General features: G+C 36.4%; 4 protein-coding genes across 5 annotated transcripts; 1 reads left to right on the forward strand and 3 right to left on the reverse strand.

Moving 5' to 3' along the window:
• Positions 1–8090: 8090 nt before the first annotated feature.
• On the forward strand, positions 8091–10449 carry LOC117340357 (ATP-dependent DNA helicase Q1-like). The gene is made up of 2 exons (XM_033902117.1): positions 8091–8781; positions 9630–10449. Exons 1-2 carry the CDS (start codon positions 8231–8233, stop codon positions 10447–10449), a joined length of 1371 nt encoding a protein of 456 aa, XP_033758008.1. The 5' UTR covers positions 8091–8230.
• On the reverse strand, positions 10440–21180 carry LOC117340845. 2 transcript variants are annotated; one of them, XM_033902619.1, is made up of 7 exons: positions 18115–21180; positions 16125–16163; positions 14975–15539; positions 14030–14199; positions 13663–13779; positions 12857–13060; positions 10440–11932 (listed from the first exon to the last, which is right to left on the reverse strand). In XM_033902619.1, exons 3-7 carry the CDS (start codon positions 15360–15362, stop codon positions 11033–11035), a joined length of 1779 nt encoding a protein of 592 aa, XP_033758510.1. In that variant the 5' UTR covers positions 15363–15539; positions 16125–16163; positions 18115–21180; the 3' UTR covers positions 10440–11032. The 2 variants fall into 2 exon arrangements, with proteins under 2 accessions (XP_033758510.1, XP_033758509.1); XM_033902618.1 differs by lacking the exon at positions 18115–21180 and having other exon boundaries at positions 16125–16929.
• Positions 21181–31298: 10118 nt separating this feature from the next.
• On the reverse strand, positions 31299–35178 carry LOC117340846. Its single transcript, XM_033902620.1, has 2 exons — positions 34892–35178; positions 31299–32164 (listed from the first exon to the last, which is right to left on the reverse strand). The coding sequence occupies exons 1-2, from the start codon at positions 34943–34945 to the stop codon at positions 31448–31450; spliced, it is 771 nt and encodes a 256-aa protein (XP_033758511.1). The 5' UTR covers positions 34946–35178; the 3' UTR covers positions 31299–31447.
• Positions 35179–44437: 9259 nt separating this feature from the next.
• LOC117340358 lies at positions 44438–47719 on the reverse strand. Its single transcript, XM_033902118.1, has one exon. It carries the CDS (start codon positions 47717–47719, stop codon positions 44438–44440), a length of 3282 nt encoding a protein of 1093 aa, XP_033758009.1.
• Positions 47720–72089: the final 24370 nt, after the last annotated feature.

Consider the following 72089-nt stretch of genomic DNA (forward strand, 5'->3'; position numbering starts at 1 on the left):
TGAAGCTCACCAATAAACAGTGTTTGAAATGCTGGGTCCACCTCTTCTACAAGCGTGTGTACTTTCCCATGTTTGTTCTCATAGTTGGCACTTCTACACATTTTGGCGAAATGGTTTTTCTTACTGCATTTCATACAACTTTCCCAAAAGCTGGACATTCGCGTTTACCATGCGTGTTTCCACAGTTCCTACACTGAAAGTGTGTCGTGCTAGCGGTACTAGGGGTGGTTTTGGACGATTTTGCGTTTTTTGCATTGTAGTTTTTCTTGTATTTTGGTTTAATGGCATGAACACTTGCGGTTTGTGCTGTAGCACCGAGTTGTTGAAGTTGGCGGGAACTCGCCTCTGCTGCTCTGCAAAGTTCGACAACTCTGTCTAGTTTTGGATCAGCGGAATCGCGTAGAAGACGTTCCTTTAATCGCGTGTCCCTTACACCGAATATAATTCTGTCTCTTATCATGAGATCTTTTTGTTCACCAAAATCACAGTTTTTAGCATGGTTCTTTAATGCAGTAACGAATTGATCGATAGTCTCACCTTCATGTTGGACTTTCTCCCAGAATGTGTAACGCTCCATCACGGTATTTTTACGTGGATTACAATATTCATGGAACTTGTCAATTACTGGCTTGAGTTTACTTTCATCGCCCGCAGTAAAGTTGAACGTGTTGAAGATTTCAAGACCTTCATCACCGATCGTGTGTAACAAGATGGCGACCTGGGCTGCCTCATCTTTCGTGCTGGCACCCGACGCTAATAGGTATAACTCATACTTTTGTACCCACCGTCTCCAGTTCTCGGAGAGATTGCCGTCAAAGTTGAGTGTTCCGGGAGGCTTGAAATGCTCCATTTCTCTAATGTGGCGTGAAATTCTTGAGTTTCACCCAATGTTCTGACACCATATCACATTTGCACACAACACAAACCACGTTTTTTACGGTTGACTGCACAAACTTTATTGCAGCATCCTGATTGGTCAATTTTACATAATTTTTATGGCTGCACTAAATGCGGTCAGGACTGATCCGGATTACATAATAATACATACAATAATGGGAGATAACTCCAATGAGCTTATAGCTAAGTATTATGACAATGTCAAATCAAGATGTCCTCATGTCAATATTGGGCAAGGGTTATAAATTCCAAGTTCACAAAGGTTCTCATACAATTTTAGTATGAGAAGCCATGAAATGTCCGTCCCATCTATCCATAGTTTCCGAGTGTTTCTGTGAGAATACGAGTTTGTAAAGCGGTTTGTGTAGTTTTCAAAAGATGTGGCACATTGGATATAAAATAAAATTCCGTCAGGACAATGGGGATGGACACTTTTGTAATCATTTACTCATGCATCTGGAAAAGAATCCTGTTTTGCAAAGCTCCATCACCTCCATCACATGTGAAAAATAGCACTTTCAAATTAATGTTTACTTCCAAAATAGCACCAGCCTTCCATAAAATTGAATATAACAAGTCTGCTGTGATACTTATTGTGGCAAAGGCTGTCAAAGGAAATTTCGGGTCCACAGTTATCCCTTTCACCATTAGTACCAACATGAACTTTGCAATGTCAGGGGTTTTATTCTTCACCTGCTTTTCCAGATTCTAAAGTTCATTACCAATTTTGTCAATGTCACAGTACCCTATCGGTTCCCCAGTATGCTGGTCATAAATTAAGTCTGATCTCACTTTGATTTTATCAAATAATAGACCGACAAAATCTCTGAATTGCTCCTCAGGATTCAGCATTTCCCTTTTCCTTGCTTCCATCTTAAGCATCTGATTGACATCTTTTTGGAATCCATGAGCACTTTTGGAATAATGAGAAAAATAAAAAAGGGTGCCAGCACATGGAAGTGTGATAAAACCTGAATTTCTCATCGCTTCATATGCAGCCGAAGATTTGTTTCTTAAATACAAACACCAACGGATCACCATAGGATGCCATTTCATATCCTTCAAAGACTTTTCAATTGTTCTTCCCAAAAAAGTCTGAAGACTGTTTTCATTTGGGAAAGTTCTCCGTACATCATCTTGACATGAAGCTATTAACTCGCACAGTTCCACGTTTTGACCAACATCAACCTCCACACCTGTTGGGGGTGGACAACTTTACGGTAGGCGCGACTTTTCCTCTTTACATGTTTTTCGTCTCCACAACATATGTCTCACTTTCGAACATGGTTGACACCTTGCACATAGTACCTCGAAGTGTTGAAGAATATCTTGTGTCTCCTTTAATAGCACTGAAGTCACCATCTCTATATGCTGAAGAACTAGTATCTCCGGTACTGTTGTCAATTAGACCATACTCTGAAAGCACTCATCTGGACTCCCAAAACAAACAGTATAGCTCTTAAGTTTCTCCTAAATAGCACTTATCTTAAATGGTGCATCAAACAATGTTGGAAGACCAACCCAAAAGCCATCATCTTTACACATTTTAATTATATGTACAAACAGTTTGGCACTTATATTAGTGTCAATAGTAACCGTCAACGTCTGTTGGTTGAATAAGAGTTTGATAGGGGAAAGTCACAGTACTTGAAAGATCAGCCCTTAAGCTGTTATAAAATGACAATGGACCCATGATGGTGTTATGATCTGTGGTACACCTGTCTTTCCTTCTGCGTCAGGGACTTTTTTCTGGAACAGCGCATCTTTCCTGGGAAAAATAATACTATATATAAGTTTGTTAAAAAATGTTTCACCTCCTCCTTTCTGCTAGCAGTAATAAATGCAACATCATAACAAAATATAGGTTGTAGGTTTTAAGAGGCATGATAATTTTTTTCAAAAAATATAAAATTAATGGAATCATTTCAATTAAAGATATTTTTGATCCTATGACACTGATTTTTCAGTTACTTTGGAATTCTTTCCCATTTGATAACAAGGGCCCAATGGGCCCAAATCGCTCACCTGCAATGCAGTGATCTTTTCATATATGGATCCTGCAGTTATTTGAAAGCATGCTACAGGACCAATATAATGTCTCTCTGCACTTTGGCTTTTCACTAAAAGTCATTTAAAGATTTAAGCATACTTGATCGACGTGACATTGAATGTGAGTCAGGGTCATTCATTTGAACAAACTTGGTAGCCCTTCACCCAAGCATGCTACAGACCCAATATTAACTCCATGGGACTCTTGGTTATTGAGAAGAAGTTGTTTAAAGATTTTAGCCTTTTTGACCGCTGTGACCTTGAATGGAGGTCAAGGTCATTTATTTGAACAAACTTGGTAGCCCTTTACCCCAGCATGCTACAGACCCAATATCAACTCCCTGGGACTCTTAGTTATTGAGAAGTCGTTTAAAGATTTAAGCATTTTTGACTCCTGTGACCTTGAATGAAAATCAAGGTAATTCATTTGAACAAACTTGGGAGCCCCTCACCCCAGCATGCTACAGGCCAAATATTAGGTCTCTGGGACTCTTGGTTATTGAGAAGAAGTCGTTTAAAGAGTTTAGCCTTTTTCACTCCTGTGACCTTGAATAAAGGTCAAGGTCATTCATTTGAACAAACTTGGTAGCCCTTCACCCCAGCATGCTACAGACCCAATATGAAGTCCTTTGGTCTTTTGGCTATTTAGAAGTCGTTTAATTTTTTTTAGCATATTTGACCCCTGTGACCTTGAATGAAAGTCAAGGTCATTCATTTGAACAAACTTGGTAGCCCTTCACCCCAGCATGCTACAGACCCAATATCAACTCCCTGGGACTCTTGGTTATTGAGAAGTCGTTTAAAGATTTTAGCTTTTTTGACCCCTGTGACCTTGAATGAAGGTCAACGTTATTCATTTGAACAAACTTGGTAGCCCTTCACCCCAGCATGCTACAGGCCCAATATTAGGTCTTTGGGCCTTTTGGTTATTGAGAAGTTGCTTGAATGGAAAAGTTGACGCCGGACGCCGCGCCACGGCATAAGCTCACTTGCCCTTCGGGCAGGTTGGCTAACAAATGGAAGCTACATATAAAGTATAACAAAAGATCTATGAACTTTCTGAGAAACATCAATAAAACAAAGAAAAATACAGGATGACTGCCTTTCCTATAATTTCCTATTAGCTATATCTTTGCTTTTTTCAATGATGCATTAATAATTCAAGAGAATCAAAAGATAAAGTAAGAAAAATTGATTAAAATCCGTCATATATCACATTTATAACATATAATCTTAAACTACTTACCTCGCACAGCATACATTTATCTAGAAAATCTAACAATGTAAAATGGTGTTTGCGCTATGCTGTTCGATATTTTCAATTGGCTATCAATTCTGATTTTTTGTTTTTAAATTGCAAAGGAATAAGGCACGTTAGCAAATCCCCATTCTTCTAATGATATTTTTTTCTAATGTCTTTTTCTTTCCCACGCGAATCTCTATTTCTGCCCCGGGCTGTACGTGTGATATTGGGGAAATATGTATGTCCACATATAATCAATTATCTGAAGTGCCTTTGATGTTTTTTCGTTTGGCAGGTTGTTTTAACAATTTCCATGGCTCGGAATCCAAAGTAATGTTATTTTGCATTTTTTTAAGATATGAGATATTCGTAAAACAAGGTTTTGTATGAGTATGTTTTTTGTATCTCGTAATTTTAAATTCTGAAGGACAGATAGAGCGTCGGAACAAATGATTGCCTGTCTAATGCGTTGTTCATCAATATGGTCGAGAAAATAGAGGTAAGCGGATTGAAGAGCAATGGTGATCGGTGTAGCACAAAGGTGGCCAGTGTGAGGTAAGATGATTAGTTATGCTAATTTTATTTATTGATATGTCAATTGGATCATTGCTGAACTCGTTAATACTGAGATTAATCTCATAGTGATACTCGGTACTCTAAAATAGAGATCGACCTGTAATAGAGGAGATCTAGATAGTTGATGCTATTGGCCAATTACTTCACATCTTGTCTTCAGGATGACAAGATATGGTACCGGTACACTCCTTAATTTTTTTATCAAACTTAGCTATTATTATAATAACTAGTGTATTTGCTGTACATATGTTGGTTTACATGTGCAATTCAGAAGCTTTATATACAGTAACATTGCTTCAGTTAATGTCATCAACACATATTGGTTAGATTAATATTTAAAACGTATTTGATGGTTTCCTATATGACATGATATCTTTCAATATGTTCAGGTTCTTCCCAATAGCACTATGGATGTCTCTTCAAAGGATGAGATGGATGATGAAGCCGCTGGACCATCTACACATGATGGGACATTGTCTGCAATCTTTGATGCAGATCTTTATCTAGCATGTCCCAAACAAACCTGTAATAATAAGAACCTGACAACAGTCAAACAAGGATCAACATATGTAATGCGTGATGACATACACTGACATTGCAACTGGTGTATGCGTGCATCCGTGCTTTTTGATGAAAATAACAATAGCCGTAACAGTTAGTAATGTCAGAGATTTACTAGAATCTACTGTCAATGTTTTTTTTATAGGGAACAACTAACCAATTGAAAAAACATTTTTGAAACAGCGCCTGTGTATAGAAAGTTCAGCCATGGATAAAATGTCTGACAGCCACTGATTGGCCAGTATGTTATGAAGTGATAAAATAGATATGTAGCCCGATAGGTAACTATCAATAAGAAATGTTGATATAAATTTCTACTTATTTTTACTGCGAAATTCACCTATTTTCAAAATAGATACCCTGGAGAAAATTTGAGCTGAAGGACCCAACTTTTTTTTTTTATTAGGTGTTATATCAGACCCTAAACTTTTGTTATAAACCATAATTGTCATATTGAATTCAAGAATTTGAATGAAATACTCCAAAACGTTAACACTAAAGTCTATGGGAAAACAATTGTATTGTTGGTCTCTATAATCACTCATTCTGTATATTTTACACATAAATAATGTCATAATTTTTAATAATTGATACCCGACTGATCCATTGTACAAGTGATTTGAAAAACACCAATGATGTAGTATATCTCGTGCAACAATATTTCATACATGAAAACTTCTAAAAACATTGCAAAACCATTGGCATTGATCACTAAATATTATGCTAGGGAAAGTGTATACTTATACCATAATATAATGAAGTGGTCAACATGGTTGAAGCAAGTGCTTAGTAGATGTAGTATTTGTAGTGGGTAAATCATATAAACTAACATTGCCCTGATTGAAGACTTCATTTTGTCTTGTCTTCGATTTATTATCATTTCAATAAAACGTTTTTCAACCCCACTGTGCCATTTTCGTTTTAGATTCTTTACACAAGACATGTTTTCTCTTCTTCAAAATATTGCATTCTGCAACCTATCTCCGATGACGATATGGTTTGGTGTATTTTGTTTAACGTCCTATTAACAGCTAAGGTCATTTAAGGACGGCCTCCCGTGCGTGCGACATGCATGCGTGTGTTGAGTGCGTATGTGTGTTTTGGGAGGCTGCGGTATGTTCATGTATACTCTCCTTGTGAAATGACGGACATTTTGCCGATTTATAGTGCTACCTCACTGAAACATACTGCCGAAGAAAGAAGAGAAAAGATAAGATCCCAAAATTAGTCGCCTCTTACGATCATGCAGTGGGGGCAGCAGGTACAATTCTTACGCCCTACCTGCAGGACGATAATCGAGATGATCCTGCAACAGGCAATATGAAGAATGGCGTCATCGTAGCCATCTTGTAACTTTGGTTTGGTTTATTTTGTTTAACGTCCTATTAACAGCTAAGGTCATTTAAGGACGGCCTCCCGTGCTTGCGTCATGCATGCGTGTGGTGAGTGCGTATGTGTGTTTTGGGAGGCTGCCGTATGTTCGTGTTAAGTCTCCTTGTAACAACACCAAACTTGTTACTGTTCTCAACAATGAAAAGTGTGTTATGCATTGCAAAAATTGCAATTCTAACATGACCGCAAGTCCCACCAACCACTATCTGAGGGCAACAATAATGGTCGACTTTGCAGAGGACAATCAGAGGAAAGTGGCAATTTTAACCGCAGCTACAGCAATTATTTTAAGCCAAAAATTCTGAAACGGATAATGACAACTACGACAGAGATACCCTGATGTCGAACATTATGACATTGTGCCAGTGCAAATTAAATGTGTTGTTCTGAACAACACAATCAGGGGTAATATTGTAAGTGAACTTTTGTTTCAGTTTTTCTTTCTTTACTAGTCCTTGTAGTTTATGTCTATGTCGCAAACATTATAAATCCCTTAAAATAATCACCAATCTCCTTATTGGTCTCCAGCTAGTGTGGAAAAATGAAATTCTTTTTGTCAATGTTGGCACATGCCACATCTAGTGTATGTAAGTATTTGTAAATGGTATGTATTTGTTTTAGTCCTTAGTATTGTTTTTAAGAGTTTTAAATTGCGCGCCGTTTCTCAACTGTTGAGACCGCGGCAGGGTGTGTGCGCAATAGCAACAGGTAAGCGGGAGTACAGGCGGACAGGTAAAAAACCTAGCAGTGGGTATTTGGAACGTAGCCCTGTTCGACGCCCAAACTACAGATTGGGGTAAGTATTTCCATCAAATATAACCCAATGTTTGGTTTGGTTAATTTTGTTTAACGTCCTATTAACAGCTAAGGTGACCTTAGCTGTTAACCCAATGTTACCCCATAACGTTATCAAAAGGTTGTCTGTTGTTATATTTGCCAGTTTGAGTGCCTTTGTAGTGTTTTGTAGTCGCTAAATGTTACCTAGTACTAGTGAGGCACGTGCGGTGTATTGTGTGTCGTCGGTAAATGAGCGCGAGTATCTAGTATGTTTACAAGTATGGTTTTGCTTATATGTAGTGTGGAATGTATAATGTTTAAATAGTTTATTACATAAAATATAACTGTAAAGTAAATTGTAATTACTATATTGTTGTAGCTTGATGGGCCTACACCGTAATTGATGAAACCATGATCACCACCTATTTTATGGAGGCCTAGAGCCGAGGGCCGAATAGCTGTACTGATTTATGTACTCCGAGATCCTACTCGTCCTATGAACTTGATGCCTGTTGTGTACCTTCCCTGTTTTGGAAGGATGGACCGACATAACCTGCGTGGTGTGTCTGAGCGGTGATGCACATCGCGGCACAATCGCAACTTCTCGTACAATTCCGTCAAAGCTCGGAATCATATCTCGAACGTAGGCCGGCGCAGTGATATGTTGTGAATGTCAACATTTCCTTCGCCGGATGTAACTGGTTCACTCGGTCCGAGATACTTCCGCAAAACAACATGGCTGATTTTTCCACGTGTTTGGAGTTCGCAAAAGCGAAACTGAAACTAGATTACGATCTGAAGGATAAACAGATAGATACACTCAGAAACGTGTTTATCGGGTCAGATTGCGTGTCTGTACTTCCCACGGGCTATGGGAAAAGCGTCATCTTTCAGTTGTTGCCGTTTTTGTTGCAACGGAAACGTCAACTGCAAACACCAGCGATCGTTATAGTTGTAACCCCTTTAAGCTCCATCATGGAAGATCAGGTGTACAGTTTAAGAGACAAGGGTATCAAAGCATGCTTTTTAAATATTGATGGAAAACATGCGTCTACATACACTGATGACAAAGTTAGTGATGACGATGATGACGATGATTCATGTGATATAAAGTTGCCTAAGTCTGTGTCCATGAATGACATCAAGAGAGGAAATTATAATTTGATATACGCACATCCGGAGACGTTAATCAATAGTAAGACATGTTCCTCTATTCTCCGATCTTCCGTGTACCAGGCAAACGTGGGGGCAGTTGTAATCGACGAGGTACATATGATTACAGAATGGTGAGTGAAAATCAACAAGAGCTTAAAATTCAAATTTTGTATTTAATATCGTAATGTCATCAATATAAAAATATGTAATACCTTCAGTCTGTCCATAATGGAGCTAATATGGGTTACAACTAGATCAGATCATTCTGTACACTGAGACGTAGAATAAAGGCTTATGGAGACATTAATTACATTTATTACATAACATGCCATTTGAGGTGCATTAAAGGGGTGCATTAAAAACGATGAAGCACACGTACATTAAACATGCAAATGAGCCTGGTCACTGTGGGAACAATATTGTGACGTCATATATAAATGACGTCACGCTATTGTCTCAGTAGTGAAAATGGGGCTTCCGTTAATCGTCGCTATATAGAAGAGAAGCATTGAGAATACATCAGTAAGCATGTTTTTCGAGTTATAAATAGAATCTAGCACTCATGTTTATGTCATATTGAATTTATTGAACTCGTTTAAGGTGCATTAAAGGGGTGCATTAAAAACGATGAAGCACACGTACATTTAACATGCAAATGAGCCTGGTCACTGGGAACACTATTGTGACGTCATATATAAATGACGTCACGTTATTGTACATGACGTCACGCTATTGTCTCAGTAATGAAATTGGGGCTTCCGTTAATCGTTGCTATACATGTATAGAGGAGAAGCATTGAGAATACATCAGTAAACATGTTTCTCGAGTTATATAATAAATAGAATCTAGAATTTATTGAACTCGTTTATTAATTTCATATGAAAATAATACACTTGTGCAATAAATTCAATATGACATGAACACTCGTGCTAGATCCTCTATGTAATTATCTATATCCGTGCTATCTCTTTATCTTCAGGGGAGAGAATTTCAGACCCGCTTTTAAAAAACTGGGTGAAACAACATGCATTTTCCCAGAGGCTGCACACCTGGCACTTACCGCCACAGCAACACCAAAGAAAATAAACGAACTATGTAAAATATTACAATACCAGCAGCCTCAGGTGGTCACTGTCAATCCCGACAGACCAAACATCTTTTTAAATATTGAAAAAAGGCTACCAAATCTCCACAAATTTGAAAAATTGGACAAAATAATTGAACCTATTGCCGACGGACTGAAGACTCAATTAGGAATCTTTCCTGTAACAATTGTGTATATGGAGAGCTTAGAAGCTCTCAGTTACTGTTATCAGTATATATCGTACTGCCTTCAGGAGTTACAATACAGTGGTGAACAACTTCCTGAGAACCGGATCTTCGGTCAGTACCACAAAGACTACACTGACGATATGAAAAGACACATAGTCACTGAACTTACAAAGGAAAATCCTAAAATTAGACTCGTTCTGGCCACAGTTGCATTAGGTATGGGTTTAAATGCACCGTCAATATCACAGATCATTCACTGTAGACCACCAACTACCATTGAATGCTATATGCAGGAAATCGGCCGTGCTGGGAGAAATGGTCAGCCAGCTAGTGCCCTTCTTTACTACAACAACAGTGACATTTCAAAGGCTCGAAAAGGCATGTCTGACGAAATGATAAACTATTGTAAAAATGAAACCTCATGTTCTCGTACATTTTTGGTGCAGTATTTTGGGTTTGAACAAGTGCTTTTCAACAAATCACCTGTTGAATGTTGTTCAAACTGTAAAAAGCTGATATGGGACTGAACAGCAGCTGAACACTTCAATAGATGTAACCTATACACTGTACATAGTAAGGAAAAAAACATGTACACTTATCCTATTTTAGGATGATAGTGATGAACTATAGAGCTAAACAGTAATGCTGTTAGCCTTTACTCTCTGTCCAGCTTGTTTGATCAATAGACTTTTTGGCAATTATTTTCCTCTGAAATTTTGCATCCTGACATTACAATACATATATACATTATTGTATATATAGTGTATATGCATACCATATTTATCCTGCAATAATCCCAGGGGTCCAACACCTAAACTCTTGACTCAAAGTAGGGGGTGGGCTTATTACAATACAATGAAATAGCACTTGTAAGCATTTCTACTGAAATGTATTTCACATGGGTGGGCTTATTACACGGTATGGGCTTATTGTTGGATAAATATGATGTATCTGTTATTGCGAATAATGACGTCAAAACCCTGAAATTTTACTTGTCTCCTATAAGAAAATGTTATTAAAATTGGTTGGATATTTTCTCAAATGATCACCAAAAAAACCATTTACTGAACAATCTACATTCGTGTATGACTAAAACCCGCAACAGATTGACTATTCATCATCACTGTCCTCATGGATAGCAGGCAGATCTCTTAACAACCTCTTTATAGTGTTTTTAATGATGCCTTTGAAATGACTTCTGTGAAAATCGAATGGAGAACGCTTGACTTTCTGTTGCAACTGACGTCCACCATGAATACTCCAAATATCCAATTTCTGTAGTGTTTTCAACAGAGCACTTGTGTCATCTGACCTACTACGGACCTTGTGTGTTGACTTCAGGTTCTTTACCTTTGTCTGCTCGTCAAAGGCATCACACACACTCGCTATTACTGGTGCTGCCCTGGTGACATTAACAATAGCCTTCTCGGTTTTGTTAGCACCCAGGCCACGAATAAGTTCCTTCAAATACTTGACTTCATTTTCCTTTTGAAGGTCTGCAGCCTTATTATTTCCAATACCACCGGTCGGATTTACAACAGAAGCTGCCCTTACTTTCATTGACATTTGTTGTGATAGAGTGTGTTCTGTTTTTAAGATATAGTCTATGCACTCAGTTAGATATTTCGACATAGCAGAATGACTGTAGAAAAATGGAATCATCTGCTTGAGAATGACATTGATTCTGTATATGTCTCCCTCGTGCAAAGCATCTTTCATTTGCAGAATAATAAAATACCACTGCATGAAATTCACCACATAGTTGTTGAGATCATCCTCAAGTTTCGGTGGTTTAAATGTCACGAACTTGATGGGTGCAGTCACTCCTGGTATGTTAACACGACATCCATGAAGTAGTGTGTCCACTTTGAGAGACACAATTACCTTTTTTCCTGCAACATCCAACACTACATTCACAGTACCATTGTCGGGGCGTGCCACAGTTGTGAATACTACTGGTGGCTGCGTCATGATGGATATCTGGATGTGCATCTCATCCGTGATTGGTTCCTGAAAAGTAACATGTACAGATGTATATAAATTATGTTGTTTATAGCTTAGGGCTATTCCAGAATTTGATGTGTGGTGGGGGCGGGAGGCATAATTTTGAGACCCCACCACCCATTAAATATTAAAAGTATAATAAAACTGATTTACTATTGAGAATACTACGCAGATGTAGATTTAACCCCACCACCCATTTATTTAATACTGTTGCCTCCTACCCCTCCCATACGGATATGTTTGGAACAGCCCTTAGTGGAAAAGTGCGTTGAACACTACAGAGGGTCCAGATTTAGTTTAGTACATTGGTTCAATTGTATTTTCCTTTGATGTGAGAAGTTGACATTCAAAAGTGTTTAAAATCTTTCTTTGAAGTTTGATGTAAAGTGTACATATACCTGTAGTGTACACCAAACAAAGACAAGAATGTGATCATAAATTGGTTTCATCCGTTATATGACAAACTTTAAACTAAATCTGGACTCTCTGTATATATATATATATATCCATTGTATAATATAATATATTATACATGTGTACAGTTTGGGAATGTAGAATATTCCTTCATGCTGAAACGTACAGATATTTTAAATATTATTGAAGTACATGTAGACCCTCAACTTGAAGTGTATATAGCTGTATTTAATAGCTCCAGTACCGGTATATCCAATTAAACTGTCTTTGAGTTTTAATGTTTTAAACTTTGAAAAGTTATTCTATTATAGATTGCAGAATGAGTATACATACAATGTAATATTACTGTACATTGTGCATTAGTATAGTTAGTTTGGGTTGTCAATAGTCCGCTATTTAATAAATCTGGTTTTTGTAAAGATTCATGTATGTTGATAATTCTCCCCCTTTTTTACTGTTTTTGTCGCCTTGTCCGGACTTGTGATTTTGTATTGGATTTTGGTACTTTTAATTTACCTCCAGCTCAAATGGTATGAATATCTCTGCCACAACTTCATCCATAATGTTGTTAAAAACTTCTCTCTTCTTGGCATTGATGAAGCTGCGGATCTTGTCAGGAAGGGCATGGTGCATTGGTTTCCCATCTGTGATGTTGAAATGCTTCATGATGTAGGCAATGAAATAGCTGTGGCCACATGTCAGCACAAAGTCTTCATGTGCCTGTAATGTTGATGAAACAAGATTATGAAAAACTGGAGAAAACCTGGACAATATCAGTCAACTTCTCATATGCCCTCAATCTGTGTTTGTTACATTTAAAATTTATACATTCTTGTGACTTTAAAGTCATACAAATATTATCCAGACCAAAATAATGCAAAAAAAACATTACTTGTACTATTTTTGAGTATTAAAGTGTTTGAATTGAAGTAACAGCCCATCCAAGAGAAGGAGTCCATGGGCAGATTATCTAATATTTTATAGTGTGAAATTTTGAAATCAGGACTGGTATCTTCTATTTTATACACTGGTGGTCTTGATAAAAAAAAACTTGTCAAAGGTATTCTAAACACCTGTGTGAAGTTTCATAAAATTTGAATAATTGAAGCAACAAGATCTAGAGCAATGACGAGGCAAGTGTAACAGACGGAAAGATGGGCAATTTTTCCTATAAAACCAAAATAAAATATACCGATATGTCTGTTTCATGGAATGCTTATAAAATCTTTAAGGTTGGTTGTGATTTATAAGGGCAGCCTATAGGTCAGGTAACCCTAATTGTAAACATACATTTTTGGCCTTAAAATGACAAGACAACTTACTTTGAATCGACTCTTAACTTTCCCATTTACATTGGACCGTTGAATCTGGCACTTCATATTGGCTAAGGTTCCTGCATCCCGTCCTTTAGACAAATTCAGGAATTTCTTGCACAGCTTCTGTGTAGACAATTGCGAAAAATTTAATTAAATTTTGTACTTTTAAAATATTTCATTTAAAATTTTCAATAGATTTAAACAACAGCTAGACAACAAACAAAAATCTTAACCCAATGGTGGAGTCATTTTATCATCTTCCACCTGAGAAAGAGTGGTTTGTAATTGTATGTTGTATAATATAGATTGTGCATGTATACACTTAGTCTTACTGCATTTATTACATTTATTAACAATTCATATCTATATTTACCTCCAAGAAATCTTGAAGTACATGACACATTTCCACCACCATTGGATAGAGCCTTTCAAACCTCTGCTCTGCTGTTCGTGCTCCTGCTCTCAATCCTTTAGCACCTTGTAATCGGACTCTTGTCAGCTGATCACCACCTACTGGAATCTGGAGATTATCCAATTCACCTCCTTCAAAAGATTTTAAAATAATATGAATGCAACATTTAAAAAAAATTCACAAAAACAAAAAAAAATGCATCAAGAATCATTCATATAAATAAATCCCATGTGCACACAAGAAAACAATACTTTGTTGTATCGATCCTGGGATATCATATTACCATATTTATCCTGCAATAAGCCCAGGGGGCCAAGATATAAACTTTGACTCAAAGTAGGGGGTGGGCTTATTGCAGGACAATGAAATAACATTGGTTGGGATTTCTACTGAACTGCAAAAGACATGGGTGGGCTTATTACCAGGCATGGGCTTATTGGCGGATCTTGCTTTTGTCGATTTCATGGGGTGATGAATTGAGTTGGTCTTTAAACAAATTTAATTAACTGCGGCGCATTGATACTGGCTAAACGGTGTGAAAATAGGCCACAAATTAATGCGCCAATGTTAATCTGGTCATCTTCATTGGCAAATGAGCAGGCAACAGTTGGTAGCTTCATTGAGTCCAGTTTGAAATTGAAATATTTTCAAACATACAACTGAAATTACTGTCTTTAATATGCAACATTATGTTAAATATTATATTTTTATAATTACGGTTGTCATGTCCTTGAGCAATACACTCTACCCTAATTACCAAGCTTGGGAAGGTATCATAATTTGCAGCAGATCTCCTACATATATCAAATAAGATTTCACCTACAATTTACCTGGTCGTTCAGAGGGCAGGCATTTAAGGCAACAAGGTTCCCATAAAATACTGAATTTCCAACCATAATGTCTTACCTCTGCCAGCTGCTGAATACCAGTGGTTGGTTATCTCGGTGTACTCATCCAGGATGTGAACACAGTCAGAGTATGAAATCTCGTTGTTTAGGGATACTGGAAGGAGAAATATCTCAGATTTCTTGGCCATGTCATCTTCAAGTTCGTGTGGAATGTGATCTGGTAGTATGCTGTTCATCCACTCAAATCCAGGAACAGTTACCATTTCCCTTGCCAAAAGGATTTTCAAAGTGTTTTTGAACAGGTCTTTCTCGTTGTCAGAAGGAATAAAACAAGTGACCGGCACATCACCAACTTGGGGAGTTTCTGTATTTAGTCCTTTCAATTCAACGCGATCCAAGGTAAAATCGGTAGCAAAGAAATGATAGTCCTTGTCATGATTGTTCATCCTCACATCGTTGGTGTTGACCCTGATGTCTAGATTGTCACCATTGAGCTTTCCATCATGACCATGTGCCAACTGTTCAAGGAGACCACTTTCACTTTCTTTGCCGAAACTGTCAATGATATTTCGTTTGGAATCCTCTGTTAGAGTTAGATGGACCTTGTTCAGACGTGTGAGTAACTGTAAAAAAAAATGATGAAATAATTTAAATTAAAATGTAAACAAATATCTGACAATAATAGAAATAATAAATACATTGAATTTGTCCATTGCAATTTTTTTTTTTGTAAACATTTCAATTAATGTAATAGTGGATCTGACTTGCTGTTCAGCGACAACAAGTTTCTGTTATTTAAAATCATAGTATGATCAGATGATTATTCCATCACAAACAATAATTAAATTCTAATTAATTTACATAAGCTCTGTTCTAGATCTGTTCAGTACGTACACACGTACACATACTTGTATGTATTTGACCTTTACTGTGTAGTCATTTATATTAAGCTGAGTTACATGGACTCTATGGAAAGTGTTGTAACTTATAAAATGCAATAAATTCATGATACAAACTTATTTGTACAATATAGTTGAATACACAAATACAGAGATACATTTTTACTATTTAATGGTTAGGTTTTGCAAATACAACTGTACATTTTACATGTATCTTTGTTGTGAAAAGTTTACCTCAGCGAAAAATGAAGCTTTGTATAGGGTTATAATCTGCTCCTTATATGGTTTAAATACTAAATTTTCACTTACTCAACACGGCAGGCATAGCAAATTCTGTTGTACTGACTACTGTAAAATAAAATAAAAACAAACTGAACAAAACAATTCATTAATGCAACAAAAAAGTTAGAACAGTAATAAATGTGTTAGTAGATCATGCATAAATAGAGGATCTGTCATGAGTTCCATTTATAGCGGATTTCAGATATGAGTTTATAGTTGCTGACATATTTCCCACCATATATCTGGTCAAGAATCCATTGTTAATGTGACGTCATAGCAACATGTCTATAACAAAATTTATGTACCGGTAATGGCTTTATTACACTGCATAATGGCAATTATATGACATAAATCCATGTCTATAATATTTGTAATGTATGAACTTGTCCTCAAATAAACCCTCTCCCAAATAACTAAAAGCTGATAGGGGGCTTATTTGTGAGCATTTCCTCTGTTAGTTACAGTAGATTTTGATCCATTTATAAAATATAACAATATACAGATGTACTAGTTTATACTTGCATACCGCTTCACCCTTCAAATTCAGGTTTAACAATGACACTACTGCTGACCTAAGCTAATGGGAGAGTATTACCGGATTACTTCCCCTCACAGTTGTGTTAGGGAATAAAATTGGACTTCCCTCCAGGATGGCAACCATTTCTACAATCATGGCATGCTTCTCCATAGCAGAAACAAGCAGATGTCGGTGATACAGAGGCTGTACACTGCATTGACGGTGGGGTACCATGTTGATGGAATATCAAATTGTAAGACTACATATTAATTATAATTACCGAAATTATTTTAAATAAAGGTTACCTAAATACTCTATTTTATAACTAAAACCTGTCTATAAATATAAAGGCCACCTGTTATAGCCTTTTAGGTAACCTTTAGGACATGTTCGACTATATTTCTATCACTATGCCACAGTGATGGGCCATGATTACACTGAACAGTATAATTGATTACTTGGGGTAATTTTGTGTAATCGATTCAGCAATTTTTTAAAATATTTCCTGTAATTATAATATGTAGTCTTACAATTTGACATGCCATCAAAAATGTATGTGATGGTAAATTCAATAACTCAACTTTTAAACTGTTTTTATATGTCAATTATATAACCATGTTATACCTTATTGTCTGCATGGTACCTCACTGCCAATGCAGTGTACAGCCTCTGTATCCCCGACACCTGATTGTTTCTGCTATGTAGAATCATGCCATATACTGTAGAAATGGTTGCCATCCTGGAGGGTAGTCCAATTTTACTCCCTAACGCAACTGTGAGGATTTTCAATAAATCTGGACACTGAATAGACATCTCCGCTATCACACTCTCAAAATAATGAGGTACTTTCAGGTATAATGGACTCTTCTGAAATAGCACGCTGCACCCTGGTGCACATAACTGTTCGAGTTCTCTGTCCAAGTTTTTAAGAAAACTATCATCCTTTGTACAGTCAAGGCAGTCATCAAGCACAGATCCGACGTCAAAGTCATTACTAATACCAAAAGATACAGGTGGTTTTCTATACGAGTGGTCAAACAAAAGATCATTGTCACTGCCGGGCTCACAGTTTTCTTTATCATCTTTAGGAGTAGGTTGAGTAAACTGTATTCTGCGTTTAGAACTAGATTTTCTTTCTATAGGCCTAACATCATCACTGATTTTCAACCTCTTTAACTTCTCTACAGACCTTTCTAATCTCTCTGCTACTGTCAATTTCAGAGCTGATGGTGGAGTTTTCGCACATCTTTTAAAGTCAGCTGATTTATTTAAATTAGAAACACACTCGACAGCAACTTGACGAAATTTAGAAAACTTATCAAGAAAAACGATACAAGAATCACAAATGAAAATGTTATCAAATAAAGAGCTGGGAATGTCTATAGAAATCAACTGGGATAGAACGGTATGCACATTCAAATTTCTGGCCTTGTTGTTATTGAGATTATGCAAACGCTGTTGCTCACTGGCACAGGTAACACATTTTCTAATTGTACGTACTATGTTTTTCCTTGGCGTATCCATAGCCGCATGGGCGCTGACATCTTGTTTCTTCGGTACACCTCGGTCTGACCGTTAACACCAGACGATACCGAATGCGGCCTACGTTCGAGATATGATTCCGAGCTTTGACGGAATTGTACGAGAAGTTGCGATTTATAATATAAGTTGTTCCATTTGCATATGTAGTTTATTAATCCAATACATGTTTATACACTATGTACAAAATATGACATCCTAAAGTAGTGGTCAGCCTTTCGGCCAGCGGCCGGCTTGAGTGCCAAACCCAAGACTCCCTTCCAGCTATCTGTACAGGAATTAAATACCGATTGCCAATTTCCTATATCAGACAGTTACCTAATACCTATACATGGAAACTGTAGGCCACTAATCTCTTACATAACATGTCTGGTAAATTGTATGGCAGGTGACCAGCCTTTATACATGATTAAGTAGGTATATACTTAAGCTTAGTAGCTGACACAGTCTGTCTCATAACCGGGCTAACATACTTAACTAAATTATATTTTTGAAATTATAAATAAAACTATTTTTCGGTACATTCGTCCCTCTGTAATAATTGATGGCAAATTAGATCATAATTTCGGCATCATGATTAATTAATAATATGGGTACATGGGTACATTCGTCCCTCTGTCATAAAAATAATAAGCAGTATCTAAAACTTATTGAAGACTTGCATGTACTACATTGTTAAAATGAATTATAGCAGAACAAAGCTTAATGTAGTTATTTCAGTACTTTATAAAAAAAACAAGAGGAAAAAAATACGATATGAAATATCATTCATGTGCTGTTACGAAATGAAAATATGAAAATAAAAAAAAATATATTACTTGTTGTGACGTCTACCGTACACAAAGCCAAGTCATGAATGTCGCACTCCAATTAGGCTGACACTAAAATAATTAATGAAATGAAGCTTACCAAAAGAATTCCTAGTTGAGTAATAGTATGTGTTTATATCTGGATACTATAGAAACAAAGACAAATATTGTCCCGGCATTAAAATTGCATCGGGTGTTTCTGATCCGTAGATGTAAACTGTATGTTGTGTATGCCATACGAGTACAGTAGAATAATATTAATGTGCGTAAAACCGCATCACTTTCTCTGCCTCAGACATATAAAATGGTCGAGTTTCAATAATAATTAATCCCCGTGTTAAACCACGTGGGCAAAACTCGCCATAAAATATATAAAATGATATGTAAATGTAAAAATGTAAACATTCTAAGAAATCTTATGGTAATAATGATATATCGTAACAACACAATTCATGGATAAGTCATAACATAATTTACAAAGGAATAACAAATATATAATATTGTAAATCTATCCTTGCTTTGAGTGTGAAAACCTTTGAGATAGCCATTAATGACTACAAAACAAAAAATAAGATTTTGTAAATAAGATAAATTGAATTAACTGATGCTTAAAAACTGTATCATTAGCATTATGTAGTAGCTATTATGTAGTAATAAGGTAAATCATATAAAAGGTTTACTAAAATACTGAAAACAGTAGTACGTTAACTGTAAATGAAAAGCTTGTAAAAATATTCTTTTGCTGACGAATGTAGTTATTAATACGTTCAAATTTTAACAGGTTTATCATGATCATGTTATGTAGAGCTGTATTTATATTCAATGGCGTTAGTAACCAATAATAAAACATAATATGTATATCTTACTATAAAACATTGAAGTATATATATATATTTAAGTCCCGAAACGGTAATTCGAAGTCACTAATAACACAAATCGTGAATTGTTCAAATGTAGTTGGATCCATTGGTTCCAAGATATTGAATGGCAAAGTTCAAATTAATTTTAAGAAAATAAATGTTCATCATATGTGCTGCGGCAAAGTGATGAAGTTGATGAGGGCTTGCTTCTGCTGTAAAACCAACTTTTCTAACAAGCATGATATATCTCGCACACTAAGGCTGAGAAAAATAAATACAAAATGTTCCAGAAAGTTCCTTGATATAAGTGGTTATTGATGAATTTCCGGGTATAGAAATGTTATTAAAATCTTCTTTCCTGGTCTTAGAACAGGTATTTCAAATCCGTAGTATCACACCTTGAGGATGGAATTCTGGATATGAAACAATATAGAAAACTTCTTCCTAGCGTTAATCCGCAGGTATTTCTAGTCCGTAATATTACATCGGGTATGTGGTGTGTGATGAACATCTGGATGAGGAAACATGTAGACATTTTCTTCCTGGCATTAATACTGCTTCAGGTGTTTGCCTCTCCGTAAAATATGTTGTGTACTAATATGGTAGAGTTCAATTTACAAAATACGCCCCGTGTTAAAACCACGTTAGGCAAACTCTCCATAAAAATGTTATATAAAACAGTTATGTATGAACAATGTCTCTTCTGGAAGAGGAGTATATAACAGGAACTCTGGATACAATGATGAATATACATGGAACAGCACAGCGACGGACAGTTTATTCCTGTTGACAATTAATATAAATACTTGAATAATTAGTCCTCACCAAAATTTGAGCCTGGTTTTTTGTTTCTTCTTCTTCATAGTCGGCATTTGTTTAATCTCATAAATGATCGTTGATCGTTTTCTTTGTGTCGTGATCGTATAGTGGTGATTCGTCTTGGGTCGCGGCGCCAATATAATATAAGTTGTTCCATTTGCATATGTAGTTTATTAATCCAATACATGTATATACACTATGTACAAAATATGACATCCTAAAGTAGTGGTCAGCCTTTCGGCCAGCGGCCGGCTTGAGTGCCAAACCCAAGACTCCCTTCCAGCTATCTGTACAGGAATTAAATACCGATTGCCAATTTCCTATATCAGACAGTTACCTAATACCTATACATGGAATCTGTAGGCCACTAATCTCTTACATAACATGTCTGGTAAATTGTATGGCAGGTGACCAGCCTTTATACATGATTAAGTAGGTATATACTTAAGCTTAGTAGCTGACACAGTCTGTCTCATAACCGGGCTAACATACTTAACTAAATTATATTTTTGAAATTATAAATAAAACTATTTTTCGGTACAGATTGATCGCGGCGGAGATGTGACATTGTTATTGATGACGTCACAGTTGTTGAGATATTCAACGTCTTGGGATCATCATTACAGACGTAGAGATTCTGTTCTACTATAACGTTGATTCCCTGTTGTGGTTGCTGACCATGTTCAGTACATGTATATTGAGCACTGCGTGTGTGATTTTGTTCTGCTGTATAAGACGGCACTGATTGGATCCTGAGGGACCTATGACGGAGACATTGCTGTTCATGTTCATCTGGATCCAGCTTAGCAACCTAACTGTGTGGACTCGGTGTTCAGCTGTGGTGGCCTTTGAGAGACTTGTAGGGAATAGGGTGTCTATGTTCATGTGTTTATGCTTATGTGTCTATGAATGTATCAGAGTGTTGTATGTAAGATTGTGTGATGAGCGTGTTTATAAATAAATGTTAATATACATGCTTGTACAAATTGTAAATAAATCTTGTATATATTGTAGTCTGTCTTCTCGTGCAAATATCAGCAATCACGCTCAGTGTACGTTACAATCAATAATTTCATTTGTTTTGAATAAATGTGTAACCATTTGGGTCTGCCCTGCAGGTAGGGCGTAAGAATTGTACCTGCTGCCCCCATTGCATGATCGAAAGAGGCGACTAAATTTGGGATCTTATCTTTTCTCTTCTTTCTTAACAACTTTTTGACACAAACGTAAGTTTGAGTCTATGTCAGCGCTTTTGAGGTGTAGCTGACAAAATCTACGATGCCCTCTGGCGGATACTGCCTTGGCCAATCTAACCGTTGCTTTACAGTAACTCCGTAATGCTATGCAGTAAATATTTGTAAATATCGTAAATATTCACGATAAAAAATGACATATAGTAAAGTTCAGCTATAAAAAAATTACCTTTTGTTTTGTTGACACAAACGTAGACACAAGCGTAAGTTTGAGTCTATGTCAGCGCTTTTGAGGGCTCTGGCGGATACTGCTGTTGGCCAATCTAAACGTTGCTTTACAGTAACTCCGTAATGTTATGCAGTAAATATTTGTTTAACTTCACGATAAAAAATGACATACAGTGAAGTTCAGCTATTAAAAAAAATCACCTTTTGTTTTGTTGTATTTTAAAAGCTGACAGGACAATGTGTTTTTTTTTTTGGCATTTTCGTTCGCTCTGACACAACTTCCACTGCCACTTCACAATCATATTCTATCGCAAAAAAAAAATAGTCCCGTGACTTACGGAGTCAAATGCAACACTGCAGTTTCGTTAGATATATGACAAAACAACAGAACCTCACAAATAGATAGTTTTCAAAGTATTTAATTTAAGTATGTTCTGTCGATGATACGTAAGAATATTTTTCCGCGTTGAACGCATTAGATTTCACGCGGAATGATACAATCGACTTTTCGCTGGCGCCATATTGCTGCTTACCTGTGACCCGGAAGAAAAATCTACTAACATCACGCTGAATTTTCATCATCGACATCTATGTGTTTTTTTTCTTTGGTGGCATGTTACTGAATGGGTTATAATATTGATAAAGTTTCGTCGGAATATCGTTGTTATTTTGTACATTGAAAAATCACTCATCCAGCATCCGATTTTGTCCGCCATCTTTCAGTAATGTAAACAATAATAAAAGAAAGAGTAGGTGATCAAACCCAACTTTGAATGTCATTTTCTCACTGAAATATTAACTTGCATGTGATTGATGTAGTCTGCAGATGGGTAGATTATATAGATGTTTTTTTACGAAAGAAAAAAAGTTGTCTATTCATCATGACAATATCACAACAACGGCAGTCGAGTACCATACGCATGTTTGCAAATAAAAAGTTAAATAAATTCTCACTGAATAGGGTTTCGAAATGTCAAATGGACTTGTGAATATTAATATTGACTTCGGATCTATTGATTATATCCTACGTAATGCACATGAAGTTTTTCGTTTACAGAACGCGTACCGCATTAACGTGGCTGTCTGCATGCAGATGTAGACGTCACTGAAAATTTCATCTCTAATTATAGCGACTGATACTTTTTTTCTAATATTCGTGATGGTTTAAAAAAAATAGAAAATGATCTATCATTATCATTTGAAATATTACATAACAGTCGAAGCATATTATAAAAAAGAAAGGGGTCTACGATGTACATCTAAATAGACCTTTATTATGTTTGGTGGAGTTTTGAACACTTCAGGGACGGTTAAAGGGCAGTAACTCTTTAGAAAACACAATTTTTCATGGAAATGTACTGATTGCTAAATTTAACCAGAGATATTTAAAGGCAGTGGAAATGTTATATTCCTACATCTGCGGTTTTTTCTGTCTTAAATCATTTCAGCTTCTGAATTAAATTAACCTTTAAACTAATGCACAGTAAAGTATTGATAAATCAATGCAAATAATTTATTATCACTTAGATTTATTATTATTATTTAATCTTTTTTTCTTTACAACACTAGTACATATTATTTGAGAAGAACAGCAAAAATTACTAAGTTCATTATTCTTCTAAACAACAAAAATTTGTAAAACTTTTTTGTGTTGTGCATATATCCTATTGTGAAATAACTTGGCATGACTAAAGATAATAGTATTGTCTTGATGACTGTTACATACTATATCATAGGTTGAGTTAAATAATTATTTTCTTCTTGTCAATTATGGTAAATGGTGAAAACACATTTTTTTCATTTAAATTGTTAAGTCGGTTTAATGTTCAAATTCAGATTAATTTAATTAAAGCAACTATTAATAATGTATATATGTGTTAACTTTTCTGACAAAGTCTTCAAGTAACCTGATTATATTTGACAGAGAATCAAAATAAGTAATTTTGTTGTTAAGAATAGTGGGCTTAGCCATTTACAACTGTTTAGATTCTACTTAATAAGGTTTGATTTTTAACATTTTGGCAAATTTATCTTATCAATATCCAATTTAGTTTTAAAGATAAGCAGTACTTCCATTTTTATGAAAATAAAAATTACTTCAGTGTTCTAATAATTTAAACACATGAACAATTGAAAGAAATACATTTGTATGAAAAGCATTCATAATGGACTTTGAAGAATGCTACTACATGTACAGTTCATCCAGTTTGGGCATTCGAACTACATTTTCATCTGACAGATGCTGCAGATTAAAAAAAAAACTCTGATTTTGAAATCGATGATATCAATACATATAGCTACATTCACATCTCACTTACATTAATTAACATGATATATACACCATACATACATATATATATGTATCATGCAGTTACAGTTATGTATATGGTACATATACTATTGCGGAGAATATTTGATGCAATGTACATAAGTGAAAAACAGAATTCCACTTCAAATTGATTTGAACTGTACATGTGAATGAATGTGTTTTTGTTGTATAGATGATTTGTAGCTACACAGTATGGAGTGTAAACATATAACGTAGAGTGCTATATGAAAATCATGTTCACTCTTAAGAAACTGTCTCGAGTCTGAGCTGATATGAGCATGTAATTCTAAGTTTTGAATATAGTGCTTAGTTTAATGTGCCCGTCGTGATGGTATACCCTGCCCTGTCTACATCCGCATTCTACGCTTCCAGAGTCTGTTTATCAGACCCAGGTGTTTTTAACCCACCATCATCAGATGGTGGGCTATTCAAATCGCCCTGCGTCAGTGGTCCGTCCGTCCCTCCATCCGTAAACAATTCTTGTTATCGCTATTTCTCAAAGTACTGAAGGGATCTTCTAAAATTTCATAGGTTTCTCTTGGTTTCTAGTTATGCATATTGCATTTTGAGACCAATCGGAAAACAATATGGCCGACAGGCAGCCATCTTAGGTTTTGACAATTGAAGTTTGTTATTGCTATTTCTCAGAAAGCACTGAATTGATCTTTCTCAAATTTCATATGTAGGTTCCTCTTGGTGCTAACATTAGTTATGCATATTGCATTTTGAGACCAATCGGAAAACAATAAGGCCGATAGGCAGCCGTCTTTGATTTTGTCAATTGAAGTTTGTTATCACTATTTCTCAGAAAGTGTTGACGGGATCTTTTTCAAATTTCATAAGTAGGTTCCCCTCGGTGCCTAGTTATGCATATTGCGTTTTGAGACTAATCGGAAAACAACATGGCCGACAGGCAGCCATCTTGGATTTGGACAATTGAAGTTTGTTATCGCAATTTCTCAAAAAGTGCTGAAGGGATCTTTCTAAAATTTGATATGTAGGTTTCCCTTGGTGGGTGGTTATGCATAATGCATTTTGAGACCAATCGGAAAACAATATGGCCCACAGGCAGCCATCTTAGGTTTTGACAATTGAAGTTTGTTATTGCTATTTCTCAGAAAGCACTGAATTGATCTTTCTCAAATTTCATATGTAGGTTCCTCTTGGTGCTTACATTAATTATGCATATTGCATTTTGAGACCAATCGGAAAACAATATGGCCGACAGGCAGCCATCTTGGATTTGGACAATTGAAGTTTGTTATCACTATTTCTCAGAAAGTGCTGAAGGGATCTTTCTCAAATTTTATATGTAGGTTCCCCTCGGTGCCTAATTATGGATATTGCATTTTGAGACTAATCGGAAAACAACATGGCCGACAGGCAGCCATATTGTATTTTGACAATTGAAGTTTGTTATCGCTATTTTACAGAAGGCACTGAAGGGATAGAACAATCTGCCACAAAATATCATTCAAAACCTTGACATAACATCATTCAAACCAGGGCTCGCACACACGATAAAATCCTAAAACAATCACACAAATGTTTTTAACCTGAGCTCTCTCTTATCTAAAAGCTGGTAGCTAGATGGGGCGCTACATCAAATGTATAAATATTTTTTCAAATGCTAATGATAATGATAATTTGTGAAGCGCTTATAGGCATGGGATCCTCAAAAGTTTGAAAAGAAAGGCCTCATTAATTTTACAGGTAATCTAGGACCTTCATATTACATCTACAACTACGTATACATTAACCCCTTGAAGATGTCAAATAAGATTACCCGAGTACCTATTCTGAAAATTAGCTGCCAAGACGCACTTGCAATCAAAAGTAGATATGAATTTCTTTTCTTGCCAATATTTTGTCCTAGTCCTAATCAGGTATTGGTGATGTTCCATACAAAGTTGACCATGTCCCCACTAAACAAAAGCAGTTAAAATAATTTGTTTTCGTTTGTGTCTTCAGTACTTTCAGTACTTTGATTTCTTCCTAATGTCTCCCTTGACAATGCCTCACTTTTGGCCTTTAGTTGAGCGTTCGCCCATGTGAGGAAGGCTTTGGGTTCTGTCCCCTAGCTGAGACATACCAGAGTCTTTAACAAGAGGCCCATGGGCCTTAACGGTCATCTGACAAACACTTACACTTACAGCAGGGACACACACCCCAATCCAGCATTATTACCATAAATTATTTATCGCAGCCAGTTATGTTTTAGATCAAATTTGGTTTTTATCCATTTAGCTTGTCCAGGAAGAGCAGCATCATAAAGCAAAATTTTGGCCAAGTTCCCATTTTTGGGGCATGCCCCTCTGTCCCAATGGGTCAGACAAGACTCATTTATATCAATTAGGATTACCTTTCCCCAATGATGTTTCATACTAAATATGGTTGTAATCAATTAAGGCATTAAGGAGGAATTGCATTTTTAAGAAATGTTTAACCTAAGCGCTCCTTTTGCCCCATCTTTTTTTCCCCAGCGGTCAAACCTGTCTCATTAAAAAATATGATTGCCGTCACCTTATGTTTCACATCAAATTTGGTTGTAATCCACCAAAAGGTTAGGGAGGATTAGGATTTAACAGCAAATATTCACCAAAGTTCCCCTTTTGGGGCCCTGCCCCTCAGGCCCCAGGGGTCACACTATAGCCTCGTTTATATAAAATATGACCACCCTTCCCAAAGGATGTTTCACAACATATTTCGTATTAATCCACCCAAGGGTCAGAGAGAAGTAGGATTTATAGCAAAAATTCACCAAAGTTCCCCTTTTGGGCCCCCACCCCCCCCCCCCCCCCCCCCCCCCCCCCCCCCCCCTCTGGCCCTAGGGGTCAAACCAGCCTCATTTATATAGAATATGATTGTCCTCCTCCAATGATGTTTCACACCAAATTTGGTAATAATTCACTATGGGTGTTAGGAGGAGTAGGATTTTATAGCCCCAGGGGCCACACCAGCCTCATTTATATAAAATATGACCAACCTCCACCAATGATGTTTCACACAATATCTGGTTGAAATCCACCAAAGGGTTAAGGACGAGTAGGATTTTATAGCAAAATTTCATCAAAGTTCCCTTTTTTGGGCCCGTCACTCTGGCCCCAGGGGTCACACTAGCCTCATTTATATAAAATATGACCGTCCTCCCCAAATGATGTTTCACAACATATCTGGTTGAAATCCACTAAAGGGTTAAGGAGGAGTAGGATTTTATAGCAAAATTTCATCAAAGTTCCCCATTTGGGGCCCCGCCCCTCAGGCCCTAGTGGTCACACCAGCCTCATTTATATAAAATATGACCGCCCTCCCCAAATGATGTTTCACAACATATCTGGTTGAAATCCACTAAAGGGTTAAGGAGGAGTAGGATTTTATAGCAAAATTTCATCAAAGTTCCCCTTTTGGGGCCCCGCCCCTCAGGCCCCAGGGGTCACACCAACTTCATTTATATAAAATATGACTGCCCTCCCCCAATGATGTTTCACACCAAATTTAGTTGTAATCCACCCAAGGGTAAAGGAGGAGTAGGATTTTATAGCAATATTCACCTAAGTTCCCTTTTTGGGGCCCCGCCCTTCTGGCCCCAGGGGTCAGACCAGCCTCATTTATATAAAATATGATTGCCCTCCCCCAATGATGCTTAAAACCAAATTTCAAAGTAATCCACCCAAGCGTTAAGGAGGAGTAGCGTTTTGAAAGAAAAAGTTTACGAACGGCGCACGGCGCACGGCGGACGGCGCACGGCGGACGACGACGGACGAAGCACGATGACTATAGGTCATCCTGACCCTTTGGGTCAGATGACCTAAAAATGGTAGTTGCTACTCCTGCTTAGCGCTCAGCATATTTGGAGTGGGACGACTGGTTCGCCCGTTGTCAGTATAATGTGACCGGGTGGGGTGTGCTGCTGGGTGTCTTCGGCAGTATGCTTCTGTGAGGTAGCACTATAAATCGGCAAAGGTTCCGGCCTATCACAAGGAGACTTAACACGAACATACCGCAGCCTCCCAAAACACACATACGCACTCACCACACGCATACATGTCGCACGCACGGGAGGCCGTCCTTAAATGACCTTAGCTGTTAATAGGACGTTAAACAAAACAAGAGGCCCATGGGCCTTAACGGTCATCTGACAAAGATACGTTCAAGACACTGATGAACTTTATAAGATGTTTCAATGTATGAAAAATAGTTATCTTGTTTGGAAGGTGACAAAGGCCCAAAGACCCTGAAACAGTTATGTATAATCAGTTTAAAAGTCGACCACAGATGATGTCAGCACACATATTAGAGGTACATAATTAGAATAAATTGTGTGAAGCTTTCAGTGAAATAGATCTTTGTTGATCACGAGGCGGGGCCAAATGTGGTCAAATTCTGATTTGTGGTTATGAAGAAGAAGTCAATTGTTGACGGACGGACGCAACAGAATGGCATAAGCTCACCTTGGTCCTTTGGACCAGGTGAGCTAAAAAAAAAACACGTTACTCTTTATTAATTTGTATTTACAAGAGGCTGGGAGCTTGAGGTTGAATGTTCAAAAGTTGCTGCATGGTGTTTTTTGAAAAGTGTGATTCCGAGCACACAAGAAGCAAGATTTTTTGCGGGTATGGACAACTATGAAATAAATAATAAAATTTTCCAATGATATGACATGTACATGGCATATTGAGTCATAATTTAGAAAATAGTGCAAGTGCAAATAACGCTGAAAAATCATTAAGTGTAAGGTAGACATTGCTCAAGGAAGTAAATGTTCTGATGAGAACATCCGTAATTGTTGAATGTCATTTCAAAATGAGCATGTAATGCTGCAGAATATACATATTCAACTGATCAGTTGTTTTTATTATAACATCACCATTGGTTGCAAACGGTTATCAAGAGTTAAATTCATGAGTAAAGGACACAATGTTACAAGGTGCAGTATAGTGATAACAACGATAGCGGTGTTGTAAAGAGACACTACAGGAAGGAATAATCTTTTTGAATTGTACTTTGTAAAAGAGAATATGAAAGGAATTGTGACAGGATGTTCTAGCCCTTGTCAATATAGGCGATTCTCTGAACGCTTACATTTTGAAATTACATTGGTACCCTAGGTAAAGGGATGTTGGGTTGGAATTATTCTGTGTTGTAATGTAGTATATATATCTCTTGTGTGAGCTTGTGTTCATCGCAGCGTATGGTAAAGGATTTGGACAAGTAATAGGTGTTTGTGTTTCTTGGTTATATAAGGTGTAAGACAGGAAAGTTAAAATTATGTACATGCAGAAAATTAACAAACAACAGTGTCATATATATATATACTTTTTTTATTAATCAATAAATCATAGAAAAGGAAAGAAGAGGTACACAGTTTAAGATATCAAATGTGGATGGCCTGTGAGCTGGTGCATTCAAACAATATGAGACAGGAGTTGCTGACAGGCAGTGTAATGAGTACAGGGAAATTCTGTTTGATGGAAAATTAAATGGGGTTGTTCCAAATGTAAATCATTATAAAGTATTATTATTTGCAAACACAGCCATGTGGTGCTGCACATGTCAGGCTGTATGACAAAATGGGAATTGTGTCGTCAGGCTATGTAACATTATGATTTGTCTAGCTAGAGCAAAATGTTGAATTTTTGAAATTATAAGTAGGACTAGCTATATTTTTTTAAAGAGAACTACATTGAACAAATGAGCTTTGCAGCCGCTGCAGGGCTCTGTGACAATATGAAATTGAACATGGTTGGCAGAAAGTTGGAAGAACATAAACATCTGAATGGTGTGCAAACACAATGAGCCTGTAAGTGCTGTTAGGCTCTTGAACGATATGACTAGAGCAAAATATGAATTAAACGTACGTTAAATTATAAATGGAAATACAGTTTACCTAGAACTATATATTGAAAAACTGAAAAAAAATATATAAATGAGCCTTACAGTTGCTGTCAGACTCTCAATATAAAAAAAAATACAAAAATTGAACATGGTTGGTTTAAAGTTACAAGAATATAGGCAAGTAAGTTGTGTGCAAACACAGTGAACCTTGCAAGTGCTGTCGTGCTTTGTAAAAATAGGACTAGAGCAAACTATTAATAACGTAAAACTATAATGTAAGTAGAACTATCTACATTTTTCAAAGATAACTATATTGAAAAACTATCATTCACATATATGAAAGTAATATGGACAAAGTCTGTGACATATTTCAGCAGGTTGTCCAGGATTTACCAAAAATATATAAACGAGCCTCGCAGCTGCTGTCAGACTCTATGACAAATATATGTGAAGAACTACAGTATATTGAAAAACTACAACTCTGGCTGTACTATGCCTATATGGACAAAGGGTGCTACATATGAGCTTCTATGTCCATTTTTAACAAGAAATATAAATAAACTGGTATTGTGTGAAACACAAGTAGCCTCGCAGCCGCTGTCAGGCCGTGTTGTAACAATACAACGAGAGCAAAATAAGAATTATAGGGCACGGGTCATACAAATATCTGAAGACATAATGTAAGGGTTTATTTTCAAGACAGTTGAGATCAAATTCAAGTGCCATTTTTCCATATTAAATGCAGTTTAGAACACTAACATAATTAACAGTATTGATGATTAAGAACTTGATTTTGTAAATGTATGTCTAGATCTTTGTGTCATAATTCTTTTTGAAAGAAAAAGCGATATGGAACTAAAAAGATAACCTAGAATAACATCAACATCAACGAAATAAAGGGTTTTTCCCAAGACATACATCACATGCAAGGGGTTTTGTAGACGTGTACAACCTCTGGAAAATGCAACCCCCCCCCCCCCCCCCCCCAAAAAAAAGTGTACAAGGCTACAATGCATATAGGAAAATTATGCCATTTTTTTTGTTTTATTTCCCCTCCACCCTTCCGAAACCCCCATGTATTTGTTTCTGGAATAGTCGTTAAATCAAAGCAGTATATTAATATTGTCCAAATAGAAATAATGTATCAATTAAGAAATCCTGGAGGGACGAAACAAATTCGTTTGAAAGTTTTGGAGCATGTTTATCATCAAGTATGGTAATTCAGACAATAGATACTGATTTTGGTGGTTCTGAGCTACAGCTATCTGTTGTATCATCACTTGTTGACGGCATGTTGCAGGTTTGCATGTGTGTGACAAAGGCATTTGAAAGGGACAGAGTGATTTTTGGTTGTTGTAACAAGCAGTCCTCTATTTGATCAGCAGAAGTGAGACCTGCAGTGATATCTGAAGACTGCAGCACTCTATTTGGGATAAAGAAAGTTTTGTGCCCTTTTTGAGTGTTGCAGACAATTTCACATTTATAACTTGTAGCAATGGATGCAATTCGTTGGCGTATTCCACAATGGAGACATTTGATTGTCGGAATATCACTGTTGACAGGTGGCAAGTTTTTCCTGCAAGAAACACAATTGTTAATTGTTTGACAGTTCACAGATAAGATGTCAGCAGTTACTGTCATAGAATCATGCAGAGATTTCTGGTTTTCAAATTTAACATGGCCAATGTCATCAACTTCTTCAAATGCTGAATCTTGAGATGACGATAAGATTTTGTTGTTGTCAAATTCACGAACTGTCAAGCTTTTCATGAGGTACGACTTGGACACTTCAATCTGTTCAATGACCTGTTCCCAAAGTGTGAGCTTGATAGAACCGGTAGAGTCAGCTACAACCACATCTGCTTTGGTCAGAGATTTGCTCTTTGTAGATAATTGCTCTGGTGGGCTTTTATCCATTACTTTAGCCTTGATGGTGACCTGAATTTGTAAACAGAAAATGAAATGTTTGAATGTGCCATTGTAAATTAAAACCAGAGGCCCAAGGGGCATGTATTGCTCACCTGGCTCTACAGCAACTTTGAAGTTGTTTGAGGTCATTTCTACAGATACTATGCTGATAACCTCTTTATTCAAATATCATAGTAAGCTAAGTTTATTCATATTAATAAATTTTCTAGTCCTTTATTCTAGCATTCTATTGGCCTAAAATCGATTTCACCCCTGTGACGTTGAATGTAGGTCAAGGTCATTTATTTGAACAAAATTGGTAGCACTGCACCCCAGCATGCTAAAAGCCTAAATTATCAAGTCCCTGGTTATTGAGGAGAATTCAATTGAAGATTATAGCTTATTTGAACAATGTGATCTTTAGTTAGTGTTGGGAATCGGATGTGATTTTATAATCGATTAATCGGGTTAATCGGATAGTTCCTTCCGATATGTAAATCAGAGTAATTTATTAAATGTATTATGAATATTTGAAAAAATGTATTGTGAATTCATGATTAAACGTTTAAAACAATATTAACAAGTTTCCAATGAACATACCAGATTAACAGAAATAAAAGAAGTCATACGAGATGTTGGTGTTGTTATTTCCTATCCACAATCTGTATAATAGATTTACTCTCATTAATTGGTACAGAAATCCAGTATTAGAAACATGTCAACGTAATCCAAAACTAAAGCCACTGTTGTAACATAACAGACCAGTCAGTATGTAACTTTTGGTTATGTTTACTTTAGCATGAATATCACCGGCAAACGTTGAAATTCAAATTGAAACAAGTCAGTTGATACGTTATCATACAGGAGAAAAAAAATCTCATCTTTATTAGCATATGACTACCAGCGAAGGCGACAAATTGTTGTCTTCATATCGAGGCTTTCCTTTATTTGGAGGCCCTTTTTTAATTTTCTAAATCCAAAATATTTCCATACTAAAGGTACTCGCATCTGCGTGGTTGAATAATTCCGCCTCATGTGTCACCTTCTCAAGTGCCTCCATTTTGTTCAAGCGTATGAGTTAAACAGACGCTTTATAACTATATAATTTGAGTGTGTGAAGCGCTTTTGTGACCGGAACAGTGACTAACACAGAAACCAACACAAGGCACTTATTCTGGAACCGCTGCATTTTTTACCAGAGATATTTTCAATGGAAATTTCACTAATCGATTATGAATTTAACAATCAATTGTCGCTGTATTTTGGTAATTTTGATTAATTTTCGATTATAATCGATAATCAGCCCACTACTACCTTTAGTGACCTTGAATGAAGGTCATTTATTTTAACAAACTTTAGAGCTCATCACCAAAGTATGCTACAGACCTAATACCAAGTCCTTGTGCCTCTTGGTTATTGAGAAGAAGTTGTTTGAACATTATAGCCTATTTGACCCATGTGACCTTGAATGAAGGTCAAGGTCATTTATTTGAACAAACTTTGTAGCCCTCTACCCCAGCATGCTACAGGCAAAATATCAAGTCCCTGGGCCTCTTGATTATTGAGAAGAAGTTGTTTGAATGAAAAAAGTTGACGCCGGACGGACGCCGCACCACGGCATAAGCTCATGATCATGATCACTTGCCCTTCGGGCAGGTGAGCTAATAAAGGTGACCAGACATTCAGTCCAGACTTTGACATGAAACATTGCCAGGTGCTATTCTTAATAATATCTATATGGGTATGTTTACCATAATCAATGAAGTATCTCAAAATCTGGCCCAGATGAGCGAATAGGTTCACTGGCGCAAGTTTGTATAGGTAGGAATTTAAATTGATTTCTTTTTACCAGAGAGGATCCAAATAGTGTGCATCATTGACACAATCCAAGTCATTACGGGGGATTACCCCAGTGTTCATTTTCTGTATAGATGTAATACCGTATTTGACCTAATAAGGGCGCAGGGCGCGGGTAAATGACAGTGGGGGCGCCCTTATTAAGATTAGTTATTCTGAAGTTTTATGAAACAGACTATACCTTATAGCAGAATACCCAAGGTTGTGGAAACGGTAAAATATTCAGTCATAAAAATATTCCAGATGAAGATATCTATTCATTATCATATATTACGCTTAAACATCACTTGAATACTCCTGTAAACTTGTAAACCATGCCAGCTGATCTTTAGACCAGAGAACGTGTGTTCCACCATTTATGTTCAAATGGAACTCTTTTGTGTTCTATTTATAGAAACAGGTGATTTCCCAGATCATATCAGACATCGTTTTCTTTGACCTAATAATTGATTTACAATGTCTTTTACTAGCTTTCTGTTCTGAACAAAAGTTATTTATCAACAAGAATGAAGTCTTTACTTTATCTTCAAATAAAGATGGTAAGTTATTATTTGTATGTGTGTTTAGTTTTGGGTGCTGAGAACTTTGCACTGACATGTCATATGTAGCCTGTAGGAATACACAAAATGTGGCGAAAACATGTGTTCCAGTTACTTAATTTGCTGAAGAAAATTGAACACATAAGTAGTAAAATATTTCACATGAATTATTACTTTTTAACACCATTTTGACACTCAATCATAGATTTATTTCCTTGAAAAAAGGTAGGGGCGCCCTTATTAGGGTAGGCGCCCTTATTAGGTCAAATACGGTATGTACATGTACTGTCAGCAATTAAGCACTGTATAGTGATAGCATTTGCTGATAGTGAGTCTCAAGTGAACACATAATGTAACTTACCTTTTGGAAAGTGTTCAACTTTGACACACTATCAATGGTATCACATGTGTCCATAGGTTTCTCAAAACGGAAAGGTAAGTTGCTGGTTGGTGTGGTGATTTGGGTTTTCCCTGTTACACGGACATCAAATTTTGACAAATCTCTCAGGCTTGGCACCTTGTCAGCATTTTTGAAACATACTGGTGAGCTGGAAAAGAGAATTCAGGAATATGTAGGGACTTCTTAAATATTACAGTACAAAAATGTATTTAAAATGAATCTTGTATCAATGTGACTGTTGAATCCAGATATTTTCTCAAATTGGCAAAATAATTTGCCAAAAATTCTCTTCTGAAAAAATCATTCCCTATAAACTGGCCTAAGTATGTTGTAGCAAATTAAAAGTGTCTAGTTTAGTCAGTCATCAGTAGATGGAAAAATGTTCAAGAGAATTATTATCTACACTACAGCTAGATCCAAAGTTGGAAAATAAGAAAGCAGTTTTATAGTGTACTTGAAAACATGCCTTGTGATTAATTATTGGGTTGTGATGTCAGTGGTTCACTGTTTGTAATAAATGAGTACTGGTATACATGTTTTGTGGGATAAATGTAGATAAATGTGTCTACTTGTTGACAGTAGTCGTACGCCTGTGTAAACACATGTTGCATTTTTGTTATTCAGTGATAAATATATGTGCACATCCTGCATCCTGTACACGTATTCATTTGATCATAAAATTTCAAAGGGATCCAATGAATTTCTAGAAATGTTAAATTTAACATTGAAGGACCCATAGTTATTCGCAATACATATGAAAAGTAACTGTTGATTAATATTAATTAATTGACCACTGTAATGTTTAATTTGTGGGATATCAAGTTAAAGAGACCATGCAGATGGCTATTAAATGTTATTAATCAGTGGCTGATGTATTGAAACGAAAGATATAACAAGTGAAATCAATGATTCATTGATTGCGAAAGTTCATCGGTGGCAGCAATGACACTATGCATTAATTTTTCATTTAAGTATAAGCATGTCATTTTGAAATTGTATGTCGCATAATATCGCTCATAGACCTAGCCTATAATGGATGTATAAACCAAATAAGGGTGTGGACTAATTACAAGCTTTTCAAAACTAATCCCCAAAATTTGATCTTGCTTTTATGTTTTCACCAACATGATGTATTATATACATTGAAATTTTACATGAAAAAAAGTGTACTTATTGATTTTCAACACACAATATATTGATAAAATAGAACCATATATAAAGTCAGGACGAGCGATTGAGGAAAAATGCGATTTTATATATCCTTATTATACAAAGGAAATATTACTAAATATAACAGAATTACGTTGTGAGAAAAGACGTTCACGTTGAACCTGTAGTATACCTACCTGTTTGATGTTATGGACCCATACGTAGCTGTGAATCACATTATACACTTAATACGATCTCATAGGTTTTGGAATGTATACTAAATTATAAGAATGTATTCGATTACGAGCGACATTTACGGCGAACAGCAAAAGTCGAATGGGAAATCATTTCAGTTCACAATTAATTTTGACAGGTCGCGATCGATAGAGCACTGGGGCATGAACAGCTGAACTTTTGAAGTTGGAGATTAATAAAAATTGAAAATAAAAATCTTTTGAAATCAGAGAGTAGTTCTACCGTAATACATGCATGTTTGTTGGGACTTAGATCGAATACACTTACCGAGCTTTCTCCAATTCTGTGAATATTTTGTGTTTTTCCGGTGAGAAACAAACAACGTCTGTGAATACCGTCTCCTCTTGTAGTTTGGCATTAAAATATTTGTTGCCTGCTCTTGAATTTTTTACCGGTGATATGTTATGCAAATATCCTTCGATTTCATTGTCAAAACGCGGTTTTTTTGGCGTCTGTGCCATGATGTTCACTGTTTACAGAGATGCTGAAAAGATGACGAAAGCGCGCGAAACTGAACGAGATCTCGGGTTTTCTCGTTTACGGAAAGTTCCGTAAATTACCGAATCGTAAAACGAGATGAAATTCATAATAAGCGGACCGCATAATATATATCTGTTTTTGTAAACTAACCGAAAGGGTTTTAAAGGAACGGACTGTAAATACACCTTTATCTTGTTTTATAGCGTGGTTACATTTCCCGATGAAAAAAAACAACAACAAAAAACAAAAATTCAAACAAAACAAGGGTGACCATTTTACTTTAAGGCAAATTGGGAATATGACCATATAATAGTAAGGCGTATTTGAGAAAATAAAGGGTGCAATGGACTAGGACACCACATATTTTATGAATTATGGACGTAAATGTGAGACATATAGTCCCTGCTAATACATAGGGATTCTAGGGAACAAATAAAAATATACATAACCTTCAAAAATTCGGTAAAATAGTATAGTGAACACAAGTAAATATAGGGTAAAAATAGGATCAGTATATTTTTGTTAACAATAATATAAAATAACTTACTTTGATTAATGTCTTTAGCATTAGTTGACAAGAAGCCCACAGAAAAATGATATCTTGATGAAAAAATTATCAGGAAGTTTGTTGTTAATAGTAGACTAGACTAGATAGGCCTAGTTTTTTTTAGTATTTCAATATATATTTTTGAATACAGGTTTGGTGATTCTTTTACCGTTTAATATAGAATGGCAAGCAAATTTTGCTTTGTAGTTTTATTGAAACTGTTTGTAGTTCTGAAATTACCTACTCCAGTCATTACGAACCCCTTATATTAGTGGTCTCAGAAGTCATGAACGGATCAGAGGAATTCCGATATAATGGTGTCTTGTTCAACCAGATGCTTGGTAAGAGACATATATGTCTCTGGCTTGATGGCAAGGCAAAACAATAAGAAAGCGGAGGGCTCTATTGATGGAAAATATGAGCTGTCGGTGAAAATCTGAGTGGTTTTGGATAAATAAATAATCCATCTTTCGATATATATGAGGTATGTGTTAATTGTGTCATATTCAAGTTTTGTTGTCATGACTTCAAAACTCTCAGCAACCAAACGGTGTTGGATAATTCCATGTTTTCATATAAGGAATGCGTTCTGTCCCCACACCAGATGTCTATCTGTTGAAATGTCTAAGTCTGGTGTTAGGGCCAGAGGAAACTCGGGCTAATCACACACATGTGCATACAGTACTCCTATAGCACAAGAGGCCGCTGGTATGTATGGGGCACCATTTTACTATTTATTCCCATTTGGTGATATCACCTATTTGAATAGGTGATATCACCTATTCAATCAGTGATATCACCTATTCGAATAGGTGATATCACCAATTCATTTTTCAAATATGTGATATCACCTATTCGAATAGGTGATATCACCAATACGAATAGGTGATATCATTTAATGAAACGAATAGGTGATATCACCAATTTGAATAGGTGATATCACTCATTCGAATAGGTGATATCACCAATTCGCATAGGTGATATCACTTAAAAATATTCTTAAGTGATATCACCTATTCTTTTCATTAAGTGATATCACCTATTCGAATGAGTGATAGGTGATATCACTTATGAAATTTATAAGTGATATCACCTATTTGAATGCATGATATCACCTATTTGCTTCATTAAGTGATATCACCTATACGAATAGTTGATATCACTCATTAAATTTGGAAAACTGTATGCTCCCAACATCTGGCCTGCTCTACTGGGGAACAGTCGTTCGTATTGATTCTAACGTTAAAGTGATATCACTCATTCAAATAGATGATATCACTTATGAAATTTTATAAGTGATATCACCTATTCGAATTGGTGATATTATCTATTCGTTTATTAAGTGATATCACCTATTTGAATGAGTGATATCACTTAATGAAACAAATAGGTGATATCACTTATCCGAATAGGTGATATCACTCATTTAAATTGGTGATATCACCAAATGGGAATAAATAGTAAAACGGCGCCCCATACGCTGGTAGCTCTTTTTCTAAAGGATATTATTTTGCCGACTGCGAAGCCTGTCAAAAGTATCCACCATGTAAAACCTCTAACATTGTTGGAGTAACACATACAGCTACATTTGCTGATTTGTTGGTGGTCTTAATATAGAGGTTATGTAATCTCCATTGACCATGTAAAATTGGCTAGGCGTCAGTTGAAAGTGTGCTGTAATCTGTCTATGTGTAATAAACACCGTTATGCGCAATATCTGAATAACAGGCTGCACTGAAGTGCGAGCTTTGACTTGCATTTTTATGAATGATACCTGCATTTCATTTTGGGTGATTGTTACTTGGCAAGTTTGTATTAAGTTAACTGTCTATCAGTATTAAACATTACACAAACAACATCCATTGTACTGATAGGTGAGCATGCTTTGCGATATTAATTTATTTATTGTCCATTGTGGCAGGTCAAAAACGAGGCAATAACTTGAATAAGTGACTTGACTGAAATGCAGTAAATTTGCTTGAAGCATTAGACATAACGTCGATCAGGGTATCATTAGCAACAAATTAAATAATTGGAATCACTTAGAAAATAGGATGTTTGCAGCAGCAGCCGGGGAAGAGTCATTAAGCGAGGATACCTGTGACCAGGTCAAATGTTGGTGACCAGATAGCTTAATTGGTTGAGCGTTTGTCTAGAGTTCAGAAGGTCCGGGGTTTAAACCCCTGTCTAGTTATGCATTTTTCTTCTCTTGTTACATAAGGTGCCTGTGACCAATCCTTGTTTCAAGTATTGAGTGTAGCAAGGGATACTTGAACCTGGGTTGTAAAGTGTGATGTCTTCTGGGTCGAAGATTTTGTTAAAGGAGGGAGGAATGTAGCGGATCTAGATCTAGACCCGGTCGATTGTCTGCGACCAGATAGCTCAATTGGTTGAGCGTTTGTCTAGAGTTCAGAAGGTCCGGGGTTTAAACCCCTGTCTAGTTATGCATTTTTCTTCTCTTGTTACATAAGGTGCCTGTGACCAAACCTTGTTTCAAGTATTGAGTGTAGCAAGGGATACTTGAACCTGGGTTGTAAAGTGTGATGTCTTCTGGGTCGAAGATTTTGTTAAAGGAGGGAGGAATGTAGCGGATCTAGATCTAGACCCGGTCGATTGTCTGCGACCAGATAGCTCAATTGGTTGACTGTCTGTCTGGGGTTCGGAAGGTCCTGGGTTTGAACCCCGGTCTATCTGTGCATTTTTTCTCTCTTATTACACCTGCTTACATGGGGGTTTGGAACAGATGCACTAAGATAATTTAGTCGTCTTTTTCTTTGATAAGTTAAGTGTCAGACTCAAAGGTTTGAGTGCATTTGATCCTGAGAAGTGGGATGATGTTGAAAGTATTAAGTAATTTTAAAACATATTTTTGTTATTTTTACTTGAAGTAATAGAAACACTATATGTGAAAGAGGAGTTAGAAAAGGTACACCTGAAAGAGTTTAGGTTTTGCTGCATGAATCCTATGTACAGGCACAATAACATATGCTTGTGACCTTAAATGTAGGTCAAGGGCATTCATTTGTACAAACGTTTTTGATAGCCATATTTATCCAAGGATGTAATTACAGGCCAGATTCAGTGTGTACGCCTTTTGTATATAGAGGAAAAGTTGTTTAAAAGGGAAAGGTGACAACTGGACAGAAAACAAGCGCTGTATCTCGACATAAGGTCATTTGCCATTTTGGCAAGAAAACTAACAAAAGAAGAGATTCTCCTTATATAAAGTATAACAAAAAGAAGAGTTTACAGCATTCTATGTATTTATTTATTGTCAAATTGACTGAATATGATCAAATGAGTATGTGGTAGCATAAATTGATCTTAACTATTCTATGCAGATACATTTTCACACATAATATGGAAAAAATAAGTGATAGCCAGGCAGTTATTTGCAAGTAACAGAGATGATGAGATCATATATATTAAAAACAATATAATTAATAAATCAGTTATACAATACTGTCACAATAAGAGGGATGATTAAAGCAGAATAAAGCTATACACTTCTATTATGATGGCAACATTATTCAAGTAGATATCATAAGAGTAAAACATCTTACAATATTGATACTTATTAATTAAATTAAACTGTAAACATGCAGCATGGCAGTAAATTTCACTACACAGAAACAATATATTCATGACTATTTTGGCTGTTGCATTAAACCAGCAATTTAGATCCACAGATAAACCTTACCATAAAAAATAGAAAGTTCTAGATTTGGTAAGGGATATTGTTGGGGCTAGCTGATACAAAATCTAAATCCATGGATATCACTTATCAGCGAATATTGAAAGTTATGGTAAGGGATATGATGGAGATTGGTTTAAAGTTTAGATAATTAATAATATACAAAAGAGAAATCTATAGATATTCCTTCCCAGCAAAAATTGAAAGTTTTCGTATTGAAACTTCTGGTAAGAAATATCATAGGGGCTGGTATATATATTTACACAAGATATATATCCATACATACCCCTTACCAGCGAAAATCGAAAGTTATGGTAAAGGATATCAAAGGGGCTGGCATATATGTTAACATAAGATAAATTCTATAGAGATCCATTACTAATGAAAATCAGTAGTTTTGGTAAAAGATATCTTAAGGGCTGGTATATATGTACACAAGATACAAACTGCAAATAGATATCCCTTACCAGCAAAAATCAAAAGTTATGGTAAGGGATATTATAGGGACTGGTATAGATGTTTACATAAGATACAAAAAACAAATCATAGATATTTGCTACCAAGGAAATGTCTGGTAAGTTATTATCATAGGGGCTGGTATACAATGATTGTTAACCCTTGTAGTTTGAGTGAACAAGGTGAAGTCTAAATAAACCAGTTGCCTAAAATCATGTAAATAATATTTTGTTGTAAGAAAAAATACTGCAATAAATATAGTTACATCTAATTGGTGCTTGTTGTAAATTTTGTAATGCGATAGTGGTCAGTTTTTAAATTTCATACTTTGAATAAGCATACAATTTTTTACGATGACATATGTTAGGACTTATACTGCAATAATATGTTATCTAAATGTTAAAAACAACAAAAAGTAAAGTATGTTGCAATGGAAGTACATGTACACTTCTTACACAAGTTAATTATTAATGCAATAATAAATATTGCTAATATTTTCCTGTTTTTTGGTGGTAATATACAATTGTACAATTTTTTCAAATATAGCAAACAAAAGTTCTTATCAACATCTTATTACTAAGTAAGAATAAAAGTATCAGGTAATTGAAATTATGAAAGTGTTTACTGGTAGACATTAATTTACACAGATGTAGATCTGAGAGCAACCATAATTTAATAATTGCAGGGAATATAATTTGTGTGATATCTTTAACAAAATGTACATGTTAACTGTAACATGTTTTTCTAACTATGTACACGTGCATAAACTGTATAAATATTGCAAATTTTCTTTGTTATTGTTATAATAAGTTATTTGGGGTACATAGGAAGAGCACACAGAATATTCAGAGTCGTAAAGTAGGTTTAATGTTTTATGAGAAGCACTTTTTTTATATTGAAAGCTTTTCACACATGTACGAGTGAGAATAAATATAGTTTCGTTTGTACTAACTTATTAAATGTAAATATCTATCCATTTCATATCCATTTTTCAAGTCCAATCATTCATTCAATTTATCAGTAGAGGGCGAGTTTACGAGCATTTATAGCTGCGGCAGTGACATTCCCTCTACACCATACTTACCAAAAATTAGTTATGAACTGAACTGGATATGGATAGCTTGTTTAATTAGTATTGTAGTTAAAAGCTAGTACTTTGATATGCAGGTATCATTTTCCTGCGGCCGCTTCTAAAATCCAAGCAGCTATATCATCTGTGACATACAGACAATTAAGATTACCTGGTGTAATAGATACACATACTTTTGCAAAAATCAATTCATCCATAAATTTACTGACAGTAAACCTTTTAGAACTCTTGATATCTTGTGTGCGTTGGAAAAATAAATGAGGAAAATTCGAGGTTTCAACGCCTATCAGGAGAAATATGAAATTAAACTATAAAACAGTGTATACATATTGAATTACAATGTTAACCTAAATGAAGACTTTGAAAACCCTTTGTCCAAATAATTATAATATGGCTATATTTTGTGTGCGAGATGTAAAAATATAAAAATGTTAAAATTTTATATACATGGTAAGAAGGTATTTGCTCAAATATCAGATTGAACTGTCTTAGACATTTTGTCAGTTATATATGGCTACATTTGATTTTACATACAACAATTTATCAATTGTATATCTACATTTAATTAAACTGAAGACATTGGGAAATTTCATATCTGATTCTGATATCACTTAAGACATTTAGACAGATACATGTATATGCTTTTTTACATTTCATTACACTCCAGACATTTTGACAGTTATATGTGTGGACTTGGTCACACAATGTAACGGTAGTTTGTATATTTCATGATACCAAAAGATTAATGGTGTGGTTTTCAGATTCAAGTAAGAGGCACAATCTTCTGTACATGTGTTGATGCACAAATCTCTTGTTAGTAACATCAGCAGTCCAGTTCAACATTTCACACAAAGTTTATAATATTTCTTCTTTTTTACATGTCCTTGGTCATCAGAGGAGATCCAATATAGTATTACTATAATGGTCTTTTCAACAGTTCACATTTTGCTATGAAATTCATATACTTAAATAGTGCTTCAAAATCATGGTATAGGTCTGCGGTCAATCATGAGCAGTATATATTAATGCATGGATATATTTGCACAAGGTAAAAATTTAGACCTATGAAAATAAGTGGCTATACAGTAACTTGTAACACATTTACTGTTTAATTTACAATACATGTACTACATATTCATGCAGTTGCAAAAATGCATGTAAATTCAAGTTATCTGATGATGAAAACAACAAAAGGAAAAAAGTGGTTAATTTGATTTAAAATATGTATAATCTACATATATAATGGTTAAATACAGAATTTTAAGTAAATTAATCTGAACATTCAAATCTGAACTAACTCTTTAAAATTCACTATAATTTAGTCATGAGACTTAATCACAAAATTCATATATATTTTGAGTTGTGTTTTTGAAATTAGGTTAATATCTATATTTCACAAACTTGATAGTGGCTTTCCTTTCAACATGCATACCACAGGCAAAACAGCAGGATTCTGAACTTTTGGTTATTGAGAAGATATTGTTTGAAGAATGAAATACATTTGACAAGGTCAATCACTTGAACAAACTTTGTAGCTATTTTCTCAAGTATTCTAAATGTGCAATGCCATTATGATGAGCGTTTCAATTGTACACAAATTATTTAAAGGAGGAAGTTGACGCCAGACAGCTGCTGTACCAGTGGCGAAATAAGTTTACACGCAAGATGAATAATTCTACATGCAAATGAGAGTCCTATGTAGTGAGAAACTACATAGGGACCACATGTATGTGGTATGAAATTGGTGGAAACCCAGAAATATAGCTAAACCACCAAGGTGATGCATTGCATGCAGTCTCAGATTTTGAGATGCATACCAATACAGTCACCATTTATTCACAGCGGGTTTTGAGTATTTACAGCACAGTATACCATGTCATGATCTGACCAATAAGCATCCAGAACACCAGCTTTTCTCTCAGTAAAATTTGTAAATATTAAGTCCAATTGTGATTTCATTTTAGTTGTTGCATGAGTGATTATTTGTGAACAATGAAATGTTGTTTCCATAAATCTGACAAATGTATCATGTCCAGTTTTCTTCAAATTTACATTAAAATCTCCCATAATAACGATCTTTCCATTTATATCTGTAAGTGGTAGCAAGTGCTCCTTTATTACAGCATAAAACTGTGAAAGGGGACAGGCTGGTTTCCTATAAACAATGGCACATTGCACGAGCATTTGACACAGATTGAATGAAATATAAGAAAATTCTATGTCATTTGTGGAAAACCTTTCATATGTGATAACATCTAAATGAGATTTCACATAAATAACAAGTCCATGGTGTGGTCTTGAATGCAAATTTTGCACATCATTTCTAAATATTCTGAATCCTTCTAATTCGAATGTTTCATTCTTATCATTGATATGGAGTCGAGACTCTGCTATGCCCACCACATCAGCTGCAAAAATATTTGGATCAGATCTGATGTCCAATATGTGTTTATTCAAAGATCTTGCATTGTTGAAGAGAAACTGACATTGCATATATGTATGATATAGTGGTTTGAAGCAAAGCTGTAATCCATTTTCTGCCAACCTTTGCATCTCTGTATCAACGTCTTTGTCTTTTGAAAGACTGTCTTCATTGAAGTCAATGATATGAAGATTTTGAAGTGATCTAACTCGAGATAAAGCTACATAGTGGATATGTGGTATTTTGCGTTTCTTCGTTTGTGACAAACTGACTACAACTTGGTCCAGTGTTGCACCTTGTGCTTTGTGAACAGTTTTTGCAGCAGATGGTTGAAGTGGAAACTGTATTCTTTCAAATGTTTTTCTGTTATACATAAATGTACGCTTTGTTTCAAAGATAGGCGTCCAGGATTTATCTATGTTTCTGTTCAACAAATGTTGGTATTGGTTTCTTCTCATAGCACCTATTTTTTCATTGCAAAATAATACCCAAACAATTGCAGGTCTAGTGGTGGCCTGTTTGCATTCAATATATTTAACTGTACATGTACTGCCATTTGTCAAGCCATCAGCAACGTCAATGTTTACAGAAATATCATAAATCATATCTACTGCAATAGTTAGATTTGTCTTCAGCTGTCCAGTATTAGCTTGCTTGTCTGGAAGCTTATCAATCAGAGACTTCTTGACATCAAGTGAGAGTTTTGTTTGGGACAGAACATCTGTATCAGCTTTAACATTTACTTTGTTTGTGGTAAGGTTCTGCATGAAATTATTGTTGAAATCATCCACAAATCTATTTTCAATGAAAAGATGTGGTGCTGTGACTGGATATTGATTACAGCCTGCTTCTATTTGACGGCTCAAAATAGTCTGTTTGTCGTCATCTGATAACTGATTGTGTCGGAGTCTGTTTAGGAGTTTTGAAAACTCAATATCATCCTTTTGTCGCATAATTTCAGTAAGCTCAAACATGGAAAAATGTTCTTTCCAAAGATTTTTGGCAAGACCTTGGCCTGGACATGAAAGATCTTTGAAAATCCAAGAATCTCCAACTGGGGATAGCTGATATAAATCACCAACTGCAATTATACTGACACCACCAAAGTCTTGTTTTGTACCAGTGAGTTGCTGAAGCCTTTCATGGATAAATGCTAGCAGCTTATTTCCAACCATTGATATCTCATCTATGATGACTACTGATAAATTTCTATACTTTGTCCTATATGTGTTTAGCTCATCAGCATACATATTTTGCTGTGACTGGTACATCTTTTTGTGAAAAGCTGATGCTATAGTCATTCCATTAATGTTATAAGCTGCTTTGCCTGTATAGGCACAAAGTAAAATTCTGATATCATCAGGATTTTCTCCTTCTTCTGAACAAAGAGTTCTATGCAAAGTCTGATAAAGGGTATCAATGACAACTGATTTGCCTGTTCCTGCACCTCCAGTTAAAAATGCATACAAAGGTTCATCCTTATGTTGGATCCAGTGACTAACATGGTTGTGAAATTCTCTTTGTTTGCAATTTAAAGACTGTAGAAGTTTGTGATATTGTTCATCAGGGATTCTAACAGGACTTGTTTGTACATCATAATTTTTTGCTGGCAATCCAATATCTGGTCCAATATCGTAATTTTTATGTGGCTGTGTGTCTGGATCAAAGTGTACAAACTGTTCAGAAGGTTTTGGGTTAATTTCTGAATCCTCTGCTTCAGTGTGTTCAGTATTTGGAGCCACTTCATCAAAATCATCAAGTTCACATTCAGCCTGAAGCCTGGCTTGTTCTAGTTCCTCAACAAAATGCTCATATTTCTTTTGTACGGCTTGAATTATGTTTGCACTGCTTCTATAATGTTGCTCAAATGTTGTATATCTGTTAATGATGTCAGTATTTTCATTCCGCCATGGAAGGAATAGAAGGATTCTTTCCCTATAGTACTGCTCAGAGTTTGTTTTTTTGCTGTAACCTACATATCGTATAACTCGTTTGTTTTTTCTCCTTTTAATCTTTATTCCATTTTTTAAATGTACCAAGATATCTTCATTGGAAAAGTTTTCGTTTTCATTTACATCATCTTCATTTTGGTCATCAGTTTTTTCTGATTTTCGGTTTTCTTTTGGAAATGTTACTTCCAGTTCAGATACTACATCCGCTAAACACCAATTCTCAAGTTGCTTCGGTCTTTTTGCATACCTGGTGATCATATTATCAGCTTTAATATCAGTGGAATTCTCGGGTAAACTTTCCAGATCTTCTTGACATTTTAAGAGAAATACTCTATCATCTGGTGGGGAAGTGTTTACAAAAACCACATCTCTGGAAGCTTGTGTTAATGGCATTTGGAGTATTAAATAGCTAGCTTCTTGAGCACTTACTTCTACAAAGTTCAAGAATTTGTTGCCAATATGCCTGACCTGACGTTTAATGTCCATATTTCCTTCAGCGGCTTCTTGCGAGGCTTTATCAAGCAAAGCACTTATACCCCTCTGAGACTTACTGATGTAAGAAACTATGTAGGTAGCACATGCGTATGGATCCAAAACAAACTGAATGTCTAGATTTGCATGCCATGCTTTGAGTACTCCTGGGTTGTAGTAATTCACTCTCATTTCAGCTGGGGTTCTCCTGAGAAATATTTTTGGACCCTTAAGTGATGATCTGATACATTTGATGTATTCCGTTTCATTCATTTCAACAACAGTTTGTAAAAATTCACGGAAACTTAGATCGCAGCCATCTTTGTAGTCATTCATTTTTTTTTTGTAGTTCTGTGTATCTTTTTTTGTATTCTGCGACATCAGTTTCCAGTGGTTCTAAAAGCATTGTTTTTGGTAAAGGAGGGAGTGGGAACCCAAATCTACATACTGGTTTGCCACCTTTTTTGCAGGTTTTAGAATGTTTATGTACCTGTAGTTGAACAAGTTCTTTAAGTTCAGGATTATCTGTTTCTAAGGAGCAGGTGACATACTTGTCAACATAAGCAATGATATCTTGTTCATCATCGTCTGGATATCTTGGAGCATTGTTTGTCCACAAAAGCATATGTATGTGTGGTGAACCTCTACTCTGGAATTCTACTCTACGGAATGTGTCCGTGACATCACCAATCGGGTTGTGATAACTTTTTAGGAAAGAGTTGACAAAAAGTTGAACTCTGTTATCAAAAAACCTTGCACAAGTGACAGGGTCCTTTTGAACTAAATTTGTTTTAAAACTCCAATCAGCTGTTTTAAGATCATCGTTCGACAAAGTTTTCCCATCTAACTGAGCTAAAGTTCTGAGAAGATCTGGCCATCGTGTATCTGCCGACGACAAAGACATGAACCATGTTGGCAAGCCAAGCTGTCTTATCATTGCAAAGACATCTTTCTTTTTAGAGGAAAGATATGCCGGAGAATTACGTAATGTTCTGAATATATAATAACCTTCATTTAACCTTACAATAGAACTAGTGGTTGACGGATCTCTAGCTTGGCCTGCAGTCAATTTGTTTCCCTCTGATTTACATCGGCGAAGTGCAAGATTGACTTTATCACCAACTTGTTTTGATTGGATTTTTTTTAATTTGAAAAAAATGTTAGGAACAGATTGAGCAGCCCTTCGATCAACACTTCTTAATTCCCATTTTGCAATATCACTGTAATGAACAGGAATTTGCCGTTCACTGTTTTCTTTCCTTTTTTGACCACAATATATTGTTGGGAAACAATGATACTCTGCATCTTTATCTTCATACAAACTGAGAGGTCTTTGATTTTCACCAGGTGCAAATACATAAACTCTGTTGGTATCAGTTTCATCAACTAGTGTATCTGTATTTCCTTGAATACATTCATCCGGTGTAGCTTCGCAAAATTTGTCATTATCAGTTTCAATTTCTCTGTCATCTTTACATTGCGTTGTACCCGTGTATTCAGAAATTATCTCACTTTGGTCACTCTGAACATCTTCTTTCCATGAAGTATTGATACTGATTCCTGCGTTCTTATACATTTCACTGTTTTCCATTAGCCATTTTAGAGCATTCATAACAGCATTTGGTCTTACATTTTCAGTGAAACATGCAGATTTATGAGATAGACGTTTTTTCAATTTTACAGCAATAGTTACATGCTCATCAATCTGTCTCGGTAGCGCATTTACTGTTGGTTGAATATCAACAGGTACATTGACCACATTTCCTTTAGCTGATAGCTGGCCTCCTCTTGGCAACTCTCTAATTTGCATAAAAGGTATTCTCTGAGAAATCAGTCTTTCTTCAAGAGGGTGTAACTTCAAGACATCTGGTTTTATAGGCCATATCATTCCATTTTTATGAGAGAGTCTTGGAATTTTTTCTTCCCTTAGTGACGCTAAACAAGTTCTGCAGAGCAATTCCTCATTATGTTGTGACTTGAAACCTGTACAATAAGTTTTGCTTTCGGCACTGATGTTAGTAATAGAAAGCTTTACAACACTCCTTGGAAACCATGTTTGATGACAACAGGTACACACAAAGACTGGACCTTCAGCTGCTTTTACGTGGAATTTTTCAATGCATTGTTCAATAGAATCCCCAGAGTTTCGTTTCAATGACATATCTTCTTCATGCTCACTGAAGTGAAGTTTTTTTCGTTTCATACCTTTTGCAATTTTGTCCGCATTTCTTTCAGTAATTCGACATCTTTTGCGGCTTTCTTGTTTGTGTAATCTTTCACTGTCCAACTGTAGAGGATCTTTTCTTTTTATTTGCTTAGATTTAGTCTCATGTTCAACAAATTCTTTGTTTTCTCTTGCTCTTCTTTTGCTTTTTAAAGTGCTTTGTTTAGTTTTTGTTTTCATTTCTGGTTGTTGTCGAGCAACTTTCTGTGCTCTATGCTCTTGTTCACAAAATGCTTTGTTTTCTCTTGCTTTACTCATGCTTTTTAAAGTGCTGTGTTTAGTTTTTGTTTTCATTTCTGGTTGTTGCCGAGCAACTTTCTGTGCTTTATGCTCTTGTTCACAAAATGCTTTGTTTTCTCTTGCTTTACTCATGCTTTTTAAAGTGCTTTGTTTAGTTTTTGTTTTCATTTCTGGTTGTTGCCGAGCAACTTTCTGTGCTTTATGCTCTTGTTCACAAAATGCTTTGTTTTCTCTTGCTTTACTTTTGCTTTTTAAAGTGCTTTGTTTAGTTTTTGTTTTCATTTCTGGTTGTTGCCGAGCAACTTTCTGTGCTTTATGCTCTTGTTCACAAAATGCTTTGTTTTCTCTTGCTTTACTCATGCTTTTTAAAGTGTTTTGTTTAGTTTTTGTTTTCATTTCTGGTTGTTGCCGAGCAACTTTCTGTGCTTTATGCTCTTGTTCACAAAATGCTTTGCTTTCTCTTGCTTTACTCATGCTTTTTAAAGTACTTTGTTTAGTTTTTGTTTTCATTTCTGGATGTTGCCGACCTACTTTCTGAGCTTTATACTCTTGTTCACAAAATGCTTTATTTTCTCGTGCTCTTCTTTTGCTTCTTAAAGTGTGCATTCTATCAATGATTCTGAATTCTTGACTTTCTGCACGATGTTTTTTCATGTAGATTCTCATGTAGTGTTTCCTCGGTGTTTTTGGATCCAATAACTTTGTGTTTTGTTCAGATTTTTTGTTGCTCATACTTATTTGGTGCTGGAAATATTTTTCTAGCAGTGTCTGCCTGTGCTTTTCTGGACTTTTAACTAAGTGTTCATTTTCATGTACAATTGACATAACGTTACTTTCCTTTTTGTTTGCCAAGTTTTGCAAGTTAATTTCATCATTTTGGGAAATTGTCTCAATTTCGACCTGATGATGCTTAACACAAACAGCAGTTACTTCAAACATGTCCTGTGGTGAATAGTTCATTGACCTTGCCAGGTTTATGCACTGATCATGCAATTCTTGAATACTATGGAAATATTTCAGAAAACTGCTGCCATCTGGCACTTGTAAACCTGCTCTATTCCTAGAATGAGAATCAAATATAAAATATCCCATAATTTGCTTAACACAAACAAATGTGTTACCTTTAAAGGTAACGAATGCACCGTGGATTTCTTGTTGATCTAATGCCAGATGTAATGCTTCAAACATGGTAACAAACTGATATAGATCTAAATTTTGGACTTGTCCAAAGGTACCCGACAATGATTCTTGAAACTCTATTTTGAACATTTGTCCGTCGTATTCTATAAGCCTTGGGATATCTGGTATAGACAAGTAATCATAATTCATTGTGGAACTTTGTCTCACATAGCCGTACAATTCATCCCCTTTTATAAGAGCATGGTCCAAATCAACATCTGTCCATAGATTCATGTTTTTCCCACAACTATGAAGAAGAGCAGATAAACTGTTGAGTACACATTGTTTTCCTGCATTTTCAGAAAATCTAGGATGACCCTGGTGAAAATTCCCTTGTATAACTTGATGATTTTGCAAACAGACTTTGGCTAAGGAATCTGTTTCAAAATATTGACATCCATGCATGTCATTGTTTTCCTTCTTAATGTTCGATCTATCACCTTCAAAGCCATCAACTTCTTGCACAGAAAGTACCAAATCATAATGTAATTGATTGTGATGTATCAAATAAATAGCTTCCTGTTCAACTTCAGAACTTTTTTGAACTTGTTTAGCAGAGAATAACTGCCATGAAGCAACGTCATCATAGATATAAATATCTGTCTTGAGTAAATCTGATGCAGCCAATATTTCTACTTCAGTAGCCCATGTACCTGTTTCTAGCATGCGGTTCCTCGAGACATAATCAGACACAGAGATTTCCTCAGGCCTTAAGAAACTATGATAATGTTTTTCTTGATTTAGAATGTGATGCACAACTGATTTGCGAATAATTTCATGATAACATTCCTTTTCTGTGATTGCACATGACACTGCCCTAAAAAAACAATTTCCGTCCCCCTTAATGCTTTGCACTTTAAATGGTTTGCCTAATTTCTTTACAGCTGTGAAATTTGAAGTAATACTGGTATTTAACATTATACCCAATGTTGACATCAATTTTTGCTTTGTTTGTGATGATAGCTGATGAAAATCATAAACTGCTGGTTCTGATTCTTTTACAATAATAACTTCAATATTGTTGGAATCATCCAAAGATTCGGATGCTGGAATGTTGTGGCAGATGTTAATACTGGAGTCATTTGAAATTGGCTCACTGTTGGACAAATCTTCAATCTTTTTCTTAAGTTCTACTTTTATTTCCTCTGATAATTCAAAAGGGTCTATACATGGCCTCTTTGTATTGCAACTTTTTGAAGAAGAATGTTGTCTTTTTTTGTTTGACGTAACACCAGGTTCTGTTTTTCTCTTTTGACATCCCAGATATGTACCTTCAGTGTCTATGATTGTGCTTATTTCTTCTGCAGATGAAACCGGTTCCAATTTCGTTTTCTTCCTGTTATTCACAGAGGTTTCATATTTGTTCTTTCTCACATTTTTCCCGAAGCATTTTATTTGTGCAAGGTTGATATCACCCGAGGCTTCATTGTTGTTCTTGCTTGTAACCACTATGAAATTTCTTTTTGCCTTGACTTTCCTCATTACTATAGTCTTTTTTGTCCTGTACTTGTTTACACGTTTATGTATTTTGGATGCAAGTGTACATGTTTGCTCTTTACCAACTGTGGTTTCAATATCCTTGCCAGCTGTTTTCCTATCAGCTTTGTCAGTTAACAGCATTATATTGTACCGAGGTTTCCGTTTTGTTTTGGATTTATTTCTCTGTGTTTTTGTGTTGTCAAGAACAATATCATTTTTCGTTTTTGATTTTCTGTCTGCTTTTGCAGTTAAAAGCATAATATTGTAACGTGGACACCATTTATTTTTACTTTTTGTTTTCGTTTCATGCTTTATATTGGAAGAATTTACTGCAGTTCTAAAAGATGTATCAACACTGTTTTCTGGGGCAACTGTACCATCTGTACTAAGTTGAGAAATACTGCTAATGGTGCCGTTTTCATAAAGTTGACCAACAGATTGACACAATTGACTACCAGATTCACTATCATATAATCTATTGTTGCCAGATTCATTGCCAGATTTGTATAAACCAGATTTCAATGTAGCAGATTCATTTCCAAGTAAATTGCCGGATTCATTGGTATATTTGCACAAATCAGATTTCGTTGTAGTAGATTTCATTGTAGCAGATTTCATTGTAGCAGATTTCATGGTAGCAGATTCATTAGTTTTCCTGTTTTTCAGGAGGACAGGCTCCTCACAGTCATTTGCGATGTTTTTATCGAGGCCAATCTCCTCAGTCATGTTACTTTTAAGGTCAACTGAGATGTTTTTATCGAGGCCAATCTCCTCAGTCAACTCACATTTAGTGTCAGTAACGTTCGTCTGTTGCTTCTTGAAGGCGTTCCACCTCTGCTTACGGGCCAACGACAGCTTTGTGTTCTTCCGTCGAGGCATCTACAAGATACAAGTAAAAAGATGAAATTAGCTATATATACCTGTCAAATGAAAAACCAATCTTTCCTTTGCTCTTATTTCTCTCTCTCTCTGTCTTGAAATATTGAAAAATATATATAAAAAACAAGGCATCACAATTATAACAAATTCTCTTTCTGCTCTCCATGCTAAATGATAACTAGAATTCTACAAAATTGACAGTATTGCCTGCACAGCAAGATACCTCACACATATTAATATTCTATTTTAGAAAGAGTGACTATGACCTTTGGGCCTGAATAGCAATTCCAATCAAGTACTGTTTGTAAAGAAGGTCAGTATCAGATTTGGGTTTTATAGCAGAAAGAAACTGGAGTTTTCACACACAAATCTCAAGTGTCGACGTTCGCACAGTTACATTGCTTACTAGCATCTTCATCTGTTGATAATTGATACCAATCACGCCAATATCATAAAAGTTTAACCAAAACTTATAATATAAAGTAGCTGTGGTCTTGGCATTGACCCTGGCATGCCGAGACACACACAAACTTTTTCAAGGTAGCAGACAAATACATTGTCAAACATTTTCAATAAATAGTAACAGTGACCTTAACAAGCTGAAATAAGTAACATGTATATATGAACAGAACTCTACATATCCACAGCAGGCAAAAGGGGATAATTATTAATTATGTGTAAACGTAGCAGTAATAAATAAACGTCAATTGTCAAAATCAAAAATACTTCCTTCTGTCGACCATCTAAATCTTATTTCCTGTACAATCCAAAAATAGAACAAGAGCTCCGCAAGCCCGCAAGCGGGTGCACGATACACCAGATGCTGGAAACCCTACCACAATAGTTGAAAGATGAGCCAAAAATATGTAACAGGGTTTCATACAGGAATATTATGAAATTTAAGGCCTTTAAAAACTTTTATTACCAACAAAAGAGACAACGCAAATTGATAGATTTACATTCATGTTTAGACTTAACATTGAAAATAGACATGGAAGCATACTCTCATATCATAAAATTTTAACTACATTTATATTAACAAATTTCAACTAGTTTTTTATCAGTCAGTGTCAACCAATAGGATAAGAAACGACAAAACACAATGCGAATTAATACAGAATTGAAGTTAATGCATATTTCATCAAATTCCAGGCAAAATTTTCGAAATTCAAGTCCTGACCCTTTGGGTCAGACAACCTAAAAATACAGAAAATAGGAAGAACGCAATTTTTTTTTTTTATCAGATACCCATTCAAATTTCATTGTCCTCACAATACTGGAAGCAGCTGCAGTTTCATTTTGGAGCATTTACAGCTTTATACCTAATGAACACATTTCTATATATGTGAAAAGATTATTCTTAAACTATTTATTGCATATTACTTTTTCTATTCAACTTCTACTAAACTTTTCCAGCAATAAACACAGTGACATTTCTTGAGGTCACACCGTCTACTCAGTAGACATGAGAAAAGGTATATTGCTCAGCCCTCTTGAGATCGTAGGCCATTTGCTCATGATGTATAAAGTTCCTCCTTTATAACATCATGCTTATGTTCATTATAACGGGGAGCAAGTAATGATTGATTGGTGTCCCAGCATTTATTTTACAGTTTTTTTCAAGATAGTTTGAAAAGTTTTTAAAAAAATTCTTCTTCAAATTCATTTTGACAATGATAGTTCTGACATTTTGTAAAATATGTGTATCAAAAAATGTCTTTTGACACACATGTCCAAACTTTCACTTAACCTTAAAAATTAAAAGGGATATAACATTGAGAACCCCCAATTTTTTAACATTTCAAAAATTCAAAATGTTTATGAATCACTTCGTTTGTAAATACAGTAATATATATTTGATGTCTACTAAAAGTAATACGAGTCTGTGACCAAAATGGTTAACAAGTGTAAATAAGTTATTTAATTATTGCTATGTTATGGTTATTGTTAAGGTGGATCAGGACACCTGGACTCCTATAGTATAAGGTGGATCAGGACACCTGGACTCCTATAGTACACCAGCATAAACTCTTGATACTGCTGTATCACAAAAATATTCAATGTCTTCAAATACAATACAAAGTATAGAATTATTATATGTATGTCAAATAAGTGATATCAATAAAAGACTGGTGTTGATCAGTAATCAACAACAAAACATTGGTATGAAAATTTGAGGAATTTGTTAAAGTTAACAAGCCGACGAACGTTTGGTGTGAAAGGCTATGCACATGCGGAGGTAACCGGATTGCCTGTGTTAAGTTACACCTGTAATAAGTCAACAAAGGTACCTATGTCTGGTTAACTACACACACCTTCTTGAAGTTCAATAAAAAACTAAAGTAAATGTAGCGAGACTGGACTGGGTTGATCATCGGTGACCAGGTAGCTCAATTGGTAAAGCATCCGGCTAGTGTTCGGAGGTCCCAGGTTTGAACCCCGGTCTGGCCGCTACACTTTCTCGTCTCCTGTTACAGAATTGTTGCCCAACTAAAATACCCACGGTGGTGGTATAAGGGTCTTGGGTGTCTTCAAGGGCGAGGACTTGAAAAAAAAGGAGGGAGGTGTGTAGCAAGACTGGACTGGGTCGAACATCGGTGACCAGGTAGCTCAATTGGTAGAGCATCCTGCTAGTGTTCGGAGGTCCCGGGTTCGAACCCCGGTCTGGCTGCTACACTTTCTCTAGCTGCGATAACGTAGCTCTGGACAACGGATGGACAATTTCTGACAGATGGTCATCGTCAGAGCTCAATTCCCTCCCATTGCTCATAATGTAGCAAAACACTGAACCTCGAAAATGCTACAAATAGCGGATATCGTTTAACTTTGGAGTAATAGTTCGTATAATTAAACATTTCTAATACAATTTTGCAATGTATTAGCCTACCGTCTAATCTAGAAATCTTTAATTTGCATATTCTGATATCATCCTACTCGGAGTTGTCTCTGTTATCCGCCATGATACTTCTCGAAGAACTCTCGCGAGGATTCCAACCCAAATATGGAATCTGTGATCCATAAATGGATGAAGCTACTACGATAAATAAATACAAAATCAAAGATATTTAACCACTCTTTTGTTACTCTTGTGAAGAAAGCAAATCTTACTTTGCGTTATTAAATAATTTCAGAATGAAACGACCTTCCTTACCGAGATATATTACTCGGAATCTGCTGATATCTTGCGGGAGACCTCATTAGCATCAATTTATTTTGATTTCCTTTTAAGGAAATTGACCTTTACACTTGTATCAAAGATGGTGGTATGTTTGAACTGATATCTCTGTGTCTCTTGCTCGTTTTGGATTTTACCAGTTATTGTCAAACATGTGAAGTAATGTGCAGGTTTATTGCTTGAATATTCATAATAGATACCAGAATCATCAATTTACATGTTTTTTTATCCGAGAAAAATTTCACCACTGCTAATACTGCCTGATGTGAATCACATCGGCGCTTGCTACACTATCAACAATAGGAGGGACTTCATACCCTGCCGGAGAGCAATGTAGGCAGGGTACGGATATTCGTTCTACACTTTCTCCTCTCCTGTTACATAAAGAATTCAGAGAGCTCAAAATCATGTTCCTGTGCTTTACACAATGCATTACTCATAATTGCAATGCATATATGTGTAAGTATTGGAAAATAAAACAGTACATTGTTGCTGTTGCATAGTTTATTTATATCAACAACTGATCATGAAGTCCATGCAATTTAATAATAATTGTTAAATTAAACAGTGACTTTCAGAACGGTAGCGGTGGGTTTATTACGACAAGAAGAGCCGTCCCCAAATGATGTTTCACAACATATCTGGTTGAAATCCACTAAAGGGTTAAGGAGGAGTAGGATTTTATAGCAAAATTTCATCAAAGTTCCCCATTTGGGGCCCCGCCCCTCAGGCCCTAGGGGTCACACCAGCCTCATTTATATAAAATATGATCACCCTCCCCAAATGATGTTTCACACAATATCTGGTTGAAATCCACCAAAGGGTTAAGGAGGAGTAGGATTTTATAGCAAAATTTCATCAAAGTTCCCTTTTTGGGGCCCCGCCCCTCAGGCCCCAGGGGTCACACCAACTTCATTTATATAAAATATGACCGCCCTCCCCCAATGATGTTTCCAACCAAATTTAGTTGTAATCCACCCAAGGGTAAAGGAGGAGTAGGATTTTATAGCAATATTCACCTAAGTTCCCTTTTCGGCGCCCCGCCCTTCTGGCCCCAGGGGTCAGACCAGCCTCATTTATATAAAATATGATTGCCCTCCCCCAATGATGCTTCAAACCAAATTTGGAAGTAATCCACCCAAGCGTTAAGGAGGAGTAGCGTTTTGAAAGAAAAAGTTTACGGACGGCGCACGGCGGACGGCGCACGGCGGACGACGACGGACGAAGCACGATGACTATAGGTCATCCTGACCCTTTGGGTCAGATGACCTAATAAACCAAACCAAACCAAACCATTTGGGTATTTTCAAATATTGACCTTCAAATCTGTTAAAAGACCGTTTTAGGATAAATTACCAAAAATGCTTAAGTACTGTTTCTTATCACGGATCACATATAATAGGGTTTTTGACTATTATGTGTTATTGCTACTTAAGTGTGATTTTTTTTCGGCTTAAGTGACAATGTATTTCTTTGCACTTAATTATGTGCAACAGACATCGCAAGAGTTTAATTCACATACATATATTATTGACTCCTACAAAAAGAAGCTAAGCGAGTGGTTGACCGACGAGAGGCATGCTATCAAATCCCATATTGACTATTCAGATTGCTCATATCATATTTCATTGTTCCGGCCTGGTGATGAAAAAAAATCATGGCGGTTTGTACGAACATTGTGTTTCATTGTCTGGGAGATATCAACTGATATTAACAATGTCAGCGGCGCCTAGACTGAAAAGATATAGCATTGTTAACAATTGACAAATATATTTTAGTCAGCGCTAGAAAAACATCTGCATTGATGAAAGTAACTAACTCCTTTAATGTTTGTGTCAGAATTAAGTATATATAACGTACAAAAAATGTCAAACTTCTAAAATTATAGATATGAAACACATTTATGCTGACTGCCTGATGATATAATTATAATACGGTATGTACAGAATTTACAATCCTTTGACATTCAGCTCATAATACATGTATACCCCATCATAATTATAATTTGATCTGTCGTCGTCCGTCTGTCTTGTTCTCAAGACCCAGATATAGCAGAATGGGGTACAAAAGGTTCTTTAGCTGTTTTATCAAAATGTGTCGCAATCCCCCTCGGAAGGGGATTATTACTATTTACAGGATGTGCCGAAATGGTTTGTTGGAGATGCAAGCTATGACGAAATGGTTGCTTTAATTTCATCGACAAATAGACAATTCGCCCGGAAAGTGCCATACACATATCTCAAAGGTCATCAGAACGTGACCCCATATGGGATGTTGTTAGATGTCCATGTAACGTAGACAACAGATGGAAAAGGTTAAAAAGATTTTTAACTCTATGATCGGTTTAGGCATACACAATAATGGAATGTCCCCAGCGCTCAGTGTGATTATCTGGAAGCATATTCTACTACCGTCTCTAATATACGAGTGCGAACTGTGGAACAATATTTGTCGGTCAACAACATGGACAGATGTTGAAATACTACAACGGAAAGTGGCAAGGCGATTGTTAATATGTATTCAATGGTTCGTTTCAAGTACTCTTGTTCTTGAGCAAAGGAATTGTGTATGATGCTTGGGTCAAGTAATATAAGATGAGAACCCGGATGTAGAACATGTGCTAAATAAATGGTTGACTGTTGTAACCAGACTCCGAGTCTTTAGTCCTAAGAACTCGCAACATGGCGTCAGAAGTGTGTTAAATGTGGACGAGAGTGTGGCAAGACGACACCAGAAGATCCACTGTCATGGCAAAATTTTCGCCACCGGAGAACTTCAATTTCAGCGCTCCAGTGGAATGGCCGGATTGGAAACAGCGTTACCGGATGGCAACACAACTCTATTAAGATGATAAGGTAGTACAATTAAGTGCTCTCATATATGCCATGGATAAACAATCCTAACATGTGTTCAAATCATTCACGTTTGCCACCGCAGGAGATGAGGCTAAATACGAAACTGTTCTCGAGAAATTTGACACATGCTTTGTACCAAAACGCAACGTGATTGACGAGGGGGCTAGATTTCATATGAGAACTCAAAACTCTGGAAAATCTATTGAGGCATTTATGCGTGCGCTGTACGAAATTGCAGAGAACTGTGATTTTGCTAGCAAAGATGAACAGATCAGAGATAGGCTTGTGATAGGAATTTCTGACAAAACTATATCGGAGAAACTACAAATGAAACCAGGGTTGACATAGCACTACAGACGGCGAGGCAGGCCAAGCTGGTGAAAACCCAAATGAAAGAACAAGGTCACAAAATGGTTGAGGAAGTAAAGCGAAACACAAATACTAAGGGACAACGAATTCCTAACAAACATAGACCAAAACAACAAAAGTCTACGCAGCAATATAAACAACAGTCACACCAGCAAACCGGAAGTGCATGCACGCGGTGTAACATATTTCATGGAGGTAGTGAGGTGTGCCCAGCGAACGGTAAGCGATGTTTTGGTTTGGTTTATTTTGTTTAACGTCCTATTAACAGCTAAGGTCATTTAAGGACTGCCTAGACATGTATGCGTGTGGTGAGTGCGTATGTGTGTCTTTGGAGGCTGTGGGATGTTTGTGCTAAGTCTCCCTGTGATAGGCCGGAACCTTTGCCGATTTATAGTGTCATCTCACTGAAGCTTACTGCTGAAGACACCCCGCAGCACACCCCACCCGGTCACATTATACTGACAACGGGCGAACCAGTCGTCCCACTCCAAATATGCTGAGCGCTAAGCAGGAGTAGCAACTACCATTTTTAACGTCAGGGTGCCTTTGGCACCTGCCGTTATAGGTGTGGTGGGGAAATGTTGTTTCTGACACCTCTGTTCCGGCTAACTATTCCTCTTTTCTGTCATACACATGATATACATCCGCAGCCTAATATAGTTCCTATTTTGATAGCAATTATTGACACAATTTAAGTGATGTAAACCGTGTTTACTGCAATTATTAGTCACCCACCGAAATCCGGGGGGGGGGGGGGGGGGGGGGACTATAGGTTTGCGTTGTGTCCGTCCGTCCGTCCTTCCGCACACTATTTGTCCGGGCTCTATCTCCCATACTATAAGACACTGGAACTTCATACTTAGTGTGTGGGTTCCCTGTGGGAAGGCGGTGTGTCGCATACAAAAACCGGCTCACTGTGACCTATATTTTGACCTCTGACCTACATTAAAGAAAAAGCTTGTCCGGGCTCTATCTCCTACACTATAAAGCACTAGAACTTAATACTTAGTAGTATTGTTCTCTGTGGGAAGGCAGTGTGTCGCGTACAAAAACCGGGTCAATGTGACCTATATTTTGCTATTTTTTGACCTCTGACCTACATTAAAGTAAAAGTTTGTCCGGGCTCTATCTCCTACACTATAAAGGACTAGAACTTAATACTTGGTAGTATGGTTCCTTGTGGGAAGGCGGTGTGTCGCGTACCAAAACCGGGTCACTGTGACCTTTATTTTGCTATATTTTGACCTCTGACCTACATTAAAGTAAAAGTTTGTCCGGGCTCTATCTCCTACACTATAAAGGACTAGAACTTAATACTTGGTAGTATGGTTCCTTGTGGGAAGGCGGTGTGTCGCGTACAAAAACCGGGTCACTGTGACCTATATTTTGACCTCTGACCTACATTAAAGAAAAAGCTTGTCCGGGCTATCTCCTACACTATTCAATACATTGAAGAAAATACATGATCTTATTGCATCTCGAGATTCACACTCATTGCTATTGGATCTCGAGATAACAACCCGGTGGGGGACTGTAATTCGTTGAATTATCTTGTTTAAAATGAAATGTGAATGTTTGGTGTTCTAGACTATTTTAGAGTATAAATATCAACCTTTTTCCTCGTCAGTATATGCAATTTATTTTGTTGGCGTAGGATTACGTAGTTCTGTCTCGATACTGCCTTGAAAACGAAAGTAGAAAAATCAGTTTGATCGTCGTGGAAATTTACATGCATTCACAGAGAAACTATCCACATCTGTTCATCCTGAGTTCATATGAAGGAACATTTGATAGCTTAAAACCAATCCTGTTTACGTAGTCAAATGCACCCGAGCATTCCACGAGATAACTTTAGCTGTCACGTGACTCATCACTAGTCGGCCAAAATGGCGGTTATATCTACTGTAACTAAACCAACGACCGTTCGCAGTTTCATATTCATTTGTATGTCGTTAGAATACGCAAGAAATATGACCAGGAATTGAGGGCAAGTTGTAACGAACTACATTGCCGTTTTTCATGAGGATTTTATTAAATAAGGTTATTATTTGTTGTTTGAAAAGAATCTAATGATTATGATCTGCGACTGATCATGATGTACTGGCGTCGGTGTCAAAACTAGATTTGTCTAGTCAGACAACGCGACCGCAGTTTTCTATCGGAGTGAAAATGTGTTACTACGGGTCATAAAATAGATGTTTGATAGGCCTTAACTTCGACTGTGTACATCTTGGATTTTATCTTTAGTTGTTACTTGAATAACATGTTCTGTTAATCAGAGACCTATATTAAATTAAATTAGTATATATGTCTCTGTGTTAATAGACCGATTTGTCGTTCAGTTGATTATTTTTTCAAAGTTTACAAGCAGCTATACTGATTAAGGAGTATATCAATAACCTTCACAAGCATTAAAGAAATGGGGAAAGAACTATACTCAGCTATTGTAAAGTTGTCAGCTGATATATATGTTATACATGTTTTCTTGAATATATATAGAATAGGAATACCAGGGCCATCTGATACCAATGTAACTGTCTAACTATAAAATCCAATTTTAAATTTCTTATATGACCTCAGATCCTGACGTTTCTCGGGGCCTTTGGCCCTTTGATTAAAACTTTGGTATGTCTCGGCTAGGGGACAGAACCCAAAACCTTCCTCACAGCGGCGAACGCTCAACTAAAGGCCAAAAGTTGAGGCATTGTCAAGGGAGACATTAGGAAGAAGAAAGTTGTTAAGAAAGAAGAGAAAAGATAAGATCCCAAATTTAGTCGCTTCTTACCATCATGCAATGTGGGCAGCAGGTACAACTCTTACGCCCTACCTGCAGGGCAGAGTTGTGGAACAACTGGAGGAGTCATTCAACAGGTTGGCTATAGACAATACATTGGAGAAATATAAATTTGTGTTATCTGATACGCCTATGAACAATGTTGATTTACATGTAAACCTTACCCCACCCAACGATTTTTGTCGCGGTATTGATATGAACACTGCTATGGCCAGTAAAGTGGTTTGTGATACATTTTCGGGTTATCCCGACGAGAACGCTTCAAAATTTCTGTCACAATTTGAATCCTATGCACAATTCCTCAATTTGAATTACCCTTACCAAAATTCACGGAAAGTGGCTGCTTTTCATTTGCATCTACGTGGGCCAGCTGTTTTCCTGGTTTAACGCTCTAACAGACAAATCTTGGGAATGTGTATTGGCAGCATTCAGAACAGTGGAGAGAACCCGACCCTTTTCCTGGAAATGTTGTAATAAGTTATGAAAAGTTTCATTACAACCTGTGGTATTTGTGTTTCGAATTGTAATGTTTGTAATAAATGGTTAAGTATTGTATTCACAGTTTAAATTATATCAAACACATATCAAAGACTGATCGTGGAATTTCATTACAAATATTCGAAAATTGTATATTGGCTGAATGCATGATGTCCAAGGAGTTAATTCAACCATCTGTGTATAGTATTTATCTTAACTTAGAATATTTCACTGTATTTACGGAAAAGTGAGACTTTTAATTTTTGTTTTAAATGTCCCTTTATATGTATAATAAATATAAATACTTAATTCTAATTGATATAAAATAATTAGTTTAAGACAATATTTATTCTTGTACTATTTTGTATGCATTTTTGGATAAAGTAATATTACATCAACACTTGAAATATTTCCAATCTTTGTTATTCATTTATAATTCACAACATAGAATATATATGTGTTTTGGGGTATTTTTAAGGTGTTCTTAGGTAGTTTTGTGTGTTTTGGGGTAAATAGACTTGCACTTAGCTGTATTACTATCTTTCCAAATGTTTAAATGTAGTAATACTGCTCAATATTATAGATGAAATGACAAGAAATCAGGAATTCAAAACAACATTCACTCCATCACACACCTTTTCACTGTCGTTTCTACGTGTTCGCTTCGTCTAGGATCCGCTTTTTATAAGAACCAGACAATTTATTCGGAAACGGTCGATTATTTGTGAGCGTCAACCGTAGCATTTCCGTAGCATTACCGTACCATTTCCGTAGCGTTTGCGTTTAAGACGGAACAGCGAACGTACACGGGTCTGTATGTCCCGTAGTACTTAGCGATTTATTGCATTATGTAATACGACAAAATTTCACCTTTAATTTTACGATTTGGAGCCTCCTGTACTAAGGTTACCCTTCGCATCCACTTGTGCATTAATTTTTCACATTCCCAGGGCATGTGAAATAGATCAATTTAAGCATCTTATTATCAAGGCAATGAAAGAGTGCCAAGGATTTGGAAAAATATGAATGTCTCATTACCACATTTAATGGATCTCACTAACTTTGATGCTATCAGTGGCTACTTAAATCATGTGATGGCCCTTGAATTTAAATAGATCTAATGATACAACAGCCAACGGACGGTTTGGAGTCTCAGTTTCCATTAGTGGCTCTCTGGGGTTAGCCTTTAGAGTAGCAGCACATTTACCACATTTGCTGATGAACTCCTCTATTTCTGCAGCCATCCCTGGCCAAAACAGTGTCTCTCTTGCGAGACTTTTGCATTTTACAATGCCGAGATGTGATTGGTGAACTCGATCAATCATGTCTTTTCTGAGTGTTACCGGAACCACAACTTTGTGTCCTTTGAAGACAATTCCGTCGTTACACGAGATTTCATCTGAACGGCCAGTACTCGTCAAGGTCCTTTGGTGTGTCCTTTTTCAACTCTGGCAAGCCTGACTTCACAACACTTTAACACTAGCCCTCCACCACTGGGTTGCGAGTTCGAAACCTACGTGGGGCATTTGCCAGGTACTGACCGTAGGCCGGTGGTTTTTCTCCGGGTACTCCGGCTTTTCTCCACCTCCAAACCTGGCACGTCCTTAAATGACCCTGGCTGTTAATAGGACGTTAAGCAAAAACAAACAAACAAACAATGGCGCGAAATGGTATCAGCTAACACATTGTTCCTCCCTTCCACATATACAGCCTTAACCGAAAAATTATAGGTGGCTTCCATCCAGAACAAATGTCTAAGCAGGGTCATTACATATGGATATTTACAGGTACCTTTATTAATTATAGACTCTGCTGTCATGTCTGTAAACACAACCACATGTTTATTTTCAAATTCTTGGTGCCATCTATACAAGGCTAAAATCAGCATCACAGTCTCCTTAATGTTAATATGCTGATATGCCACACTCGGTAGATCAATAAGCCAATTAACATACAAATAGTCTCCGGCATAGAAGGCTCCACCACCGTTATTACATGCATCGGACACCAAACTTGTAATGGGTTTTTTGTCTATAAAATGCACTGTGCCATTAAACACCTTCATAAAAGAAATCCACCAATCTAAATCCTCGAAAAAGTCTGTGGATAGTAACACTTTATGGTTGCTGCCAATAGTTTGATGTTTCAAGTCCAATAAACGTTAATCACCTGGCAGCTCCATTTAAGTTTCCCTATTAGTGACTCTAGCTGAGTCCTACTAGCCCTTCGTCGACCTCTGAACTCACACAGCAGTTCAAAAAAAATCAGTCAATTTATCATTTGGTAGACTTAAAGTCAGCTGTACCGTATCAATTAACACCCCTAAAAAACCAAGCACTGGCATGGACCTAGGATTTTGGAAAAATTTATGTAAAACCCAAGTCTGCGTAACAGTTTCAAGAGGCAAAACAGAGCTCTGGTACATCGATTGTAATCTTTTTCAATAATTAGAAAATCATCCAAGTATGAAATAACACAAAAATTACACCTAACTTTCATAATTCTACACACAGCACTACTTAACCGCGGAAAATTACTGGGACTCTTTGATGCCCCAAAAGGAAGTTTAGTATCATAAAAATACTGGTCTTCTGTCTCCCCTTTAAAACGCCAATGAAGACCTGTATACTTGTGATCTGAAGGGTGAACTTTGACTGACCGATATGCCCCGGACAAATCGACTTCAGCTAAAAAATCACCTGGCTTAATAAAATCGCATGCATCACGAAGGTCCATGTATCTACATGAGCTATTTACAACATATGAATTAAGGCAATTCCCAGTAGGTTGACTAGCATCATGAATTAATCTCACCGAACCATCAGATTTAGGCACTGCCCCTAATGCACTAACTAGTTTAGGAGGTGTATCACATTTTACATAGTTACCCTGAGTGAATTCAATATCTAATTGTTTCTCAACTGCCTCCCTATTTCCAAAGGCTGACTTATAATTAGCACACTTAACACTAACAGTTTCTTCAACATCCTCATCTGGCCTTGAGTCAATAATTTTGAAACCTTTTTGCACTCCCTGTATGATATAATCGTAATCATAGTCTGTTTCAAGGAGCAGCTCTAACCAAGCTGTCACGTCTAGACACCCGGCTGGTTGTCTTCCCTTTGAGTTCTCTGATGTCGATCTCGGTCGCGTGCGTCCCTGCTCTGACCGTTTGGGCGTCCTCCTGTAGTTCCATTAAAACCTGAATGTTGTACAGCATTGTGATTTTTAAACGAACATTAATGTTCGGTTATTGCCATCAAGAACTGGACTGAGAAATATGACCATATTTGGTAGCCACATTCACCAATACGCCATCTACTGTCTGTTTCAATGAAATATGGCTGCCCCCATTGCCTTACGCTTCAAATAATTTACTTGCAAAAACATCGTTTTATGTAGTAGTTTTACCGAAAATGTTGAAATGTAGTCAGTAGATGTTTTCAAGATGCATACGATTTGAGAAATGCATAACGCTAGCGAAATGTGAAGACTAAATGAACCTGAACTTTGCGAATAACTCCAGGTCAATATATTTATGTAAACAAATATTGCGCAGGCGCGTTCGTCTCCGGATGTTTAGAAAGTTTTGCTCTTCCGTGTTCATTCCAAAACGGCTGACATTATAGCATCGGTCTGCAAATATGTCCGCGATTTACTTAAATGTGTATTATATATATTCTAGAATGTTACATCATTATCAACTAGATGAGTATTTATATAATTTAGAGAAAGATATATATCAATAACGGCATACGAGACGATACATTGTATCATACTATAGGTTACTGTACAGTACATGTTTGCGAGAAAGGTAGATACTAGGTGGCATTTGTGGTCAGGGTGACTGGTCATAGCGTTAACATTGTCATCGGTTTCCATATTCCATTTTCCTTTGACGAAAACGACCAATAAATCAAATGCAAATGATAATATCTTGTTGCCATGTCCACGGGATTGGTTGTTGTAGGCGATACTTAGAACGTATTTACTGTTGTAATGGAGGTAGCTGCAAGATTACGGAAATCAAACGTTAAACCAATTTGATTGGTCGATTCTTCCATGACTTTGGCAATGGGTTTACAATCGAAGTGACAGATAACTACGGCAATATTCAGATGATATCAACAATAACACTTTTAGATACGTGTGGTCGGCAGTTGTCATGTTTAAAATGAACAATAATATAGCTTGTTTTTATTTCGGCAAAGTCGAGAATATTTACTGAAACGGACCACAGGTGAAGCAGACTTGGAAATACCGAAACGAAGAAAAATGGGGCTTAATTATAATATAATATAATAATAATTATAATATAATATATTATAATATAAATTGGCATTATTTTCAGAGAATTGACCCACATATATGTTTTTCAATGCCTAATTGTATCATATGTAAAATATTAGAGTTGAATTACCGAAATGGCCGATAGTGGACCCAAATCGATATTTTTACGAGAGAATGGACCCAATATAGGATCTATTAATCTTTGGTGTGTATAGAGACCATATGCATTTTTGAAAGAATTTGCAAAATACCGAATTCACGATCAAATTTTCGATTGTGACGAACTACTGAGACGGTGTTAAGTTCATGTTAAGTCAATCTGATTGAAATCAGCTGTTACATATGTACACATGGCTACGTTTACTATGCAATACGCCTACGTAAATTTTTTTCAAAGACGGAAAACGGAAATCCGGATTATCTAAAAACAAATGCAAAAAGACTTGTGATATTCACTTAATTTGACATTCAGCCATTAATTGTTATTTGTAGTTTTATAACTTCTGAAATAGTGTGATCGATTCTCTATATAATATTGCTGTGGAACTTGTGTTATTTTTCAAACAAATTCATTTTGATAATTTGTTAATTTAGAACGTTCATCAAGTCATGATCAAGACTTGAAATTCTCGCTACACCATACTTCAAACACAGTAATCAATGAATTGATCAATCGAAAATTGAAGTCAAGCAAATGAGTTAATATTTACCTAAATCATTTTTCAATTATATATATACAACACATGTTCAGATGACTATTTGTGCCATGCTGTTACAAGATTTCAGTTACAATTCTAAAATTGAATTAGTATGTAAATATATGTTATACTGTCAATATCCACAAAGCGAGTGTAGTCTAGGGACCACGGAACCAAATCAAAAATAGAATGTGGGTTTTCCCCGTTTGGGCAGAAGATTTAATAGGAAGGTGAATACATCGGGGCCTACTGATTGGATATTAAGATGAGAGAAGTTTCCAAAGTTTTAATATGTGGGTCGGGCAATACATATAGATGTAAAATATATAGAAAAACAGTTATTTTTTTGCTAGCCTGTTTTTGTCAGGGGGAGGTAAGTAAGTGTGTATTTTGTTATTAATTTAGATGAATTTTTGGTGCTGATTTCAATACAAGATGGCGGCCCACATATAAAAAAAGTTCAAATTGGTAGAATTTTTTATAATTCCATTTAGAGGTTTCCGAGATGACATACTTCAAAATAATTGCTACTGGACCAGTGTTGAAAACTCCATTTAAGCAGTACAGTGATAAACGTTAACATTACCGTCTATGGGAAATCATTTGGTTCCGTGGTCCCTATAGGGAGCTACCGGATTTGACATTTTATGCCGTTCAGCGTCCCTGGACACCAGATTACGGGACCGATCTGAACATATTCGGCTGGTATTTTCATCATGGAGATATTTTGGCAGAATTTAAGCAGGAAATTAGATTCTGAGCTTGTTTATAATGAAAATATGGGCCTGTGTACAGTGTAAAGGGGGCCATAGACCAGGTTAATAGGAAAATATAGTATTTATTTCAATGGTAGCTGTATAACGCGTGTTTCGTAGTCCCGTGGTGTGTCTGGTTGTTCTGTAGTCAGTACCCCGGTTCGATTTTTGGTGTTTTTTCTGGTTGTACTCTTGACTCTAGCCCGGTTCGGTGTTCGGTGATGTGATTGGTTGTTCTGTTGTCACTACCCCGGTTCGATTTCTGGTGGTTATTTTGGTAGTTTTGTTGTCCCTAGCCCGGCCCACTGTCCTGTGTGTGTGTTTGACTCAATTATATACAAAAATGCTCTTGTCCTAGGTTTTTTTAAGATAAAGGCGAGAAATAAGGGGGGTGGGGAGATAGCATGGAGTTATCTGCCCTTGATCTTCAGGGTATTTCTTATTTGTTTATATTTTTCAGTAGTACAATATCAATACTCTTATATGACCAAAAGACATCTATCTGGATTTAAAATTCAGCAAGATATTTCTATTTTAACTAAAAATTTGTTTCAATTTTAATGTCCTTTTCTAATACGAATCTCCATCTCCGGTACCAATAGAAGACTTGACCTACCAGCCCAAGACTTGCAGCCAGCCACTTCCTATTTGGACATCATACCCTATGGTCCTGTCCTGTCCCAGAAAAGTTAAATTTGAAAAATGTGTACGATTATATAGGGACCACGGAACCAAATCAAAAATAGAATGTGGGTTTTCCCCGTTTGGGCAGAAGATTTAATAGGAAGGTGAATACATCGGGGCCTACTGATTGGATATTAAGATGAGAGAAGTTTCCAAAGTTTTAATATGTGGGTCGGGCAATACATATAGATGTAAAATATATAGAAAAACAGTAATTTTTTTGCTAGCCTGTTTTTGTCAGGGGGAGGTAAGTAAGTGTGTATTTTGTTATTAATTTAGATGAATTTTTGGTGCTGATTTCAATACAAGATGGCGGCCCCCATATAAAAAAAGTTCAAATTGGTAGAATTTTTTATAATTCCATTTAGAGGTTTCCGAGATGACATACTTCAAAATAATTGCTACTGGACCAGTGTTGAAAACTCCATTTAAGCAGTACAGTGATAAACGTTAACATTACCGTCTATGGGAAATCATTTGGTTCCGTGGTCCCTCTACTGTACTCAGTCATGCCGGTAGATAGCGGTACATATACGTACTGCTTACATCTCGTTCTTACTTGTGTGAACTATAAATCAATAACAAAAATGGTTCATATATTTCTATATAGTAAGAAAGTAAGTAAGTAGGGGATTCAAAATTGTACAAATGATGGGGCTGACCCCCCAGGGGCCTGAGGGGCTGGGCCAAAAGGGTTCAATTCGGCTATATTGATATAAACAACTTCTCTGAAACCGAGCAAAGGATATCACTCATATTTGCCTGGTAGCATCACTTTGGGGTGGGGATTCAAAATTGTACAAATGATGGGACTGACCCCCTAGGGGCCTGAGGGGCGGGGCAAAAATGGGTCAATATAGCTATATTGATATTAACGACTTCTTCTCTGGAACCGAGCAATGGATATCACTCATATTTGCCTGGTAGCATCACTTTGGGGTGGGGATTCAAAATGGTACAAATAATGGGGCTGACCCCCAGGGGCCTGAAGGGCGGGGCCAAATGTGGTCAATTGGGCTATATTGATATAAACAACTTCTTCTCTGAAACCGAGCAAAGGATATTGCTCATATTTGCCTGGTAGCAACAATATGGGGTGGGGATTCAAAATTGTACAAATGGTGTGGCTGACCCCCGGGGGGCCTGAGGGGCGGGGCCAAGAGGGGTCAATTTGGCTAAATTGATATGAACAACTTCTCTGAAACTAAGCAATATATATTGCACAATTTTGACTTTGAGAATCCCTTTGGGGTAGGGATTCAAAATTGTACAAATGGTGGGGTCTACCTCCCTGGAGGCTGAGGGGCGGGACCAAAAGGGGTCAATTCAGCTAAATTGATATAAACAACTTCTCTGAAACTAAGCAATGGATATCACTCATATTTGCCTGGTAGCAACCCCCTAGGGTAGGGATTCAAAATTGTACAAATGACCGGGCTGACCCCAGGGGACCTAAGAGGCGGGGCCAAAAGGGGTTATTTTGGCAGAATTGATATAAACAACTTTTTCTCTGAAACTAAGCAATGGATATCTTTAATATGTGACTGGTAGCATTCCCTTGGGTTAAGGATTCAAAATTGTACAAATGATGGGGCCGACCCCCTGGAGGCTGAGGGGCTGGGCCAAAAGGGGTCAATTTTGCTAAATTGATATGAACAACTTCTCTGAAACAGCTCATATTTTACTATTAGCATCCTATTGGGGTAGGGATTCAAAATTGTATGAAGGAAGGAGCTGACCCCCAGGGGGCAGGGTCAAAAGGGGCCAATTGGTCTAAACAAGATCTTCTCTGAAACTAAGCAATGGATATCACTCACATTTGTGTGGTAGCATCCCTATGGGGTCGCGCCAAAAGTCAATTTCATTTCATGGATTAATGCACCTTTTGGCATTTTTAGTATTAAAATAAAACCAATGTACATGTACATGTACCCATATCAAATGCTTATGATATATATTGACATAGCAATACCAGCGACAAATATACTTAAGCATCATTCTTGTTTCATATCTCATGAAACCAGGTGATCGATACAGGCCCTCTGGGCCTCTTGTGTTATTGTAGTATGCATTCTCTGTAGGGCCATCATTAAAAAATTCTTTGTTTGCTGTTGCCTACCCACCTATCTAGGAGTGGGTAGGTAGGTTTTTTTTTTTTTTTTTTTTTAAGTTGAGACATTTTATAGCATAATTTTGTGAAATATTACAAAACAACTGAAACATCATGTGGACATGTAGTGTAGTGTGTTAAAGGTACAAATTTATTGTCCCGATTGTACTGATGGGCTTAATGCCTAAAGTTTGAATAAAAACTTGAAAACTTGAAAACTTGATTGTCTATGTGTTATATTTACCCTGGATGTTTTTCTTGGTAGATTGGTTACTGCATGCGCACTGTATTGCCACTTATCTTTAACAATGCACCCTTTGGTTCTTAATCTGACATCCTCTGCTTAATGCTAGCTGGCTTTGTAACATATATATGCATGGTGAGTGTCAGATATGATGTCTTTTTCAAATGTACATGTACCATATATCATATGAA

Source organism: Pecten maximus, chromosome 13 (genome assembly GCF_902652985.1).
Source record: "Pecten maximus chromosome 13, xPecMax1.1, whole genome shotgun sequence".
Taxonomy (NCBI): Eukaryota; Metazoa; Mollusca; class Bivalvia; order Pectinida; family Pectinidae; genus Pecten; species Pecten maximus.

Coding starts and splice junctions, on each gene's coding strand:
- LOC117340845 (XM_033902619.1), bottom strand. CDS start 15,362: ATGAACAATCATGACAAGGACTATCATTTCTTTGCTACCGATTTTACC. Junction 14,200..14,974: donor GTATTCAGCAGCTGGCAGAG/GTAAGACATTAT, acceptor AATCTTTTGAAG/GAGGTGAATTGGATAATCTC. Junction 11,933..12,856: donor TCATACCATTTGAGCTGGAG/GTAAATTAAAAG, acceptor GTTACTTTTCAG/GAACCAATCACGGATGAGAT.
- LOC117340357 (XM_033902117.1), top strand. CDS start 8,231: ATGGCTGATTTTTCCACGTGTTTGGAGTTCGCAAAAGCGAAACTGAAA. Junction 8,782..9,629: donor GTACATATGATTACAGAATG/GTGAGTGAAAAT, acceptor CTTTATCTTCAG/GGGAGAGAATTTCAGACCCG.
- LOC117340846 (XM_033902620.1), bottom strand. CDS start 34,945: ATGGACACATGTGATACCATTGATAGTGTGTCAAAGTTGAACACTTTC. Junction 32,165..34,891: donor AGTTGAACACTTTCCAAAAG/GTAAGTTACATT, acceptor TTACAAATTCAG/GTCACCATCAAGGCTAAAGT.
- LOC117340358 (XM_033902118.1), bottom strand. CDS start 47,719: ATGAATGAAACGGAATACATCAAATGTATCAGATCATCACTTAAGGGT.